Source organism: Pseudochaenichthys georgianus, chromosome 22 (genome assembly GCF_902827115.2).
Source record: "Pseudochaenichthys georgianus chromosome 22, fPseGeo1.2, whole genome shotgun sequence".
In the NCBI taxonomy this organism is placed as follows: domain Eukaryota; kingdom Metazoa; phylum Chordata; class Actinopteri; order Perciformes; family Channichthyidae; genus Pseudochaenichthys; species Pseudochaenichthys georgianus.
Genome location: NC_047524.1, coordinates 23,160,371 through 23,232,459, shown reverse-complemented (window position 1 = coordinate 23,232,459; position 72,089 = coordinate 23,160,371). Strand labels below are relative to the sequence as shown.

Genomic DNA, 72,089 nt, shown 5'->3' with positions numbered 1-72,089 from the left:
TGATTTAGTTTACCACAGGCTCTACATTGTTTGCTTTTAGAAGGGCATTCACCATCATGGGGATATTTACCTCCACAGTTTCTGCAGCGGTTGCTGGAAAAGCGTTGACTGCTGCTTGGATTCTTCTCTGTGGTCTTTTGATCCAGCCTGTTGACTGTAGCTGTTGTGCCCTTTTCTATGCCACTTGCTTGAAGTTCGTACAGCTCCATTGTTCTCCCATGGTCTAAAAGTGCATCTAGGCTTGAATCTGGTTCTCTCAGTGCCTTTCTGAGCAGTCTGGATGATGCACAGCTTTGTATGATTTGCGTTTTAATCTCTGCATCCATGCTGGTAAACTCACAGTTCTTAGCTAACATCCTCAACCTTGTGTGATAACTGTCCAAAGTTTCACCTGGATCTAGCTTAGCTTTTCTGAAGATGTACCCTTGATATTGGACGTTTTTCTTGGGTGAGAAGTATGTAGATAGCTTCTGCTTAGCGTCTGCATATTTGTCATCTTCTCCTGCTAGTGTTTCGTAGATATCATGCACACTTTCTCCCGCTAAGTGCAGCATTAAAGCCTTTAGCCTAGCATCGCCATTTATGGTCATAGCAGTGGTGTAGTTTTCAAACCTTTGCATCCATTTTATCCAGCGTGGTCCGACAGAGCCAAGGTCCGTTTCTGTGTCAAACGGTGGGAGAGAAGCGGTATTCACGGCCATTGCTGCTGCGATGCGCCGACTGCCACGTTTTCGTTTTTAGCTTAGCGTAGTTAGCTTAGCCTCACTCTCCACTTGTCCGTCTTTCTTCCTTTCCTTTTCTTTTCCGGAAAACTCAGCGAAGTCCGTGTTTATCCTTCGTGTGTCCTTTCGCTTACTCCTCGTCGCCAATGTAATGTGTCCATGTTGTACATGAAAGACTCAACTTGCTGGACGTTAACAGGGTTTATTCACCAGTGCTGGCTCACACACGTTATACATGCTTACTGTGTACTTCATCACTGCTAGTGTATCTATATGCTGTGTATACAGCAGGGGGCACAGTTATACTGAGAGCACAATACATTCACATGAATATCACAATGGCCAACTCCATTGTTTGTTGAACATGCCCACACATACCAAAACCAACTCAGATTGTCTTATACTGCTGTCAGTTCTTTACCACAGTCAGGTTCTGCCCCTCTGTTTCACTGCCTGACAATAGCGCAGCAAACAGACAAAGCAGACAATATAAATTCAGTAAGTTTTCCTGGAAGCACTTGTTCCGGACAATGAACAAGTTTGTCTCAGCGTCAGCAATAGGAAGCTACAGTGAAACAAGTGAAAGTGCTGAAGTGTGATTCATCTGTAGAAAGGAGACAAAATACAGCAAGGTTAACTAGACACATCACGCACCATTTCCTGCACTCCATATCTGTCAAGAAAACAGTGTAGCGAAAATAAGTGAAATCACAGGAGAAGTTCAGAAAATGAGGAGGGCAAATAAAAAGAGGGCAGTGTATGGTTTCTATAGAGGAGGTGGGTGAAGAAAATATTTAAGTCGAACTGACGTCAATCAGGAACTACACCTATAATATCCTGCATTCTTTATCAGTCAGAAAATAACATTAAAAGTAAAATAACATCAATATAATGATACTATTAAATGTTAACCTTTTTGTCATCTTAAAGAGGCCCTATTATGATTTTTAGGTTTTCCCTTTCCTGTAGTGTGTTATATATAGTTTTGTGCAGGTAAATGGTCTGCAAAGGATACAATCTCTATGTTCCCTCCAGAGGGAGTTTCTCTCCAACACTCCCCCCCCCCCCCTGCCTGAAATGCCTCCATTGGACTCCTCTGTTTACTTCCGTGTTCCGTACATGATGACATCACTATATAACACTTGCACTTCTATTGGCTAGCACTCCAACAAATTGTACATGATAGGCTAAGGGTCGGGACATCTCTAAGTGATTGACCAATCACAACAGAGCTGGCCAGCTAACGAATCAGAGCAGACTGCGCTCTGGTGAAAAGGCAGTATGAGAAAAATAAAGAGCTTTTTCAACATTAAAACATGTAAACAGTGTAGAGCCACAAAATACAAATATGAACCTAAAAACGAGCCCCTTTAAGACTTTCCAAAATAAATAAAACGGAGAACAATATGTGAATTTAATAGAAAACATACTGAAGAATCTTACAACCTTGTCATATTTAAAAAGGAGAAAATTCACATATGTTCAAAACATTAAATCATGTATTCAATATTACCTAACTCCCATTAGTACTAGATATTCACAAGACAGAGATGTGCATATGCATAAATGAATAAATAAATAGCATAATAGCCTATTCATTAGTAAATATTTACAGCGACATTAAATTAGTGTGTGTTTAAGAGGATAGTGTGATGGACCAATAGATTGAATACAAATATGTATTATTCAATGATATGACTGATATAGAAAAGCAACACTGTTTTCAAATGTATACTTTCCAAACCTTATTTTCTGAATAATGACTCACGTACCCTGATAAAGTATAGAGTGTACAGTGTGTGGTAGCTCTGCTTCTATCCTGTGCAATCACATTTATATGTATTTTTACCTTCTAGTACACCATGCCAGTATTACAAATGATGGGTGCAATTATCCTTCATGGGCGAGTGAAGTGCCAATTTATTTGTATTTCTGTCTTGTTTGTTTATCTTGTTTAATTTTTTGGCATAACTTTTCTTTTCTTGAGCTGCTTTAAGAAGTACATTTACCCACTGTTGGATCGATAAAGTTTTAATCTTAAAGGTGGGGTAGCTAATTTTGGAGAAACCAGCTCGAGAGCGCCAGAATTTGACAATACACAGCCGGAACAAATCTGCCACTTCCTTACAGAGCCCCTCCTCCAACACACACGAACGCGCACATGACCAATGAGGGCACGAGATAAGTGTGTGCACAGATGGAAGGCTGACAGGCAGGTAGGCCATCCAGTTATTTTAGCCGGGCCTGCTAAAATGATTGGTCGTGCTTTTTACAGTACTACGGCTTCCACAGATGACATTTCTTTATGGATTTTTTGTGAAAGCAGTTAAGATATTCATTGCTATCGAGATGTTAAGAGCATTCCATGGAATATAACAAAAAGTGTATCTCGAGCCGGTTTCTCAAACTTAGCTACTTAGGAAATAATAATGTGAAAAACTCAGCTTCAACTTAACAACAAAATACAGCAGAGTCGTATGGAGTGCTGAACCACGTACTTCATTACACCTGACACAAAGAACTGGAACAGCACCGAGCTCTCACTGTGTGCTTGATTTATTCTCCGTGTGTGTGTGATGATGATTAGCAGCAAAAGAAAACAGGTCGAATGCATGAAAAGTAGTGAAGAGGATAATCACACATATTTCAAAGATTCGAGAATCTAAAAAATTGAAAATATGAATTTAATGACTAACTTCGAGTGAGAGAGGGATAATAAGATGAAGGAGTATGAGGAGGAAGAGTGTCGCCTGTTGGCGTATTAATCATTTGAAAATAAAGTTCCGTTTCTGACTTTTGGCCTTTTTGATCGGAAGTAAACCTGATGGTTTAGTGTCGCTTTAAGGGTATTTACAGAAAGGTAAGGTCACCATTTCATCTCCTTTTCAACATCCTCTGCAAGCAAGTAAACACACATCCTCTCCGCCAGGCATTCCTCCGCATATCGGAATCCATTTTTGAGGGTGTGTTGACAAATATCCGTCGTGATTGAAGGCTGTTCTCAGCATCTGCCTGTCAGCAGTTTGCTTCTTGCACTCAGTTTTGCACAATCTGGAAAGTGTTTTGACAGCTCCGGAGAATGTGCCACCGGATAGCAGACGGGGGCTGGGATGGTGTGGTGTACTTAGCAGGCTGACACTAAATGTTCATCAGTGTCACGGATTCACAACCGCGGTGTGACAAACCGACGTGGGCTCATGACAGTGTCAGACCTAACACAGCCGCTCTCCAAGAACGGGCAACGAGGCGGAAGGTGAGACGACCGAGTGACCCTTTTATTTAGGCCCATAACAAATAACCCACTGCAGCATTCCAGAATGTCCAACTCTATGGCATGCCTCCCAGGGAAGGGAAGCATAGGAGAGTTGAGGAAATAGGTAAGTACTATATACTAAGCTAGGTGAAAGGGATGTGTACACACCACCGATCTGATTTGGCCTGCTTAACACTGCTCAACACTGTCAACAGTTGCAGGCAGCAGTGGCTACAGCTAATGGAGGCCGTTAAGATGCTTCAAAACCAACAAGTCCTCCAACTCATACGACCAAATGGGTTGATTTTTCAAACCCTTATTACGACCAAATAGGTTGATTGTTCAAGCGCTTTTTACGACCAATCAAGTTTGAAAGTTTTCGACCTCTAGTGCTCCCGTTATATAGTCTATGATGCAAACGCTACGGAGGGTCGTATATTCACAAATAACCCTCTCTGGAAAATCCTAAAATGTAGTTTGGCCATTAAAATGCTTTTTGATTAGATTTCTAGCGAGAAGTGTATATTGTACTTTTAGAACCCACGTCCAGCGGATGTGTAGGATTTATAGTTTGATAGATATTACGAAGATTATTTGAGGTCTCGCCAGGAGAATGTGTATATACTTCGTCTTTCCCCCTATTCATTTCTATTGACGGCAGCGTCCATGTAAAGTTAGCGTCAACCCTCACGGGGTGAAAACAGTATTTCCGGTCTCGAAGTTTTCATATTAAAACCTTATTCCCCTACCTGTCAAATGATTTTAAAGTGATATCTGCCGTACTCATCCACCAAAAAGCATCAGTTTATCCTTGTTAATTACACAACATTAATTGGTTTAAATTGTGTACAATGCTTTTGTGTTTTTCCCATGGGTTTTTCATTTGAAAACATTCACCAAAAAAAAAACAATACTTTATTCCGAGTGTGCTTGCTATTCTCTTTGGAAGTCATCACATAACGGCATTGTAATACACGGTTCGGCTGCATTAAATATTACACATCTGCCGTAGATATTTATTTATAGAGCCCTGATCAGAAGACCTTTGGACAAACTTGAAGAACTGCCACCGAAACTGAATACGTGACGTGGATCATAAATATATCAGCAATTAAAGAACATCTTCCATTTATTTTCACAAAATACGTCTGCTTGCAGTATCAACACTAATTCGGCTGACTTTTATATTTGATCCAATTGGTAAATAGGCTATATTTACACCATAGCGGTGCACAGCTGATAGAAAGGCACTTGGAGTTTTTAAAGATATTACTGATTTTCTTTGAATTAAAGAATGTAAATACTGAGTTGAGAGAATAGTCCGGGGTTTTGGGTGATGGGAGACACATCTATGGAATCAGAATTTCAATAGTTTACCATTAAATGACGGATATACCTTTCTGTCTATGATGTTTTACAAATCAGATATTAATGTGTATACCTATTAATATCTGATATATTACATTATATATAATATATATATATAGTATATATATATATCCATCCATCCATCTTCTCCCGCTTATCCGTGGTCGGGTCGCGGGGGTAGCAGTTCCAGCAGAGAGCCCCAAACTTTCTTTTCTCTGACTGGGGGATCCCAAGGCCCTCCCAGGTCAGCGAAGAGATATAATCCCTCCGCCTGGTCCTAGGTCTACCCCTTGGTCTCTTCCCAGCTGGACGTGCCTGGAACACTTCCCTAGGGAGGCGCCCAGGTGGCATCCTAACTAGGTGCCCGAACCACCTCAACTGGCTCAAGGAGCGGCTCAACTCCGAGTCCCTCCCGGATGACCGAACTTCTCCCCTTATCCCTAAGGGAGACACCAGCTACCCTGCGGAGAAAGCCCATCTTGGCCGCTTGTATCCGCGATCTCGTTCTTTCGGTCATGACCCATCCTTCATGACCATAGGTGTGGGTAGGAACGAAAATGGCCCGGTAGACAGAGAGCTTTGCCTTCTGGCTCAGCTCCCTTTGCGTCACAACGGTGCGGTAAAACGACTGCAGTACCGCTCCCGCTGCTCCGATTCTCCGGCCCATCTCACGCTCCATTGTTCCCTCACTCGAGAACAAGACCCCGAGATACTTGAACTCCTTCACTTGGTAAGGACTCATTCCCTACTTGGAGTGGACAGTCCACCGGTTTCCTGCTGAGAACCATGGCCTCAGATTTGGATGTGCTGATCCTCACCCCAGCCGCTTCACACTCGGTTGCGAACCGATCCAGTGAGTGCTGAAGGTCGCAGACCAATGAAGCCATTAGAACCACATCATCTGCAAAAATGTGCGCTCCTTAGTCCACCGAACTGCAGACCCCCTCCCCCATGACTACGCCTCGAAATCCGATCCATGTATATTACAAACAGGATTGGTGACAAAGCACAGCCCTGGCGGAGGCCAACCCTCACCGGAAATGGGTCCAACTTACTGCCGAGGACCCGGACACAGCTCTCGCTTTGGGAGTACAGAGATTGGATGGCCCTGAGTAGAGACCCCCTCACCCCATACTCCCGCAGCACCTCCCACAGTAACTCCCTGGGAACTCTCCAAGTCTACAAAACACATGTAGACCGGATAAGCGTACTCCCAGGCCCCCTCCAGGATCCTTGCGAGACTAAAAAGCTGATCCGTCGTTCCACGACCAGGATGGAATCCGCATTGTTCCTCCTCAATCTGAGGTTCGACAATCGGCCTGACCCTCCTTTCAAGTACTGCCACTCCTTCGGTACTGTTTCCGACTTCCACGCAATGTTGATGAGATGTGTCAACCATGACAGTCCCTCAACACCCAGAGCCTTCAGCATTTCTGGGCGGATCTCATCCACCCCCGGGGCTTTGCCACTGTGGAGTTGTTTGACGACCTCAGTGACCTCCCCCCGAGAGATTGGTGTTGATCCCCCGTCATACTCCAGCTCTGCCTCTAACATAGAGGGCGGAGTTGTCGGGTTCAGGAGTTCCTCAAAGTGTTCCTTCCAACGCCCTAACACTCCATCAGTTGAGGTCAACAACGTCCCATCCTTACTGTACACAGCTTGGATGGTTCCCTGCTTCCCCCTCCTGAGGTGTCGGACAGTTTTCCAGAACAACTTTGGTGACGCCCGAAAGTCCTTCTCCATGTCTTCTCCGAACTTCTCCCACACCCGCTGCTTTGCCTCGGCCATGGATGAGGCTGCTGCCCTTCGGGCCTGTCGGTACCTTGCAACTGCCTCGGGAGTCCCCCGGGATAACAAAACCCTGAATGCCTCCTTCTTCAGTTGGACGGCTTCCCTGACCACCGGTGTCCACCAGGAGGTTCGAGGGTTACCGCCCCTTGAGGCACCTAGGACCTTGAGACCACAACTCCCCGCCGCAGCTTCGACAATAGAGGCTTTGAACACCGACCACTCTGGTTCAATGTCCCCAACCTCCACAGGAATGCCCGACAAGCTCCGCCGGAGGTGTGAGTTGAAGGCCTCCTGAACTTGGGCCTCGTCCAGACGTTCCCAGTTCACCCGAACTACACGTTTGGGCTTACCAGGTCTATCCAGAGGCTTCCCCCGCCACTCGACCCAACTCACCACCAGATGGTGATCAGTTGTCCAAAACATACGGCCTCAGGTCCGATAACGAAATCGATCATGGACCTTCTGCCTAGGGTGCTCTGGTACCACGTACACTTATGAGCATCCTTATGTTCGAATATGATGTTTGTTATGGCCAATCCATGACTAGCACAGAAGTCCAGTAACAAACCACCACTCCGGTTCAGATCAGGGGGGCCGTTCCTCCCAATCACGCCCCTCCAAGTGTCTCCATCATTGCCCACATGTGCGTTGAAGTCTCCCAGCAAGATTAAAGAGTCCCCTTCAGGAGCCCCATACAGGACTCTTTCCAGGGTTTCCAAGAAGGCTGTATACTCTGAACTGCTGTTGGGTGCATAAGCACACACAACAGTCAGAGTTTTCCACCCCCATAACCCGCAGGCGTAGGGAGGCGACCCTCTCGTCCACTGGAGTAGTAGTAATGATGCCGCTTTCGTGGCAGGTGGTGTGGCAGGTCACACCTCTCCCTACTTATGCAAATTAGCTAAGTCCCGCCCCCCATTGCGAGATCCTTTGATGTGATTGGGTACAATCATGTTAATGAGCTAAGTCCCGCCTCCCTTTGTTCGAGATCCTTTGATGGGTGTTATCACAGGTAGGTGTGAAAAGCCCCCCTGTGTAGTGCCTTTGTTGTCTAATTCTTTGATGTGTTGATTAGGGCAGTCTCTTTGAAGTTATGTTGTCTGGCCCCTGTCCCCTCACACCCCTTTGCAGTCTAGTCCTTTGATGTGTGTTATAACAAGTAGGTGTGAAAAGCCCCCCTGTGTAGTTCCTTTTGTTGTCTAATTCTTTGATGTGTTGATTAAGGCAGACTCTTTGAAGTTATGTTGTCTGGCCCCTGCCCCTCAGAGTTGAATAATTAGCCTTTGATGTTTGCCTTTTGATGTGAGGTGTTATAACAGGCAGGTGTGATTTCACACTGGTGTGTTATAAGCCTTTGATGTTAATCTAGGTGTCTCTTTGAAGTTATGCGTGAGACTGTCTACCCGCCCCCTCCCAGCCTCTCCCCCCTTTCTCCACCCCTTCCTGTGGCTATGATGCCAGCAAATAGTGGGGGTGGAATTAGATGAAGATAGAAATGAGGAGTTCTTTTCCAAAACGCTATAAACGCCAAATTGAAAAAAATTGAGTTTGTCGTGCCATTTTGCTGTGTACTGAACCTATTCACTGCTCTATCAACATTTCATGCCAAATCGCTATATATCCTTGTTTAAAATGTACGGCAAGATGCAGTTCCTTTCCAAACCGCGATAAACGCCGAACCTATTTTGAGCCTAAACGCGATATATCCTCTCTACCAATCAGAATTCGGTGAGCGTTCTATGCAATCCAACATAGCGGCGCTTTGAGTCGAGGTGTGTTTATGTTCACTCAGTCTTCGAAATATTTCTTTAAACGGTTGTAACACCGTTGGTGGCCTGGATGAGCCTGTGAGACCTACACCTGGGGGTAGAAAACGTCGACTGGACAAAGAAAACCACAAAAAACAACAGCAAAAGAAGGTTCGTCACTCGGGTGGCGCGTTAATACCGACTGTGGGATGTCAACACAAAGCTGCTGCGAAAGGTTCCTGTCAGGCCGAGAAGTTGTCACCGGACGACCTGATGATGAACTTCAACCATTTATATGAAAAACCATACAAGGTTGACCAGGACCGGGCTATACTTCATCTCCTGGGCATCACGCAAGTGAAAAGGAAGCGTCCGAAAGTTCAGGACGTAAACAAACAAAAAGACCGGAACGTATCTGTCAAGTACAATCTCTTGTGCAACAATCACCCAGAGAAGGTTCCCGTTTGCAAGGCGACCTTCATTAAAGTGTTTGGTGAGTACAACTTTCGTTTCAGGCCTGCTAAGTGGCCTGCTGGCCTGAGGATTTTTTTTACGTTAAGTGTATTATTGTTGTTAGCATCTGGTGCTAGCTAGCTGCGCTAAAGTATATAAGGAGGTTTTTCAACAACATGGTGGAGGGAGAGTCCTCTCCTGTCAGACTGAGAGACTGATAACCTCAGCTCAGGTGAGGTAAAGGACTCTGAGTGTTTAGATAGTTAACTTAGTCTAAGTTATCTCAGTGGGTCTCAAACGGTTTGGTCACCATTTATGTAAACACATATTTCCATTTGAGGGGGGAGTGATTAGTAAAATATACATGAATAATAAAAAGAAAAAACGTTAACTAGGTGAAAAAAGGTAAGATAAACGTGCGTGCGTGCGTGCGTGCGTGCGTGCGTGCGAGACTCCTAATGGCTTTGAGGTTAATAAAAACTGTAGGGCGTCTGTAAAGACGAGAGAGAGATATAGAGAGAGATAGTAAGGCTGTAGGTCTGTGAAGAGGAGAGAGAGGGAGAGAGAGAGAGGCTGTAGATCGTCTGTAAAGAGGAGGGGGAGAGAGGCTGTAGAGAGAGAGAGAGATGTGTGTGAAAGGTGATGTAAAGCAAAAGAGGTACCTAACCCCTGCTAAGGAGAAAACTGGAATGGTAATAGCAAGTTAGTTGTGTGTAATTCTGTTTATTTCATACTGGCTACAATCAATGTATATGACAATCTAAATAATTTACTTTCACAGGCATTAGCAAAGACCGTGTGTCCCGGGTGGCTCAATATTATGCTGAGACTGCTGAGGCTCGCCCAGAGAGAAGAGGTGGTGCACGGCACAGTGAGGAGCAGGCAAGGAGAAGGCAACTCATTGTTGAGCACGTCCAGTCCTTTACCTGCAGGGCCAGCCATTATGGGCGGAGAGGAGCACCAGGCCGCAAGTATCTCCCCAGTGACCTGAATGTGCGCAAGATGCATGAGCTCTTTGAGGCTCAGAACCATGCTCAGACCAGCTACTCCCTCTATTATTCAGTGTTCTCCAAGGATTTCAATCTTGGCTTTGGTCACCCAGCCACAGATGCATGCACTGATTGTGCCAAGTACAAGCTCAGGATTGCAGATCCAAACCTAGCTGAGACAGAGAAGAGGATGGAATCTGCATCATTCATCTTGCATCGCCGCAGAGCGCGCGTCTTTTATGACCTGTTAGGCAGGGTTGCTGAAGGTCATGTGACCCTCTGTTTTGACATGATGCAAAACATGGTCCTTCCAAAAAACCCAATAGGACAGGCCTATTACTGCGGCAGATGTATCTCTACCTGTTTGGTGTGGTTGTGCACCACGGAGAGAACAGTTACCAGGCAAAAGATTATGTCCATCTGTATGTGTGGCAGGAGAATGAGGGTAGCAATAGGCAGCAAAAAAACAGCAATATGATTGCTTCTGCGCTGAGTGACTGCCTCAAGCTTCGACTTCAGGACAAAGTCGGCAGATCCAGGGGGCTTCGGCTGTTCAGCGACTCTTGTTTTGGGCAGAACAAGAACATCAGCATGGACAGTAGGGGTGCAACAACTAATCGACTTAATCGATTAAAATCGATTACCAAATTAGTTGCCAACTAATTCAGTCGTCGATTCGTTGGTGACGTCATCGCGTGTGTTTTACACCCCGTTAAGCTCTAACTTTATTGGTCTTTGTATCGGTACTGGAGACATTTAAAAAAGATATGTCATGTATTATTGCTACAAAGACATTATATCGTAGTCTTAGTGTCGCCAACTCGTTTCTAATATGCAAAAAGACAAACAAATGCGTCTATGATGTATTTTCGATCTTTCTCTCCCCCGCCTGCTTGCGAGGGGGCGGGGCAGTTTACACACGGGCAGCTGCAACATGCAGCAACACACACACGTGGGAGATGGCGGAGAGAACGCGCTCCGAGGTGGTTAAACTTTACCCGTCTCGATGTGGAGAATGCTCGTTACCAAAAGTGGAATAAGAGTTTAGCATGTCAGGGCGGTAACACGAGCTATTTGTCTAAACATTTAGCAAAAGTGCTCCACATCCAGACGGAGGAATGCACCGGGTTCCACTGTCTCTCCAGCAGCTCTGTAGCGCCGTCCACAGTAACGTGTCCACGTCAGGTGTTATGTATGCTAGCAGCAACACACGGAGCTAACTACATTATACAAACATAATGATTAGAGGTAACAGAGTTATTTGCGGACTTTTTGTGACAGAGCCTTCAGTGTGGCATCTCCCAACCTCTGGAACTCTCTCCCCCCCGAAATCCGCAGCGCCCCAACCCTGGACATTTTCAAAAAAGCCCTCAAAACGCACCTTTTCACCGAGGCTTTCCCCGCTGTATAGTTTAATAGGTTTATTTGTCCGCTACTTCCCCCCCACCCCCTTAACCTGTCTGCCTTGATGTGAAATATTATTTATTTAATTTGAATAAAAAGCAATGTTAGTTTTGTTCACAATTTAAGTTATTTAAATAATATATTTATTTTGGAATCAAGTATTCATCTTTATTGTCTTCATTGTTAGTTTCCACATGCCTAAAACAACCTCAAGCTAAATCTAAAAGTTGATGGCTAAATAAGAGCGTTTGAGAAATTGTGCAAGGCATACAGTAATAGTCCGAATAGTCGATTAATCGTTTCATTAATCGATAGATTAATCGATTATCAAATTAGTCGTTTGTTGCAGCCCTAATGGACAGCATGCTGATGTACTTCATTATCTACTTTTCAGCTTGTTAATTGTTCTTAAAAGGTAGGGGTAGGTCATTTTGGAGAAACCAGCTTGAGTGAGCTAGAATTAGAAAATACACAACCAGGGGAAAATCTGCCACTTCCTCACAGAGCCCCTCCTCCAACACACATGAACGCGCGCACATGACCAAAAGAGGGCACGAGATAAGTTTGTGCACAGATCTTTCGGCTGTAGGCGTCTGAACCCCGCACTGCTGCTGCATTCGTTTCTTGACTGGCGGTAAGTTGTCACACAGGCTGAAAAGGGGAGAGGGGGAGAGGCTGGGAGGGGGCGGGTAGACAGTCTCACGCATAACTTCAAAGAGACACCTAGATTAACATCAAAGGCCCAACAGCAGGTTGTGACCTGTCACACCACCTGTCCCCACACCCGCCCGGCGCCTCACACCTTGAGCAACTCTGGAGAAGAATAGAGTCCAACCCCTATACCCCCGATATATATATATATATATATACATTATCAGCTATAATAGAGTTCTATAGAACTACAATATGTGAAATATTATAGCAATATCCTGTACAATTATGTGAAACATAAATACAACTACACATCTTCAGATGTTATACATACTTAAGTGTCCTACACTAATAATACAAAGTTATTATGGCATTGTATGCTGTGTGTTATTTATCTTCAGAAACTACCTTTCCAACTCCTCATGCCGTTGACTGTTACAGGTCTATACAGGTTCATGGTACAATGCATACGCTTCAAATCGAGAGACTGAAACTGTATTTTCCTTTAGCGTTCTGTTTTAATTTCAGAATAAAGTTATTATTAATATTATATTTGATATTATTATGTTTTATTAACTAGACCACTGTTTTTTTAACCCGCAACACCTAGTGGTTAAAGCACGTTATTGAATTTTGTTGTTGAATATGTTGTATTTGATGAAAACATTTAAATATTAAGAGTAGCCTACATACAAAATATGGGGAAAGTAGAAGGTTAATGATAGAAATATAGAATAGAAAATATCAAGAAGATACTGTAGTGATCTCTACAATAAAACAGCTAGTGGAGGACGTCCAAAGATATTAACAGGAGGATGTGCAAAACAGATAAACTAATAAGGCGTTATTCAAACATTAAAGAATACTTTAAGTTAAAGGTGGGGTAGGTAAGTTTCAGAAACCGGCTCGAGTGCACTAAAATTTGAAAGTACACAGCCGAAAAGAATCCGCCCCTTCCTTCAGACTTCCTTACAGAGCACCTCCTCCAACACACATGAACGCGCACATGACGTCAGCAGACTGGTGAAAGTGGCCGCCTGTTGCTGGCGAGTCATTGAAGTACTGCTGCAATGCACGCCCAATGACGGCACGCATTGAGGGCACGAGATACATTTGTGCGTGCACGAGATGGAAGGCTGACAGACAGGGCGGCAATCCAATCCGTTTAGCGGATTGGTTGTACTTTTTACAGTATTACGGGTTCCACAGATGACATTTTTTTATGGATTTTTTGTCAAAGCATTTAAGATATTCATTGCTATCGGGAGCATTCCATGGAATATAACAAAACAATTATCTCGAGCCGGTTTCTGAAACTTACCTACCCCACCATTAAGGTCTTCTTTTGAATAAGAAAAAAAAACGTTGGGGGTATTAACAGATAAATATGAAGTCTGACAAAGTACTTAACGTCTAATATATTGCATAGTTTATTTTGGCACTTGACAATCACCTTCCCTGAATTTGACTCAGGTGTAAGTAAAGTCTGATTTAAGGGTTGTTTATATTTCACATCATTAATCAGAATCTGCAAAGTAACTCAAATAAATGTAGTGAAGTAAGAATACCAGGTTAACCACTGAATTGTAGTGGAGTAGAACAAAGTAGTATGCTGCTGTAACAAAAACATATCCCAACTTGGGATCAATAAAGTATATCTTATCTTATCTTACGATGATCGATGGCTACTGCCATATTTTCAAAATTGACCTCTGAACCTTGACAAGTGCATGTTTCAGGCTTATCAATGAACAACAGGAGGGTTCACAGACATAAGACCAGCTGTTAAATAAAACTCTTCTGACCAGTGTTTCCGCCAGACCAGGGCTGAGAGGGCGTCCACCCCGAGAGCAGAAAGGTATTTTGAGTGGAGGTGCTGAGGTGCTGGACTATGGAGTCAGATTTGGGTCAATATTCTAGCGCGCAAAACAAGCTACTCACGAGCGGAAAATGTGCTTTTACACGCGCATGAAATGACCCTTGCGCGGAGATTAAACCCCCGCAAGAGGCTATGTGATCGCTCGTGAGAGAGACAGCCCTCTTGCTCCCTCGCGGGAGTGTCTCGCTCGCGGAGTCTGTCTACGCGCGTGAAAAGTTTCTGGCACTTTGCGGCGGAGCCACTGGACTTTGATTGACAGCTGCAAGGAAGCCCGGAGTTGCCAGGTTTGATAAATGCCTGAACTACCAAGAGCCGAGGAGTGAGAGCTGCAAGATCAGTTGGACGAGATTGAATGGTAAAGTTGTCCATAAAAAACTATTATATTCGTAAAGTGTACAGCTAATATATATATTAATTAATTTTATATAAAACAATATATTTTTGAGTGGGCTGTATCTGTCGAAAACTACTACTATACTGTCTGCTGTATGCACCTCCCTTACGAAATGAACTATAAATGAACTAGTATTACTATAGTATACTATACGAGTTGTATAGTGTCCTATAGTAAGTTTGTAGTGTTCTGTAGTATTTTTCAGCAGCTATTGTATTACTATAGTTTTTTCTGTAGTGCCATTTTATTAGCTATAGTAGCCCTATAACATTTCAATAGTAATACTCTGTATCTATAGATCTTTGTAGTATTCCTATATTATTTTTAAATAGTATAATATATAGTGTTTCTGTAGTAGTGCTGGAACGTCGACGCGTCGACTTCAAAATATCGTCGACGACATATTTCCGCGTCGACGCGTCGCTACACACACGTGGGTGTGTAAACAAAGCAACAAGCAGTTCGCAATCGCACTTCAAACACAATGGAGACTGAAACGGCTACCACCTCCTCACAGGATTGCGCACGAAGCCCTCAAACGAAAACATCTCGCCCTAGGTCTTCAAAAGCATGGGAATATTTTAAAGTTAGTCCAAAACGCAAAGATATTGTCATTTGCAGTCTTTGCCAAATGGAGTTGGCATATCACACAAGCACAACGGCTATGTTGGAACATTTAAAGCGGCAGCTAGCTGTGGTGGCTACCATTAGCAGCTAGCATTTGCTCTCCGATTTTTACATAAAAATGGAATTATGGATTATAAATTCAATCATTTTTTTATACATAGACGTTAAAAACCTATGGAAAAAAATCGGAGAGCAAATGCTAGCTGCTAATGGTAGCCACCACAGCTAGCTGCTGCTTTAAATGTTCCAACATAGCCACTATTTGTTTCTCTGAATCGAAGGTTAAAAACACAAAAGCATTTTACACAATTTAAACCAATCAATATTGTGTAATTATCAAGGATAAACTGATGTTTTTTTAGTGGATGAGTAATGCAGATATCATTTGACAGTGAGGGGAATACTTCCGGTTTTATTATGAAAACTTCGAGACCGGAAATACTGTTTTCACCCCATGAGGGTTGACGCCAATGTTACATGGACGCTGCGTAAAGACATAGTATATGCACGTTCTCCTGGCGAGACCTCAAATCATCCTCGTAATATCTATCAAACTGTAGATCCTACACATCCAAAGTATGATATACACTTCTTGCTAGAAATCTAATAAAAAAGCATTTTAATAGCCAAACTATTCCACAATTTAGGATTTTCCAGAGAGGGTTATTTGTGAATAAACAACCCTCCGGAGCGTTTGCAATCAACGGGAGCATGTTTTTTCTTACACGACCACTAGAGGTGCTATACTTTAAAACGTGACTATGGGTCGTAATAAGCTGCTGAACAATCGACCTATTTGATCGTTTTTTGTAGGAGGAAAGGCTGTTCAAAACCAATATGACACCCAATTGAAGCAATTTGTTTAAAACTTTGTGAAAAGATAGGGCTACTTGAATACTATGAATCGTAACTCAGTCACAGTGGAGCATACAGACATGATTAGTGCTGCGTACCGGTACGCCGAACCGGTACTGGACTTGTAAAAAGTTTCGGTTCAAGTCCGGTTAAAACCGGAACGTCAGGAACCGGTACTTGGACTCGCAAAAAAAACTAGCATTTACGTATATTCTGGTGTCTGTGGTTATTTAAACATTCCCTGATAAACGTTATTCAGCGTCAATAAATGAGTGCTAATCCCAGTGTGCTCGGTGTACAACATCACATGTCATTTCACCTTCGATTTACGGTTTGAAAACGTAGAATTTCGCCACATGCTAATGCTAACCGGAAGTGAAGAATTTTCAGAATAAAAGTTTTAAGTTAATAATGTGAACTTTCGGTTTTTTCAGAATAAAAGTGATTTAAATTAGTGTTTTTAATTCAAAATTACGCCATATCAACATTGATTTTAATTTCTAACAGTATGTATTGTAGAGTTGTAGAAAAGACATGGTGCACAGACAGTACAGTACACTCTGACTGTACAGTCACTAGAGTGTAGCCTATACTGTATATTAGGCGTGTAACAGTGTGATGCGTATAGTCTACTCTACACTCTACCTTTCAGCAACGTTTTAGGGATTTAGGCTCAGTCAGCTCAGGGACTGTTTGGTTACTTTAGTTTGGTAAATGAAATAAATGTTTGAACTTTGTAGTAGTTCACTGTAGTTGCTGTCATAAGTCATTTGTAGACTAAGTGGCACATTTGTACTTTGTAGAGAAATGTAGACACAAGTTGGAAGGGAGCACAATAAACCTGATGAGTTTGAATTTGAGTTGATTATGAGTTAATTTTCAATTGATAATTAGCTCACAATAAGTTCACTTTAGTTACTCACACAACTTGACACAAGCCATGGGTTCAGGTCCGGACTTATAAGTCCGGACCTGAACCTGAACCTCTGGACTTGAGTCCGGACCTGAACCTGAATGTGAGTCCAGGTACGCAGCACTAGACATGATACATATGTTTTTAAATGAAGTAACCCTTGATACTTATCACTTTTGGGGGTTTTTAGTAATCTTCGAATGGTGCCAACTTTTAATTAAAGGGGCTTTAGCCTAATACTAAAACTACCCTGGTGTTTTAACTCCCCGGAATGACCTGGCTGACGCGCTATACCGTTTGTTTTGTTGCTCTAATGAAAAATCATAAGGCTAAATTCCAGTTGCAGCATGATATAATCCATTTATCGTCCTCGTATGCATCATACAAGTAGAGTGAGTCCATATCCATCCATATTCCAGTCATTAATCGCACAAACAATCCCTTCAGTACTTACAAACACTTGCGCTGTGGCGGTCAAAAACCATATGCCCTACTGGGGTCAAACACACCCAATCATGTGATATGGCATAAGATAAAATAAGATGGACTTTTATTAATCCCTCGTGGGGAAATTATTTCTCTGCATTTGACCCATCCTAGTGTTAGGAGCAGTGTGCTGCCATTTTGAACGGCGCCCGGGGAGCAGTGTGGGGAACGGTGCCTTGCTCAGGGACACCTCGGTAGCACTTGGTCTTGCCGGGACTTGAACTGGTGACCTTCCAGTTCCCAAGCCAAGTCCCTATCGACTTCACCACCACCGCCATACCTTCTCAAACCTGTGCCCTAGGTAATAGGACAGCGCTCCCCTTTGGCACACACAGTGAATAACACACAATTGTGGCAGTAAAACCCAAACATGACCCTTACATAATGGCTATTACATAAATAAATATTGCTTGATTGTTTGCACACATTTGCAACAGCTTCATTTACACCTAAACACGCACAAACACTGTGGTGGGTGCAAGGAGTGCAGATGGGAATTAGCATATAAATCATGTCTTCTCTTTTGCATAAATGTATTTGTGTGCATGGCCCTTGTTAAGTTAAGACAAAAATAATTATGATTCCTCCCATAAATGTCTGTAAATGGGTTTGGAAATGGTAGACGTATCCATATAGAAACCAGGCACCTTTTTGTAATGGGCCACTCACACCCTCTTTTTGCCAATTGGCATTAACACAATCACACCTCTATACTTTTGACCATGCCAAATAACGGCCTCCTATTGACACCAATGGGTGGGACATATTGTGAGGACTGTCCGTCATGAAGCAAAATAATAAAAACTGTCTCTTTTGTATAAGAATGAATGCAAAAGCCCACAGGAGCTTTATAGCCCTGTTACTCATGCAAAGACAATTTAAGGCACGTTTAAATTTAAACAAGTTTAATGAATATGAATACTAAAAGCTTGTACTGTACAGTAAATTGTGTTGGGGGAGGGGGTGGATTGAAGGTTTCTCTATGATATCAATACCATCATCCAAAGTGCTTTCAGTGTGTAATGAGAAAATGCTTCCAGCTACGGCATATGCCCTAATTGGTTACCCTAGCCCTTGTGCTGCAAAGGCAGATGTGAGAAAACACTGAGCTCAACAACTGGCTGACAAGCAATTAGAGATTGAAAAGTGGTCTATGGTGCACCTTTCAGCTGAACCAAATGTATATTAAGATCAGAAACTGACATCATAGCGGCAAAATCCTGGAAAGTGACAAGTCTGCAGAAATATTGATAATATTGATGAAGAACAAATCTAACACTGTGCTCTTTGGTTCGGTGTAACATTACAGGCTTGGCTTGCTAGAGGGGGAACGTGAGCATGCAGTAGCAACAACAAGCTAATTAGCGCCCTGTGTTAAGGAAATGTAATCATTTAGTAACGTCCGGACTTCACTCCTCTGCAACGTTGTGATGCCATGAAACCATTGCTCTCTCTGCAGGCTCTGGAGGGCCCATCTCTGTGGCTACTGGGCTGGCAGAATACTAAATCCTGCTTTTAAAGAGCTGCCACAGTCCAGCTGCAGTTTGTCAGTGGCATCAGACTGCCCTCCGGTGGACAGTCGGTGAAGTGCAGATAAAGAAATCAGTATCGTTTCTATTGAAATACATTTGGTGTGGAGTTCTGTTTGTAGAGTCTTATTCTGTAAGGAAAATGCTATTGGTTGCATGAAAATGTACTATTACGCCCTAGGAACTGATTCCGACCAATCCTATGCTATGCTCTGGGGGGTATAGTGGGCAAGGTTCTATGGAAGCCCTGCAATGTCCTGGTTCAAATATTGATCTTCCTCTGTTTGTGATAATACAACCTTATATTCTCTAGATAAATACTTCCGTGTGTGATTATCTTACAAATTAATGTTGTTTTCCCCAGATAAAAGGATAGTTTTCTAGAGATCTAATCGAATTAATTTCAAGCATCAAAAAAACAATGGTCCTCATTCAAATACATATATGCAAACAAATACTCAATACCTCAATATTTTTACTTGAAATAAATGACTTTCCACCTAAAGTTTAATTCCATCAATTACTTTTAAAGTGGTCTTCCCTATGGTGCCTTATTTTAAACTGAGCTGCTGCATGTTTTAAAGTTGACTTGATGAACTCGTACTGGTTTAATTTAGAAACCCTTATTAAACTTTTGGTCATTTTCCAAACCAAAATTGGAGCAGACGATTTATTGTATACCAAATGGACGAGATGGCTTCTATTTTAGCTTCATTTTATATATCTTTTTTAAATCCCCCAAGAGAAAACACCCATTGATTGATTCAGACTGGGAGTGACGCCGTGCAACAGATTCCCTCCTCTCGGGGGGGGTCTGTAACAATGGCATGTGTAGCTCGGGACCCTTTGTACCTGTCACATCCCATATGTCTGGCAATTCATCTTTCTGTTGATATCACCTCGTCTCATAACTCATCATTGGTCTCCACAGTACGGTTTCTCTTACGTGACTACAATAAATAGGATTCTGAGAAATTCTGTGATGACATTACTTTAGACTGAGTGTCTCATTTCACACTTTTTATGTGATTTGTTTAAGAACAGACAAATGAAGGACCATTGTGTAAAAAATAGAAAGTATTGTTAATTCGGTTCGCAAGCCCAACATTTTGCAGGAAATTGAATTCCATGCTAAATGGATGACTTTTCACATAGAAGGGTAATTAATCATTTGTTGATTTTTTTCTCTGCCCCCTCTCAGAGACCCCTGCTCTCAAAACACCTTGACATTTTTGTAATTACACCATTTCTCCCCAGCGCAGAGCAACTCAGCAGGTGTTGACAAACTGTGCGGTCACATTGCCGCAGTACAAATTTAACAAGGCTGTATATGAACCCATTTATTCCACACAGTTACAAGTAGTCCACACAATAGAGTTAAAGGGGACATATTCAGCTCATTATCAGGTTCATATTTGTATTTAGTGCCTCTATGACATGTCTCCATGCTTAGATGTTCAAAAAGCTCTTTATTTTTCTCATACGTGCTGCAGCACCTCTTTTCACCCTCTGTCTGAAACCAGAGCCCAGTCTGCTCTGATTGGTTAGCTGGCCGGTTCTGTTGTGATAAAAAACATTAAAACATTTAATTGATAATATATGGAAAACTTGTGCTGAAGCAGTTTGAGCGCTGTCACCTGTTAAGGGTAAACTACATGACAACAGCTTTTGAAAAGCAGATCTTATCTGATCTTGAACCTTGTCTTGAGAGGGTCTACTCTACTGTATACAACACCGTATTACACTGTTATTACATCCCTAATATACCCATATTCAGGGACGGACTGGCCATTGGGAATACCGGGAGTGTTCCCGGTGGCCGGTACCGAAGTGGGCCGGTCGGACAATTCACTAGCACTGCGAAGTGGAAGAAGGTACACCTCAACAAAGACACGCCTTTTTGCTATCCTGGCTCCCAAATTGTGGAACGAGCTTCCCACTGATATCAGGGCAGCGGAGAGTCTACCCAAACTGAAGACCCAACTGTTTCGCTTATACCTTGGCCACTTAAGAGTTGTACTTATGCACCAGCACCTACAGTACAATAATATTGCTTGTTTGAAGTAAAATGTCAGCACTGTTCTTGTTGTCCTTAGTTTGAATGTTTATGGTTTATCGCGCTTATTGTAAGTCGCTTTGGATAAAAGCATCAGCTAAATGCTATGTACAGTAATGTAATGTTATTACATCCATTTTACACATGGACACATCCTGTCAAATGACAGTATGCCCCAAGAATCAAGGATAAAGAAACCATGTAAAGAGCGGGGGATCTATCGTTGCCATATCTGGCTCAGGATTTAGTGTTTCAGTGACTTGTGTGTCTCATTGTTGAAGCTTTGGCATGTCAGAGCAGAAAAACAATGCAACACTCCTGTTAGATCCATGGGACGTTGCTCAGAAGTGTTAGCATCAAGAAGAAGCTTTTTGTTTTCCAGCAGATCCAAATGCCAACCGGGTCACACCGCACCGCAAATCCCCAAGCAGAAACCATAAATAAACTATCAATGCATGTGACATCACCACGAGACTCCCATTAGAACTTCCCATAGGAACAGAGAATGACCCGGTGTAAAAAGAGGCGAGGGCCAGAACAAAGAAAATCCCATGCATTCAAAGATGCCTGCTCATCCAGCATGCAGATTTATGCATGGCGCAATTAATTTTCCATTAATACGGGATTGATTTCGCCTTCATGATGCACACAACCAGTCCATAATTGCCTGTGGTGTTGCATTCGCAGCCTCGCCTCATTACAGAAACAGATGCTAATTTAGCAGAGCGGCTTCAGGTTGACAGATGTGTGAAGAGGGTGTGTGTTGGGCTCGCTGGACGGTGAAGTGTTGAGAATACATCATAATATGGCATCTTCATGAGAGGGAAAACATATTTGAAAGGTAATGAATATCACAGGCAGTAATTGGTGTGTGAGGATAAAGAGACTTGATAGTGTGTGAAAACAAATCATTCTGCTCGATTATTAAGCTGTTAAACGTAATTAATGCAATTAGAGCACTTTAATTTCCTTTTCTTTCATTCATTAGGCTAATTGTGAACTGTGAGCCACGTAATAACTGGAATAAATAGTTATTCAAAAAATGTTTACTCATTTTATCAATTCAATTCAGCTGTATTGAGAGAAACAATACATTTGAGGGCTTGGCAATATATTGATATTAAATTGATATAAGAATAAATATTGTAATATGGAATAGTATTGTTTATTGCTGGTTTTGAAGGTTGCGCTACACTCAAGTGATTTAGTACAATCACGTACAATGTGTTGGAGCACTAGCCAATAGAAGTGCTAATGTTACATAGTGATGTTATTATGTGACGGAAGTAAACCTGAACAAGTAAGATGCCGCCTATCACAGTGCACCGAGATGTGTTACTAACTGTAAAGCACTTACTCATCAATGTGCCCTGTATGCCAGGGCAGGTTTGCCTTCACTTACTGTACGGAGGCTCAGTCATTGGTACAAGTTCATATATAAAGCCATGTTGGGTAAACTCCCATCTTATATCTGCTCTCTGATCACACAGAGTTGCAGCTAGCCATTGCCTGAGATCACATGATGTGGTCTTGTTACATGTGCCAAGAGCAAGGGCTGACTTAGGTACGAAAGCTTTTATGTGCGCAGCTCCTCTTGCTTGGAACAATCTTCAAAAAGAATTGAAACTGAGCAATTTGGTTCCACTGCATGTTTTTAAAGCTCGGATAGGTGAAATGCTCTTTGATACTGTTGGTACTTGTAAATGTCGATAGGTATGTAAATGTAGCCCTGTAAATATGATGTATGATGTCCTTTATTGTTTTATGTTTCATGTGTAACCGACTTGCTGCAGGTCTCCCTTGAAAAAGAGATCAATGATCTCAATGGGACCTACCTGGTTAAATAAAGGTTTGCAATGAGTTCAATCTAGGCATTTCAGGCAGGGGGGGGACCCCAACAAGGATAATAGGGCCTCTTTAATATCATATCAACATATTGACATTACTGATGATTATTTATCTCAAATATTTAGTGTCAATAGTTAACCCTACAATATTATCACAACATAGATATTGAAGTCATTTAGTGAAAACTATTAATAACTATACATTTGATTTACTCAAAATGGCCCATATACATACCACAATACAGACGAATGTAAAAAACTAAATCGACATCAGCTCAGTTTGTTCATGACATTAGTGTCTCAGTCAAGTCATGTAGAGGCCATGACGTGGAGTCCAAAAAACAAAGATTTGCGTGGGAGACTTGGTGGAGAGCTCAGAGTTCACATCTTCTTGGCCCGTTTCTTGGGTCTCAGGTTGAAAACGGGCGAAGTGCTCATCAAGGAGTCGGGGGAATGTGAAGGGTAGCTAGTGTCCGACGCCGCGCCTCCAGGAGTGGGCGCCATGGCTCCTCCTGTCTCGCTCATGGAGGACATGGGCCCCCCCTCCTCGAACACATCCCCCCCCAGGACAGCATGGTGGTGGTGTCCGGCCCCCTGGCCCTCCTCTGCATCCTGTGGCTCCATCTTGACCTGCGGCCACAGCGGGGAGTTGTGTGCCCCGCCCCCACCTTATAAGAGAGGGGAACCATTTTAGTAAAGGGGATTTTTATGGCAAGATTTGTTTAAATCCACTTCAAAATGTATAACGGTAAAACTGTAAAATAACAGTGTAATAAGACATCAATAAACTTGGCTATCATAATATTATTATTTTTCTATACTGTATAAACAATATTTTAACCGGCAAAAGCCTGTTAGCACTTTTTTAATGCCGATTTAGGCACATTTTCATTGTTTTGTTTTAAAATAGCACCATGATGTTGGATTTTACAGACTCCAACCGTTATCCTTTCCACAGATTTTCCCTAAAATTTGATATTTTTCAAAATCACAATATATTGCCCTACTTCCAGCATCGCAAAAATATTGAATAATAACTTATTTGTCATGATACACATCGTATAACTTTATCCTTGTCAATACACAGCCCTGTGGTAAAAGAGTAGCTTGAATTTAAAGCATGTATCTTCCCCAATAATGGTGTTTTTTTTGTGTGGTTCTCAAAACTCCAGCCACATTTCCCATTAACCGTGTTTCTTCACTCTGAAGACAATAAAGCTCTTTAGGATTTGTTCAAAACATAAGAGCAAGAAATAGTTGCCAAGTGGTTGCCAGGCTGGCAACCAGGCATCAGCTTTTGGTTGCCAAAACTGAAAATACGGTTGCCATTTTTAGTCACTTTATATTTTAAATAATTAAGATACTATACAGTTATACATCAACTTAATGAAAATGTGACACAAAAGAATGTTCAAATGCTTTACAATAAGTAATTAACACACTTATTTGAAACTTAAGTGGTAGTAAACTTGTCCACCCTCAATTGCTGGTATACTAAATACCAGTAGTGCGGTTGTTCTTCACAGATCCCTCACAAATGAATTGAGCAAGTCACTAGTTTCTTGGTCATCCGTTGTCTCCCTTTCAAATTTGGGTTTCCTTGACCTTTGTTCTGACCCCCACCATAGATCCATTGGCCCTTCAGCATTGAAGTCTTGATTGGCCAGACTAATACATTTCTAATGTTAAATAAATGAAAACCATTCACAGTTAAGAATTAGATATTAATGCTGTAAATGTCCTTTAATATGTCTAACTATATTTAAAATGTGTTACCTTTTTATAGAAGTGATTATATTTGTATGCCAATATTTTCCTATGGTAAAGTTTCGTTTAGCACTTTTATTTTGGTAATAATAAGATCGGGACTCTTATTTTGAAGGAACTTTTACCTGAAGTGAATGCACAACGGAACGGAGCAGAATGTACATATATATTTCGCCTCCCAAAACCTTACAAATGTCCTCTTTGCTTTTCGTTCTGGTTCATCTTGCGCTTTATCAGTTGAATCACTTTGAACATTCGTTAGAGAAAACACACGGCGCACGCGAGTAAACGTGCATCACTTTCTGGCTTCTTAATCACACCAATGCACGTGCAACTTAAAGGTGGGGTAGGTAATTTTGGAGAAACCAGCTCGAGTGCGCTAGAATTTGAAAATACACAGCCGGAAAAAATCTGCCTCTTCCTTACAAAGCCCCTCCTCCAACACACACAGGCACATGACCAATGAGGGCACGAGATAAGTTTGTGCACAGATGGAAGGCTGACAGGCAGGTAGGCCATCCAGTTACTTTAGCCGGGCCGGCTCAGATGATTGGTCGTGCTTTTTACAGCACTACGGCTTCCACAGATGACGTTTTTTTATGGATTTTTTGTCAAAGCACTAAAGATATTCATTGCTATCGGGATGTTAAGAGCATTCCATTGAATATAACAAGTGTATCTCGAGCCGGTTTCTCAAACGTACCTACCCCACCTTTAAGTATCAGGTTCCGACTGGTCACAACAATAATTAAATATCACTCTTAATACAACAAATATTTAACATTTATCTATTTTGGGGTGCACATTTTGCTGTTATTTCTTTATGTTAGAAACTGGTTGCCACTGATGGCAACCAAAGGCCAAGAAGTGGTTGACATTTTTTCTGAATGGTTGCCAATGGCAACCTGGCAACCGTTACTGTCGAGCCCTGTCTACTCTTTTAACTTGTATTTGCAGCTGTTTATTTCCCTTGCTGTAGGACAAATAAGAATGACTGATTCTGATGTAACTGATCCCCATTACTGCACAGTAAAATAAAAACAAATAAAACACTGTAGGCTTAATCTAGAGTCTGCAAATGTAAATCAATAGAGAGATGAATGCAGAGTGAACAAGAGTCCTGTTCTCACCTGAGGCGTGAGGAGAGTGGTCACCATCCAGGCCTGAAGCCAGCCTCTCACTGTGGGCCCCCAGGACCCCTATGGGCAGTGCCTGGTCCCCCGAAGCTAAATCTGCCTCGGGCTCCTCGCTCACAGGGAAGGAGATGTCACTCATTGGCTCCTCCTTGATATGGGTCTTGGAGTCCTCCAGGGCCTTCTCCGGGTTCACCAGGCGTTCATACTCCTCCGACAGATCTTTACTCACCTGGAGGAGGAAACTCTTATCAGTCCCAATTAAAGATCTCCTATCATGCTATTTCAAGGCATATATTATGGGTCTCAGATATATAAAAAACATGTCTATGATGTGTTTTGCTCAAAAAGGCCAAACGGATCATGCATTTTAGACATCCCTCATATCCCTCTATTTCAGCCCTGTTAGAGAAGGGCTGATTCTGGTGAAACGCCATATCATGTTCCAAACCACATCAAGGATTATTTCTGAAACAGTATGGAGCTCAAATGCTTTTTCTCTTGCGGGTTTACTACAAGGTGAGTTCCTTTTTTTATTTCCTGCTTTTTTACACATACTCTCTCCAGTACAGGTTAGAGTTTTAGCGATGCTTGCTAATGTAAACAAAGCCCATATTACGTTGGGCATTGTTTCTGATAGCAATTTTCTGATAGTGCCGTGGGTACACATTTCCGATATTACGTCATATCAGCAGCAAATCTGGATCAGCTCCTTTGTACCCCCGTTTTTAGAGATTTGGATACGGAGGAAAACAGAGAGGGTTTTGTTTTCTGACACTTTGTGAGTTCCCTGAGACACCGGGGAAACATTTATGTATAAAAGACATCAAAAAGTGCATTTTGCATGAAAGGAGACCTTTAACTGGTAGATGAAGAAATGTAAGAGCTGAGCCTAATTTATTCAACGATATAAAAAGATCCAACACATCACGGAAAGAGGCTACTTTCTGCTCGACAGAAGTCCTGTTGGCAGAGAAGTCGCTAAATATCTCCCCTTTGGTTTGTCTCACTTCCAAGCAGCTTGCACACGAGTTGCGATACACTCTGTTCTCACTCGCACCAACTTCTTTATGCTTTGTGAGATGACTCAGCATTGATGTGATGAAGCCCTGGCAGCTTGCACTTACAGCGCTGTGTCAAATGGGATTATCATTTCATCTGCTGACTGTTATTTCCAATTAATTGTTGATTTGACTAAATAAAAAGGGAAACGTTTCAATAATTAACCCAGTTTTTCAGTTCTGATGGCATCCTACAGTAGAGGTGCTAAACGATAATGGGGGGTCTTCACATGTTTTTGTGTGGAGAAAGTTCATATTGAAGAAGGTGGAACCGGAATTTTTGTTGATGTTTTTGATGAATAAATAATTAACAATTAATTGATTAATAAAACCGGCTTTTTCCTAAATACACTTTATATCAAAATGCTACATGATGACATTTTACAATTACATTAACAAAGTTATAAGTACTGAAAAATGTAAACATCCCCCTTATCAACACAACTTTCTGTCATGATATCTATATTTGGTCATTATTGGAACACAGAAACGGTTTGTGAATGTGATATAACAGGGAGGAATTACCTCTTTTTCTTTTTTTTAATCCAGTTTTTGAAATGCCCAAGTTGAATCTTCACATAGATGCAAAACTCCTTTAAAAATGTATTCTTCCATAAATCATTTGCACCACTGGCCACAAAACAAACCCACAGATATCAATATAGATTCCCAAGTAGAAATAGAATGTCAGACTATGGAAAGTTGCCAAATGTCACAGTTTTATGTTTTTTTAATATATAGAACATTGTATTTTGCATAGTTGAAGAAGCCTTAAGATTTTTTTGCCAAAACTACCTGGAGCTATTGTGCATATGACAAGAAAGCCTTTAAATCCTTGTGACAGTGATTGTCAAAAAACCAACCCTCTGAACAGTAATGCCCCCCCCCCTCACCTGCAGCATGTAGCTGTGGTAGTCTTTGATCCTCACTTGCCAGAAGTGCTGTAGGGCCAGCACGCTGCCGATGCCCACCTCGTGGAACACCTGCTCCACCACGTCGGGGAAGGGACTGGCCCCCAGCCGGGCCTCGCGGTCCACCGCCACCCGCAGCTTCCTGAAGAGGCGCAGGTAATGCTCGTGGACCAGGTCAGTGAGGGTCTCTAGCACGCTCTCCTGAGCCGACTCAAAGCCGGCGTGGGCCAAGATGGTGGCCACGGACTGATAGAGCAGCTGCCTGCAGGAGGGCCAGCTGAGCTCTGTGACCGGCTCGCCTTTACCCCTTAGGAAGGAGGGAACCAAGAGAGGAAAGGGGTAGACGATGAATGGTTGATGCATTTTGGAACGGCTGGTCGATAATTCATTATCATCCTTTATTGTGTTTCAATCAGGGTCCCTACAGGAAAATTATATTACCTTTCAAAACCTTTTTAATGTATTTCAACTATATGCCTTTAAAGACTATCTAAGGATCTTTTAATATCTATGGATACATGTTCTGATGAAATCATAATAAAACATATACAATACAAGTGATATTCACAAGCAGGTTCTACATGTTTGCCTTAAAGATACTTCAACAATAATCTATTATCAAAGTGGGTTCTTATTATAATGCTGTCAATTGACATTTATAATACAATCTTTAATGAAAATGTGCTCTATATAGGAATAAAACATTAGGCCAAATCACCCAGCAGCTGTATGAGGTCATATCCCTAAAATGTTGATAAATATGTATAAAAAAAAAGTAAAAGAAAGGTTAAAAGATCTTAACCTTTAAGTGACTTTTTAGTCTACAATGTATATGCTTAATGGAAGTTATTTAATAAAAATGACATGAGCCCAGCTTCTTGGCTCGGACGTATGAACTCACTTGTAGAAGTCACTCTCAGGGTCACTGTGTCGGAGCAGGAAGGGTTGCCGCGGGGCTTTGCTGTCTGCAGGTAGCAGGTCATCGGGCATGTTGGGGGGGGTGGGAGGCCGCAGCGGCAGGTTGGTGTCAGCCTCCTCCAGCTTGCTGCCGCCCTCAGAGGTCGCTGAGCCCTGACCCTGGGCCGCAGACAGGAGGCCCCGGAGGCGGCGGGTGTGCTGACACAGCTGCACGGTGTGGATGGTGAGGCTGCAGGGCTCTGAGGGGATGTCCAGCATCGTGGTGGGGCGGGGGCGCTGGGCTGAGGGCTGGTGCAGTGGGGGGTCCTGCATCTCCACTGAGCGGAACTCACGCTGGAGCAGGTCGAAGGAGCTGCGGCTGGGAGGAGCCCCCGCTGGCCCGGGGATCTCGCCCCAGTAACGCATCATGATGGGGGATCAAAGCTGGAGAAATCCAAACTGGAATTTAATCTGAAAATTAGAAAGGTGACAATCACAATAAAGGCTAAAGTTGGTATAAAAACATCAGATGAAAACAGAAGAAGCACTGATTGGGATATTTGGATACACATTCAATTAACTAATTAATTATAACTCTTTTGGGCTTTTTAAAATGTGTTTTTGCTTGGGTTGCAACAAACATTCATTAACATTGTCATTTAATCTGTCGATTAGTTCTTCGTCTGAAAAATATTGATCAGTGTTTCAGAGCCCAAGATAATTTTGTCAAATGTCTTGTTTAGTCAACGACTCAATTACATTCAGTTTACGTGTCATAGAAGAAGCCGAATTTAAACTTCTTCTCAAACTGATTACCAACATAGTTGTTAATTAATTGAATAGTTAACATCTAAACCATCACTTTTCGTAGCTGTGGTTTTTGCCCATATAGATTGTCAACTAAACATAACAAAAGGTAAACACGCTAAATACTAGTAGTCAATAGCCGCCAAATGTATTTAAGTGAATAAGGGCAAAGGATCAGAACTTATAGACCATGTTTTCAGACCTGTAACAACATTGGAGCTTATGTTGTGATCATCTTTCGCTTACTCAATACCTTATATTAACAATTATAACCGTTTCACCCTGCTTTTTGGAGAAGAGCGGGCGATGCATTGTTTATGGTAAAAGAATGTATCTGGAAACTCAAGACTTTGTGTTTGATGAATAGTCAAGTATTCGCATACGCATTGATTTGCGTATGCATTAAATTCAAGTTTTTACAGGAATATTATTTCGCTAAATAGCAGAACAACAAAGAACGTCAGGTGTGTGACAGGAGTTTGGTACAGCATCAAACAATGGAGCAACAAGTAACGCATTCATATAGGAGCAACGAGAAGGCTACAGGCTAGCTAGCTCAGTTCGCATGTTTATCTACCTAAATTCTTTAAATTAAAAATGCAACAACAACTCACATTACACAGGAATGAATGACACGGTGGTTAATATTTGAAACCAATGGCTGTTGTGTCTTTGAAGGAAGTTGCACAGGAAACAAGTATGTCCGTCCTTTTTGCAAAAAACTCGGGTGAACATATGAACAAGAAGTTTAGTTCCGCCACAAACATGTGTTGTGACAAGCATAAAATAATACATTCATTTAAAATTCCATGTGTTTGTGTTTTAAATGATTTATTTACATTAGTGTTTTGTAAAATACTGTTTATAAGCGGTTTGATGGAGTCTTTGAAAAAAACCCGGGCACATTTTACAGTCGCACCAAATAAACATGGCCGCCTCCCCGCCGTCAGACGTGTGTTTGGAAAATACGGATCACTCTACAATGGAAACAGACGAGTGCACGGCCGAAGAGAATAAGGGAGGACCTGAAAACAAAACCTTCAAGAAAAATGACCCAGAAAGAGAGGACACGTTTAAAAAACCGGCTCTTTTCGCAGTTCCTTCCCTCACTGTCAAACGCAGTAACGCAGCTCCGTCCAAACCAGCAGCAGCCGAGGTAAAACACGTGAAAGAAGAAAACGAAGCTAAAGACGTGGACACAGAAAGTGCATATTCTTCTGGTGTTGTTATTGAGAGCAAACCCACCGAAAAGAGCCAAGAAGAGGAGAAGAAATGCGCTAAAGACAAGAGCGTGGCTCCTGTCAAACCCAAGCAAGAAGCGAAGCCAAGGACGCTACAGTCTGCTAAAGGGCCCCCAGTTGGTAAATTCCCCCCTATCCCATACACAGAGCCACTCTGGGGAGGCACGGCTCCAGATACTCCATATGCTCTGGAAATCCTTAAAAACGGCACCATAATTGACACGGTGCCCCTCACAGATAAAAGCTACATCGTGGTTGGACGTCTACCTGTGTGTGACGTTCCTCTGGATCATCCCTCCATCTCCAGGTACCACGCAATCATCCAGTACCGCAGAGAGCAGGGAGAGGGGGAGTCTGTGGGGGAGGAGAGGGGCTTCTACGTCCATGATCTGGGCAGCACTCACGGCACTGTGGTCAACAAGAACAAGATCCCCCCCAATACCTTCATCAGGATCCGCGTGGGACATGTGTTAAAGTTTGGTGGGAGCACGAGGCTTTTCATCCTGCAGGTAAATCCAGATGCTGACCCCCCAATTAATATACTGACATGTGAAAGATTACATTAAAAGCTTTGGGATAGGCCACTCTACACTTTACTACAAGCTAGGTACCGGCTATTCAAATAAAATCATAAACTAAATATAGGATTGTTTGCTTTTATTTTAAATAATTGTCTACTACAGTACATACACAAGCGCAAACAAACTTAGAATTAAATAAATATGCACAAATAAGAAAAAACATTAATATCTAAAGTATTTATGAAGTATTTTTACAAATAGAAATAGAATGGAAATTATTTAAAATGTTCTTTTACTGAAACTTTTGAATAAAACCCAAAGACATTAATAAATAAAAAATATCAGAACATTATATTGAATACAAATATTATTCTCTCTAGTAGAGTTTGAATGAATACGTGACATTTTTTCAAAGCCTTTGTTGACTCCATTTGGAGGTGTGTGAAATGTGTTACATTGCCTTGTTTGATGTCACTTGAGTTACAACAACAAGTTAGGCTTGGGCTACATTAGTCACTACTAGCATAACACACCTAAATCTCTGACTGAACTATTGATGGTGAGGTGCGTTGTGGGTTATGTAGGCCGCTGCGTTAATGGTAACGTTATGTAGGAATGCACGGAGTAATGTGTGCTTTCCCCCCCTTCCCTTGTTCCACAGGGTCCAGAGTTTGATGAGGAAAAGGAGTCCGAGCTAACGGTGACCGAGCTGAGGGAGAGAGGCCGGAAACGGAGGGAAGAGCTGGAGAAGAGGATGACGGGAGACGGGTCCGATGATGATGATGAGAAGGAGGAAGACGGGCAATCTGAAGGCAGCAAAGTCCCAGGCAAACCGTCAAACGATGAGTCGGGCTGTTCTTGGGGAATGGGTGAGCTTATGTGTCATCTGTGTTGACATTTCTCTTGTTGTTGTCAACTTTCTCTTAAGAAGCACCTTAATCCTTGTTGTTCCACTTTCCTTCCATTCCATCTGTCTCTTTAAATCCACGCTGCAGGTGAGGAAGCCGCTCCGGAGGAAGACGAGAACGAGGAAAACCCGTTTTCAACCGAGTTCCAGGAGGACCAGGAGGCCGCATACCTGAAAGACCCAAAGAAGGCTCTGCAGGGCTTCTACGACAGAGAGGGTGACGAGATTTACCGTTAATCCACAGACATCCGTTCCTTCGGTTTCTTGTGTTTCCTGACTTTAACGTGCTTTATCGTAGGAGAGGAGCTGGAGTTTGAGTATGAAGACCAAAGCCATGGCAGCTGGCTCTGCAGAATACAGTGAGTGACGTTTGCAGAGTTTAAAAAACATATTTCCATGTCGTCAAAGTCTGTAGAGTCACACATTCATGTTTTCATCAGGCTCCCGGTGGACGACGCCATGGGCCGACAGCTGGTTGCCGAGGTGACCCACACAGGGAAGAAGAAGGACGCAGCCATCCAGTGCTGCCTGGATGCCTGTCGGATGCTGGAGGCCAGAGGGCTGCTGCGACAGGAAGCAGGTGGGAACTCCAGAGGGAACGTATCAATAATGTAATTAATAATACGAAGGACTGCAGTAACAGTTTGTTTAAAAATACTTTTTCTAGTGTCCCGTAAGCGCAAGAAGAAGAACTGGGAGGACGAGGACTTCTACGACAGCGACGATGACAACTTCCTGGATCGGACCGGCACTGTGGAGAAGAAGAGGAACGAGAGGATGAAGAAGGCGGGGAAGGTGGATGAGCGGCCTGAGACCTACGAATCATTGGTAAATAATCTGCCTACTGTTCATGTTTACAAAACCTGTGATTATTACTGTATTCTGATCCATACATCTTTAATAATCACCTTATAGTATTCACTGTTTCCTTTATTACATGTGTTTGCTTGGAGCTAATTCCGCACGTCAGTATGTTGGACACTCGCATTGACAAGGATGACAGAGTGCTGATATGGAGAAGAAAAAGGCTCAGTCCTAATAACATACTATTTCTTTGTTCCTTTTAATGATAAATCTGTTACGCAAGGGATTGTGGGTCACAATAGCCCCGAAAAATGCAAGCTATACCTCAAATGTGTGGTAGTAGGACATCCAGATATTTTTGGCATACTGTATTTGACATACAATGTATAGATCATTTTGTGTCTCTATACCAGGGGTGTCAAACTCAATTTCATCATGGGCCACATTAACATTATGGTTGCACTCAAAGGTCTGGTTGTAACTTTAAGACTATTTTATAAATATTAAATATTTCTATATGTATTTCTATATAATGTATTATATTACATGATTGCCTCTGCATTGGATTGTTATCGGATAAGGTAATAACTTCATAATTAACTACGTCTGAAAGCAGAAGTCTAGGGCAAATAATTGCAAGTCTCTTCAGTGAGAATGTCACAAAATGATTTAAAAAGAAAAGGCAAATTATGGAACAAAAAGTCCAAAACAGAAACATTTTGGGAAAAAAGTTAAATTTAAAAAGAAAAAAAATCAAATTCTGAGAAAAAAAGTCAAATTTGAGATGCATTGTGGGACATGTAGTTTATGGGCAACGGGCTTCTATAAATCATCATGTAACCGTATAATAAACATATTATATCCTTTGCAAGCTCTTGTGGGGCCACAGAAAATGAAGTCACGGGCCGGTTTTGTCCCCCGGGCCTTGAGTTTGACACCCCTGCTCTATACTGAATAGTACGGTATTGGTATTTGAATGCAGGTATATTTAGGTACAATATTTACCATTGTTACCATCTAAGTTTACTAAGTGTATTCCTGTATTTTATTGTATACTGGTATATGTGTAAACCTTTAAATGTTGAAAAAAACGTTTCTCATACCATCTTCTTGAATATACCTCTAGAATGCTCTGTTTTATCGCCTGTCCTTTTAAGTTCCCCTTTAGAAAAAGCCCAATGGTTCTGATTGGTCAGTATTTCAATCCAATAATCGTTGCCTATTTTAGCCTCGACCAAAGTGGTCAATTAGTGAAAAAACGGACTTTACCATTTATCAAGCCCTACCATCAGCATAGCTAAAAGGCATGCTACTAAAACCGCTAATTATGAATTTCTTCAGATATCGTGGAATACCATGCTGTCTCTGTTTTTTCATACTACAGTATTTACACGCTATAAAAAACCACAAACCTTATAAACCACACTTTATCGCCTCTCGGTCAGAATAATGTTAATACATGCTTATATGCTGGTGGCCACTAAAGGGTTTAGGAAGAGGCTCTTTCTTTTATTAATAGAAAAACATTTCACTTTTTGCTTAGGAAGCACTCTATATGTAATATGTAATGCATGTTTCTGTAAAAATGGTCATGTATTTGATTTCCTTATAGGTGTCCAAACTGTCAGAGGTGGAGAAGGAGCTGGCGGAGACTCAGAGGAAGCTGAGTGGAGGGAAAGGAGGTGAGTCCTGACGGCCTGAGTCAGCACTCTTCTGTGTACTGATCCCACAATGCCTTACTGTATGTCGCTCCCCCCCCCCCCCCCTCTCAGACTCCTCCGGCCCCTCCTCTGACGACCCTCTGGACGCCTTCATGACGGCGGTGAGGAGTGAGGTCGCCATGGACGCCGTGGAGCGCAGGAAGCTTCATGTGCACTCGGCCGACTTACGCAAAGAGGTTCAGAGGCTCCGCAAACTGGTAGAGCTGACGCGGCCCGCTCAGATGCCTTCACTGCTCCCAGGGTCAGACACAGTGCTGCGTTCAATGTCATACTGCTGAGAACTGTAGAATACACCCAGAGTTTGATAGTGTCAGCACATCCTCCCTAAAGATATATTTTAGCCACCTAATAGAAATCAATCTCAGTTTAAGTCATTGCGTTATTTTCAATATTTGAGCTGCTTTACCTGGCATTCAGTGTCCCCTTCAGCCAGAGAACTGAATACCTTACAACTCTCTTCAGAGCCACCTGCCTCCATTGAGAAAAACTCATTTGACCGTATTCAACTCACACGAGTAGTTTGTCTGTCGCTGCCTTTATGGGTGACTTTGGTTGTTTCTTCTGTGACCCTGGTGAATGAAACACACATTACCAACAATAACACAGACAGACTATCTATTCCAGGCCAGAGTAAACCAACAACTTCTGAGTTCAGTCAAGTACAATGTGGGTTTTGTGAATGTAGTTTGGTGGCTTTGAATAAAGCACAGATAAACGCTTCATATCCCCTCCAGAGAGGACTGTCTGACAGCGAGATAAAATATTCTAATTATAGCGTACACCTATATTGTTTAAAAGTAACAAATCAAATCGAATTTTTTTTGGTGGGCTTGTTTTAAAAAGTGGTTAAAGCTTCTGTGCTTCTGCCTATTCTTACGAAGTGGGAGCATCTACGATACATTGATGTGGCGAGTACCTCTTACACAACCTGCTTTAAAACATCCAAACTATCCCTTTAAAGTGGAGGAATTTCATTCATATCATTTTTGGGGTAAATTCCCAACATGAAATTCATTAAAAAAAAATAACTTAAGCCACATTAAAATGTTCAAACGGTATTTTGATGTGTGTTTGTCACAGTGGAAGCTCAGAGCCGGAGAAGCCTAAAAAGTCCTTACCGCTGTTCGGAGCCATGAAGGGAGGAAGCAAGTTCCGACTGAAGACCGGGACCATCGGGGTGCGTGTTGTTCGGCATCTTTCATGTCTCTAAAAAAAAAAACTTTCTTTGCCGTCTTTTTACTCGGCTTCTTTCTCCTACTGATGTTTCCTCCTCTCATGTAGAAGTTGCCTCCGAAGCGCCCCAACTTACCCGCAGAGCTCTTCAACATGAAAGATCTTCCACCCAGTGGAGAGGAGGAAGAGGAAGAAAAGGAGGAGGAGGAAGCAGAGAAAAACGAGGATAATGATGATCAAGAGGGTGAAACTAGGTCTGAGAATGATGATGAAGAGTCTGAAGCATCCACGTCTCTACAGAAGACGCAGAAACGGAGGTCACAAGAGCCCAAAGGTAAAAAGCCTTAAGATTTCGAGGAATTTTTAAGTAGGTATATTTAAAGAGGATAGTAACCCTTCTTTAGTTTAGATTTTGTAAATGCTTCTTCTTCTTCGTAGTAGTAGTAGTACTTTTTGTGTGCACCACTAGGGGGCAGTATGTGTTACATATGTGAATAGCATGCTGTTGAACCTAGGGTACTTTTTTTATTAAGTTAAAGAAGCAATACTACGTTTTAAAAACATTCAAGTTAAAGTCCTGCTTTCAAAAGTACCAAAGTATTTGCATCAAAAAGCACTAAAGTTAAAAGTACTCGTTATGTGTGATGGATTATTTATGGATTTATATGTGTTATGAGCTGATTATCTGAATATGTAAAGATACTACAGCTGTCGGATCATGTAATGGAGTAGAAAGTACATATTGTGTTCCAAAATGTAGTGAAATAGAAGTATACAATTAAAAAAAATACTGAGGTAAAGTAGAAGTACCTCAAAATGTAATTTGTTACATTCCACTACTGTTGTTTTATTTTAGAGTTATATAAAGAAAAATGATGTGTCTAACAAAGTGAAATCTATGGAGTGTGGTTTTAAACATTGTTCCTGTATTAATAATCACACTTTAATTATTGCTTGTACCAATTAATAATAGAGCCAGGCCGCAAACCGAGGAAGAGTGAGGAGTGTGATGAAGTGGAGAAGAAGGTTCCTCAGGCTGAGACCCCAACGAGTCCAGGTGGATACTGTGTTTTCTTCTTTCCCTATTAGTCTCCAATGCTGGTTATTGTGTTTTAGTGCTTCCTCTCTAATGGGCTTTACCTCCATCTCTATGGGAACAGGAAGTGATGGAGAGCCAGGGGCACAGCCGAGCCCCAGGAAGAACGTGAAGAAGAAAGTGATGGGCCCCAGCAGGGTGGGTCATCACACATAACAACACATATTTCTAATAGTAAGAGTGTGACGTAGAAGTGTTATCATTCTCGTGGTTTTTCTCCCCACAGCCACCGAAGCAGCTCTCTGAAAAGTATCCAGAGGACGACCCGGATTATTGTGTGTGGCTGCCTCCGACAGGTACATATCAGCACAAGACTCCAATACTTTCTGATCAACTGATCATGTACTCATGACTCAATCTCATTAAGTCACTTGTTTAATATACTGCTATTGCTCTTTGTTCTGGTGAGTGTGATCAAAGTTATTTGTCTCTACATGTAAACCTTAAAGGTGGGGTAGGTAAGTTTGAGAAACCGGCTCGAGATCGCTAGAATTTGAAAATACACAACCGGAGAAAATCTGCCACTTCCTTATAGAGCCCCTCCTCCAACACACACGTACGCGCACATGACCAATGAGGGCACGAGATAAGTTTGTGCCCCGATGGAAGGCTGACAGGCAGGTAGGCCATCCAATCCGATTGGTTGTACTTTTTACAGTATTACGGCTTCTACAGATGACATTTTTTGTATGGATTTTTTGTCAAAGCACTTCAGATATTCATTGCTATCGGGATGTTAATTATTATTATTATTCCATGGAATATAACAAAGTGTATCTCGAGCCGGTTTCTGAAACGTACCTACCCCACCTTTAAGCTTTTTCAATGCGTTTGGACTTTTTTCCAGAGGTTGCATCATGCTTATATTCAGGTTCATGCATGGACGCAGCCATTATATGAGGGTGGGACAAGTCCCCCCCACCTTTTCAAATGATTAGTTTAGACCCCCCCACTTTTACCATGTGGAAATCCGTGCATCGGTCTATCCAGTCTTCGCACTTTAGAGCGCTGTGTCAGTGCTTCATTATCAAATCCATTCCACTTGCTTATTGAGAAAATGCCCAAATCAATGAAATTCTGTACCATGTTTTCACTGCTACTTTGTACCAAGGCAGATTCTCAGAGCCGTACACATGCTGCGTTTTTTGCATAGCTGTGTCTTTAGTTGTAAACCCAGTGGTGATCTATTCATCTGTCATATCATAAAATAAAGCCATCGAAAAGAATAGGATACAGCGTAAAAGTTATTCTGGGTCTTTGTGTGTCATAGCTTGGCTGTGCGTGTGGCACGACGAGCGCATTTTGTGTGAGCAAGAGAGAGAGTGAGCGAGAGAGAGAACGAGAGAGCGCTAACGTACATAAGGAGTTGTTTCTACAACAAGGAGGAGGAGAGCTCTCTCCTGTCAGACAAATCTTATAACGTCAGCTCAGGGAGGTAAAGGACTCTGAGTGTTTCGATAGTTAACTTTAGTCTAAGTTATCTCATGTAAACGAGTATTTCCAAGGCACACCTTTGATATGATCATGATACAAAATAAGAGAATAACAGGTATGAAATAATTCCAACTCAATACTATAGGACAGTAAAACAAAAATACAGTTTAAAATGCATAGTGATTTGTAAAATATGCAAAAAAGAAAGTGTTTTAAACAGTACTGTTTCACATGGGTGTTTTTGAGAGATGTATCCATAGATTTAGTCCCTAACTTTGCTCTCAAAGTGCACCAGATTGATGCATTCAACATTTATAAAAAAAAAAAAAAAAAAAAAAAAAAAAATCTTCCCGGGGGAGCATGCCCCCGGACCCCCCTAGAGGAGGTGAGGTCCACCACCTAACCACACCCCCTGTTAAATTGTCCCACCCACATTGAGGATGCTTCCTACGCCCATAGGTTCATGTATTTAGTGTCTCTACTGTGACATGTCTCCATGCTTTAATGTTCAAAAAGCTCTTTATTGTTCTCATACTGCAGCACCTCTTTTCACCCTCTGTCTGAAACCAGAGTCCAGTCTGCTCTGATTGGTCAACCGCTTAGATATGTCCTGCCCATAAGCCTCTCGTACAATGTGTTGGAGCGCTAGCCAATAGAAGTATGAGTGTTACATAGTGATGTCACTATGTAAATACCGTATTAGGGAATCTTTAAATTCCTTGTATTTGCGGACTAGGCCTCAATCTTCACACCTTTTCCCCAAAGGAGAAGAAAGCTGGATAATATTTGTATTCAGATATGAAACAAAGTTAATCCAGGATAAGGATAAGGCTTCTGTTTCTTTAACCTGACAAACAGTTGTTGACAATGACAGGCTTGTAGTTTCCTGGCCTACTCAGCACAGGAATAACAGGGAAGTGAACAGGCTTTCATGGTCTATTACTGCGGCGGAAGTTGCAGCAACATTATCATTGTTTGCTCAGGAATGCACAACAAAGTCACCCAAAAATGATAAGATAAGCTTGAATGAAAATAAATGTGAAACAGCTGCCAAACCGAACTTGGAGTTGGGGTCAGAACTACTTCAGATGAGTCATGTTAGGATTGTGATTAGTTAGAAAAGGGACATCTTATTCTGTTGGTGATTTCCTTTCTCTGAACATGAATTGGTGATCACTTTGATGCTAATTCTCTCTTTTTCTGTACTCAGGTCAGTCTGGAGATGGCCGCACACACCTCAACGACAAGTTTGGCTACTGAGGGGAAGCAGAAGAGAGAGAAAGCTCTTGTGTGTCCGCTCCGGCAGCTTTTATTCTGCGTACAATACCTGCAACACAAAGCCTGCAGTCTCCTCAGCGCCGACCATTACCCCCTGTCTGCCGGTCCCTGCGAGGCGTTCAGGGGCCTACAGAAGGGAAATAATGCAGCACCTTTCTCTATCTTTGCATGCTCATAAGCAAAAAATACATTCTATTTCACATTATCTGGCAAGCCCTGTGAGCAGACACTGGGCAGGCAGCCCGCTGGCAGCCCGCATACCACCCGTGACAATAATAGAGATGAAAGCCTTTTTTTCTTTTACTTTTAATTCTTTATCATCCAAGCAGAAAATAAAACAAATCAACAGAGCATGAGCGGTAACTGATCTGAATTCAGCTCTCTGGCTCTAGCAGTTTGAATCCACCTGACATCCAAACGGCGTATTTGGCATCATTTAAAAAGAAAAAAAAAAATGTTTTATTCTAAAGGAGTGTGGAGTAAGAGAGGGAGAGCACTGAAGCAGCTTTTCTGACCATCTGGACACTTGGATGGCTTACTGCTTGAAACGCAAGCTGATAATGACTCAAGCTAAGTGGAGTGTGTGCCTGTGTGTACACACACACACACACACAAAAAAACCTTCTCAAAGTTCTCTTTTTAACAAGATTGTCTTTAACGATGACTCAGCGATTGGTGTGTTTGCCCAGAGCAGGATTCCTCTCTCTGTGAAATCCCACACAGTGCTGTTGGTATACCGCCATACTCCACACCCTCAAAGTAAAGAATTGTATTTTTGTTATATAAATGTTAAATAAAATTGTCTGTACATTACCTGTTTTACACACTTCACATTCATCCTCTTATTCCTTCCCCCTACATGCTGGGTCTTTCTTCGTCAGAAGCTGCCTCACACACACACACACAGTGTTTCTCAGCGAATAATCTGGCATTGAGAGGCTCGTGGTGTTGGCTGTTGATCTCTGCCGTGATGTTCTGTGCTGTGACCCACTAATCACTGACGGAAAGCACACCTCCCTGCCCAAAACACCAGAGGAGTCCGCTGTCGTTCGCCTGGCACCTTATGGACGATGTTCCAATGATAAAACATACGCCTATCAGAATAAAGGGATAGTATGAGGTACTGTTATGGATGTGGGCAGCAGGAAATCCAAAGTCAGCTTAATTAAAAAAAGGCAAAGTCAAAAAGAAATGTCTATCAGGTAATGCTGCTATATTTAAAATATATAGCAGCTTTACCTTTCTGTGCTCGACAACATTTCCTGATGTAGAATGAAAGTATGCTCTTGCTAATGTTGATGGAGGATCTTGTAAATAAAATATATGAAATGGGGTAACCATGAAAATTAGAAATCAACTTAATATCTTTGATGAATTATGGGAAAGAAGGATGGGTTGAATACCATAAAAGATAACTAATGACCCTTTGATTAGTTGTTGATGATTAATGAATCAGTAGTGCAATTTTCTTTTAATATCCATGATCTTGCTAAAGCTACCAGACTCCAGTGAAATGTTTGAAGTGGCAGATCACTGGGGTCGCTGATCTACCGGTACCCTGAAGGTTTAGTACGTTAGTTTTACTTTGTGACTTTAAACTACCAACACAATAACACAAACTAACAGATGGAGGCAGCCGTAGACCAGCAACCCCTGAATTATTTGAATAGAACATGGATAACAGCATCAGTTCCAACATTCAAACTATCCCTTTAGGTGAAGTGGTTGTATACAGTAATATATATATATATATATATATACAAATATAAATGCTCCAAATCCAATGAACAAGAGGCCACAGGGCATTTATTGATTCATTTTGTGCAACGATGGACGTCACAATGTTACATTCACTTACTTCGGCGAAATCTTAGTTACAGTGGTGACATCGTGTTTAATCGAGAACTACCTCAAGTTTCATTCAATACAACAGGAATGTGATTTCAAGGCATTAAGAGATCTTAAGAAAACACTGGGGTGTCTTCAGAACACCAGCAGACCTCTTCTATCTAGAAAATAATGAGGTACAATATTGGAAAGAAATAAAGATGGCGCACTACAAGTAGGCCAAATACACTTGCCAAATGCGCAGCAAACTATTCTCATCCTTCCTTATTTCCACATACCTCTCCTTCTGCACAAACAGTGGAACCCATGCAAGGAAAGAGGATACAAGTATTCGTAACCTGGACTAGAAAGTGACAAATTCAAGAAGCTTACGTCATGACAGGCGGACTATTTAACTACATACATGTCGTACATGTTTGTTATAGCTCCTGCATACTCAATAAACACATCCAGAGTATTTTCAGACGGACGATATGTGACCACTGGCTATGTTTACCTCCACAATAACAAGATATCCGATGACTTGTTTGACTTTGATGACATGTGTACTATATAAAGTTACCCAGAACCTTACAACATGTCCAGTAATCACATCAAAGGAAGAAACCTTGGATTGTGTAACATGCATTTTTCCCTTGAATATTGTTCCAGAGCTAAATTCATTTTTCAAAATGGTTGGTCCCTTTGTACCACCTCTGGTCGTCAAGTCCATGTTAGCGTCATTCGTCCTCCAAATCGCAGGGCCTTTTTCAGAGACGTATGCATAACCTGAAGAATCCTTAGAATTGTTTGAGGCCATTTTATTCTCCAAATGTTGTTTTTTAGTGGAGAGAAATGATCAAAGTGACAGGGTGGGATTACCTGAGTGTGCAAATAGTTTGACCGTGGAACAAACGTCTTTTCTACTGCGGTCCCTTTTAGAACAATCACTTCTTGGTCCCAAAGCAGAAAGCTGTAAAAAAAGAAAGCAGCCGTCTGGGAATGAAGAGTGGTGCGGAGGATTATCTGGTGGTCATTTGTTGTTTTACGAGCAGGGGGGATCCTCGGACGGGGTCAGGGGACTGCAGGGGGGCACTGTACTCAAGGAGCGGAAGGCGAAGATGGAGGGGTCGTAGGTGTACCTGGGGGGGGGGCGACTCCCCGTCAGGTTCTGTGGACAGAGAGAGACGAAAGGACATGATGAGAGACAGAAGATGTTTAAGAGCCACCTAAGTGCTTATTCTTGTGTTGAGGAGAGATGTTTACGTTGGCATGACAGATTAGGCTAGGGTTAATATATACAACAGGATATTGCAAAACAGTTCAACTCCGTTATGCCACTGAGGAGATGGAGGTCTGCAAGTTCAGATAATTCTCAGCCTATTTAACGTGTAGTCGTACACTAGTTATTAAATACAGTGTCATAGCAAATGGCTTTGGTATTTCCTGGGAACTCGTCGGTATTGGACCGGTCAAGATGCTTGACCGGTCCAATACCGACGAGTTCCCAGGAAATAACCTGCCGTGACGCTGCTACTTTCAATACACTTTTTTTTTCTGATTTACCTGCCTCCCGTGAGTATGTTGTGTCTTCACGAAAGGTTTCAATTATTTATTTAAAAGACTCAGAACTAAGATTTCCTTTCAGACTAAATGCCCTAGAAACTGTCTATTGGATAATCGGCTACTTGAAAGGGGTTGGAAGATAGTATGGATGAATGGCTTCTTACCAGCCTTTACTCATAGTATTATTAGGACAGTTACAGTTTGAGCCAGTTTTGTTCAAATTCCCAAAATAAAATGGACAGTATTGCTAATAATAGCTAGTGGCGACCTCTGGGGTCAATGCAACATAAAAGACTATAAAGATACGCAGATATGGGCAATTTGTTAGGAAGACACAGTTCTCAACAAGTCCATTTTGTAAACGTTTTTATCAAACAGAAACATAAAGACGATCTCAGTTTTCATTTGACTAGTTTTGCCTCTTTTGCTTTGACTCTTGAAATGCCTCTTTTCTTTGTTGAATAAGTTCAGAAACAGCTGTATTTGTATTAACCACACCAACCACACAACATTGAGCCAGTCTCACAACCCAGAAACAATCCAAATGTGAGTAAAACTAAGAACTTGAAATATGACGTGTTGGAAATGTCTGTTTCAGAAGGCTTCTAAAGTGGCTTCTAGAAACCTAGAGAAAGAAGTTACAGTATCAAGTCACTGTGAGAAAGTGATGCAGTGATGGGAAACAACTGCACTCCTAAGAACATTTCACACTGATACTTTCCCTTCAAACTGCAGGTTTGGTGACAAACCCCTCACAGAGCAACCCCCCCTCTGAGCAGAACCTCGCTTCTTGTGTTTCTACAAGTCCTCCGTCTAAAATTAGCCTGGGTCATTTTCCTCCCTGCAGGAAACAGCAGGAAATGACTTTGTTGGATTTGGCAGTGAGGCAGCACTTTCTCCAGAGTCTGGGGAGTGTGTGAGAAGGTGGACTGAGAGAGATTAGGACCTTGAGACAGATCCACTGTCGTTAGAAGTTGATCCCATGGAAACAATGTGAGTGTGTGTTTAAAAGGACACCTATGTATTCTCTTTGTAGAACTGAGACAGATGCACTAGCTGACGGACTCTATTCAGTGCTGCTGGAAAGTACTCAGTGACATCAATGCATATGAAATAAGCCTCCATTAACTGCGCATGTGAGCCTAACAGGTGTTGCTATGACTTCAGCCAACATCTTAAGGGATTCAGTGCCGACAACTGAGTCACTGTTACACGGCAACAATTCCCAAAACCACTTAGAGATGTTTTATCTACCGATGTTTGTATAAAACAGGCGAAAAGTGAGAGGTGGACAAACAAAGCATATCCAAAGAACAAGTTACACTAAACTCAGATGTGGACGTGTTAATGAGTTGGCCACAAGGTAGCTGTGAGTCAGTCCAACTTTGAGGACGTGTGTTGTACTTCAGGACGAGTTGTCTTGTGGTCACATCTGCAGTTAGCTGGACATTTAGGGCCAAGATGGGTCAACAAAAGTGCAGGTCCCAAAGGTGCTTGTCGTCCCAAAGGTGCTTGTAGTCCCAAAAGCACAAGGAGGGCCTTTTTCTACAGGCATTCAAAGCCGAGTTAAAACACCAGTAGTATTTCACTTGTCCTGGAGAGGAACTGCCTGGAAAAATGCCTTTCGAGGGATTTTATGTTCTAAGTTATGTGAACCCTTTGGATCCTCCACACATAGCGTTGTGTGTTCCTTCCAAACAACTCAACTTTAGTTTCATCTGTCCACAGAACATGTTGCCAGTAGTGCTGTGGAACATTCAGGTGCTCTTTTGCAAACTTCAAACGTGCAGCAATGTTTCTTCTGGACAGCAGTGGCTTCCTCCGTGGTGTCCTCCCATGAACTCCATTCTTGTTCAGTGTTTTACGTATCGTAGATTCGTCAACAGAGAGGTTAGCATGTGCCAGAGAGTTCTTTAAGTCTCTAGCTGACTCTCTAGGATTCTTCTTCACCTCATTGAGCATTCTGCGCTGTGCTCTTGCAGTCGTCTTTACAGGACGGCCACTCCTAGGGAGAGTAGCAACAGTGCTGAACTTTCTCCATTTATAGACAATTTGTCTTACCGTGGCCTGATGACCATCAAGGCTTTCAGAGATACTTTTGGAACCCTTTCCAGCTTTATGCAAGTCAACAATTCTTAATCGTAGGTCTTCTGAGAGCTCTTCTGAGCGAGGCATGGTTCACATCTGGCAATGCTTCTTAAGAATAGCAAATTCAAAAGTGGTGTGTATTTTTTATAGGGCAGGGCAGCTTTAACCAACACCTCCAATCTCGTCTCATTGATTGGACTCCAGGCTGGCTGACTCCTGACTCCAATTAGCTCTTGAAGAAGTCTTTAGCCTCGGGGTTCACATACTTGTTCCACCCTGCACTGTGAATGTTTACATGGTGTGTTCAATAAAAACATGAAAACATATCATTGTTTGTGTGGTATTAGTTTAAGCAGACTGTGTTTGTCTGTTGTTGTGACTAAGATGACCAACTTATGCAGAAATCCAGGTATTTCCAAAGGGTTCACTTTTTCTTGCAACTGTATGATGTATGCTTCAGTTTGCATATCTGAAAAGTCTCAGCACTGTGTTTCCAGCCCAGTTAAAGGAATAGTCGAGTTTATTACAAGGATGGATTACTCCGTGGCCCAGGGGTTCAGGGGGGGGCTAAACCTGAGCCTCTGTGTGAGGTGATTGCTATGTTGGACTTCAAAGTAGGGATTTCCTGACTATTGTGTTTGTTGCTTCTGGTCTAATTGTCTATCAGACCAAATGCTTCCATTGATGGTTGGCTTTTATAGTTCATATGTACCCTAAGGTATTGTGTATATTTGTGGTGAGCAGGTCTAGTGTGGACGTGCTGTGGCAGGGAGCCTGTGACACTGGGAACAAAACATATTTCATTCTTTCTAGCAGGCAAGTCTTTGGCTAAGCTAACCAATGGCTGGCCGTAGCCTCATATAAAGCATGCGGGTATGAAAGTAATGGTGCATTGTGTTTGTACTTATTCAACATTTCCAAGTTCTCAGTAGTACATTTTCTCTGAAGTTAGATTTCCAGTTCCAAAATGTGAGAGAACCTCACCATATCTGACCTTAAAATCCGAGACTGCTGGTTACCGTATCGACTAAGTGATAGCTGTACTAATATAGAGCTATTTTAGCACCAGTCTTATGTATGTCTTATTAAGTCAGTTGTACACACAGTGCTGTCCTACTTCTATCCAGGGATATGTTACTGCAGCTATATAAGCACATGTTGTGTAGTTATCAACTGATGCAACTTAGAACTTGGTTTTTCAACTTGATGTACTGGAACACGCTCCGATGTACGACTTCCCAGCTCTAAGGAAAAGCTCAATTATAATAATCTCTTCCAACTCTCTGCACAAAAGCGATAAAGCGCAATTGACAAATGTTAGGCTACTCCTTAAACTGTTTTTTAATCTGTTTGTCCTAATGCTAAGACCAATAATGCCTTTGCACCCCATCTAAGCCATGCCGTTTGCTTCAATCAAAACGGTATGCAGAAAATTGTTCCTTCAATATAGTTTTCCCCTCCACTCTCTGTACCATTTCCCTCCCCTCAATCAATCTTCGCCCTCCTCTCCTCCCTTTTCTGAAATCAGACTCCATCACTCTTGCCTGCTGCAGCCTGGGAAGCTCTCATCACCCTATTCTCCTATTCACCTCCAACCCCTAGAGGGGGAGGGCCTCCGCAGCAGCAGGGGCAGGCCAAAGCTGTGTTTTCCTACTGCTTCCATACAAACCCCCCACCTCTTTAAACATAACCACGACCATCGACCTCTACTCCCGTAACAACTCCCATGCTTGAATCCGGTCTCGAAGCCGGGGCCCCATCCAGATCCAGTGTCTCTCTCTTGGATTCAGGCCAGGAAACCCAGGGTTGACAGCTAAAGAGGGAGATAAACCCAATGGTACGGGAGAGAAAAGACAGAGACGGGAGGTGGTTCACTTTGCCCCGTGGCATAAATGGTAGGAAATTAACACAAGCTTCCAAATAGCCCAAGAATCCAAGGTACTCACTTTAAGGAACATCTATAAAGTGCACAGACCTGACCAACAGGGAAGACACTGAGACAGAGGATAATGAGCAACATCTCCATGTGTCAGCGGAGTTAAACAGATAGCAGCCATCCAGGCTATAAATGGAAAATGACTTCATCTCTGGAAATACACCACAAGGGACCCGACAAACACTCCGCCTCCTCCTCTTCCTCCTCTTCCTCCTCAGCTCCATCTCTCAACGAAGCTCTCTTGTTCCTCCTCGCAAAAATCACTTTTTTACATTTTGGTACTGCTCATCCATACATGGAGGATAACAGCGCCCTAGATGCTGTTACAGTTGGTGTTAGTGTGTGTGTGTGTGTGTGTGTGTGTGTGTGTGTGTGTGTGCGTGCGTGCGTGCGTGCGTGCGTGTGTGTGTGTGTGTGATAAGGTTCCGTTGACACTAACCCACGCAACGTGATAATAACGTCACTTTTCTCAACCACACTGTGCATCCTTCTGGAGTACCCTGCGCTGTGCCAAGACGCCCAGGCTTGTTCCAGTCGGCTCTCCAGCATGCTCCCCTTACCCACCACATAACTGAATCACACTGTTGCAGTTGGTGGATGATTATTGGAGGTTGTGTTTTGGAAAACCGCTTTACAGGAAGATCAGTAGGGACACAATCTTGGGAAAATACCTTTGTGTTTACGAAGGTATTTCAGTGAGTTAATGTGCACTTCTTAGTGGAAAGCTCCGTTATTAAAGGCTGTTGAGATGAAGAGATCAAACACACTTTAACAAGAGAAGAGCACATGTTTCTCCTGGTAACTGTGTTGTAAGTATCACTGCAGTTAGCGGTGTTAGTAAACGGAATGCGATCACATTTTCAGACGTTGCTCCCAGGCATGGCTCGGTTGCTAGCAGGGCATGGGAACAAACACTGCTGCCAGATGCTGTCCCAGTATGCAGTTGGATGGACATCAAGGTGCTGGCGACAAAACAGGCCGGGCTGTTAACGGGGCTGTGCCACCTTATCGCTGCTGCGATGAACACCCTGATCAGAAGTGTCCAAGTCTCCATTAAAGGGAAAGCAGGTGCTGTGTGTTCATTCTCGTACTTCTATACTAACATTTGCTGATTTGAGTATATTAGTGAGTCTCCATGAGAAGTACGGCAACATGCAGTGCACTACGAGCACCTGATGGTTCAATCAATAGGGTCCAAAGTTGAATGTGGACCTCTGAACACTTTTCACCCCAACAACCGCCATCTTGGCTACTGACGGAAGTTTCAAGACCATCCGTGATCACGGTTTCTCCAGTGAAAACAACACTAAACAAATAATAGTTACTCATGTCAAAGGAAGCTAAGGTTCATTGTATTGGGTTAATTGACCATGTAATGATTTGCTACAATAAAAACGAAACAAATAGCAAACAATTACGTAGCTAAGAGCGGCAATGGCCTCTTTTGCTGAGGGCACAGCAGCCGAGTGCGATTTGAGAAAACACTACCCGACATGTGTACAAAGGGGAGTACCCAAAATTGAGACACAATGTGTGTGTGTACTTTCAGATAGATACCACTGGTATAAACCATTTTCAACAGGGTTATTTTCAACATACAATAAATTGTTTGCATTGTATGCAACACAATACTACAAGAGGCTTTTGTTTGTGGTGAGTTAAAATATAAAACGTACCCGCATCTTTATGGTCCGGGTTTTCCCTCCGCAATTCTTTTTCAGCAGCATTTTCTGTGGAGAACAAGAATGCACAATGAGAGCCTAGAAGATCATACAGTAAAACCTTTACACTCTGTCTGTGAATACACTTGTACTATGAACCCAAAAAAGGAACTTGTTATGCTAGTTGTTTATGCATGTGAATGTTGAATCGGATCAAGCGTATTACTAAAAGTCAACCAGTTATTGATGACATTATAAACAGCAAAATTGGACGTGACAAGAAGTGCATATCTTGGCAGTCGATGAGCACGTGAAGCAAATCCAGCTGTCTCACTAAACTAAACAGTCAGTCAATGAAGCTTATGCAATATCCTGTCTCCCACTCCCATATCCACAGTGGGGGTGGATGGACCACACAATCATCGAATTGTCTCCTGTTGGGTTGTAGCTTCTAAGGGGGGAAAGAATGGAAACATAAGACTCCTGCTGTTGTGATGTGGGAGAGAGCTGGGGCCTGTACTACGAAGCTGGTTCAACCTAACCTGGATATGTTTGAGTTAGCCGGTTGGCCTAATCCAAAACATACGCGCTCTCGCTAAACGGTACTACGACGCGGGTTATCAAGTGGATCGCTCAAGCCAGCCGTGTCCTATCTAGTTAGGTGCGCGTTCACATGAAAGGGGTGGTATTTGGAGCATTCGACCAATCACAAACATGGAGAAACATACTGACAGCGCAGCGTCATATACTTCCTGAAGTTAAAGTTCAGGAAGTTAAAGAAGTTAACTTCCTGAAGTTAAAGAAGTTAAACTTTAAACATCCATGACTTAAACACTTTATCCAGGATAAAAGCCACATAGCTGCACCTGCAAGGTGAATACAGCTGGTAACAGAACAAGTGTTTGAATGCGTCCATTAACAGGTTTATGATATCACTGCCCCGTCTAAAACACGATCTGACTTCAATTACATTTGTCTCGAGTGTTTCGTCAACTTAATGTGTTGCTTAAAATAATACTTCTGCATACAGTCTGTGACACTGTGAGTGTTGCACGGCCAGATACGGCTCAGCTGACTCAGATAAGGAGATATATGATACATTATGAAGTGATATGCCGCGGACTGTACTTAATGTACTCTGATCCGGTTACTTATGTCGTGGCAGATATTTAAGTAAGCTTTCTTAACGCTAATGTTATAATAGTCAGATTGCTCTGAAGATGGAGGTGATATTCTATTAATGTTCACGTTCACAGTCGGTGATTTTTGCCGGCCGTCTTTCCTGCGACGGCAGCTTTTCTGTATTTCCTTTCTCCTGTAATATGACTTGATCGCTTTAAACTCCGCACACTGAGCTCTGATTGGTCAGCAGGCAGTGCTTTCACTGAGTTGAGCTCTTAGCCTGCAACCTAACCTGGTCCGATCAGCATAAGTTACCATGGAGATCTAGCCTGCTAAAAAGAGAACCAGCTTCGTAGGACCGGAAAGCCAGAGCTTTCCCTGAATTTAGCCTGTTAAGCGAAAATCCTGCTTCGTAGTTTACCCCCCAGGTGTGCACTTGCCCTCATGCTCACCTCCCGCTAGCTCTTATCTTTTTTTAGTTTTGTCAATGGGAGTACAGTCCATGTGGGTGCAAGCTGCTCTGACATGAATTAAAAACGTAAATTCACTTCAGCCTCCCAGAAAAAGTTATAGTTTTTTATTTTACGTGATTGACTGACCCTCTTGTTCAATCACAAAGATATGATCTCTTTCAAAAGTACCATATATTTTTATTTATAGGTTTTAGCTCATTTACTACACACTTTCAATGTGCCAACACACACACACAAACATGTTGTGACCTGCCAGCTAGCATACCGTTTGGGTGTGTGTTGTAGTTATTAGAGAAAAAGACAACAAGTAGGTTATCATTATCATTGTTATGGGGGGGGGGGTTTAAATATTTTGCCTGTGTGTGTGGCGGTTGGACATATATCTTTTATTCCATTATGTTGTCGTGTAGAACACCTGTTATACAAATGAAGTTGCTTTGGTTTGCCTTATATGTGCTAATCTCTAGTGAGAGCTACAATATTAACCACTGCTTTTATATCAATATCTACAGTTGTCTTATATCTTCAAGTCTTATTAAATCAGTTCTCTTTTCATCTACACTTCAAAATGCATTCTTGCACAATTCTAATCTTGTTTTAAAAACATGAAATGCCAAAAATAAAACTATTCAGCCAGTTCCTTTTCATACGAAATGAACAGACACTAATTAGTTTAAAAAACAATTTTATAATTGAGAAATAGCTTAAGATAGGGAAACCAGCACATTGGCTAAATCATGTCAAGAAAGATACTACTATGGTCCTACATTAGTGTGTAGTTGAATTATATTTTCTAGAACTGCGCCATTTTAGTGCAGATATCACATATATGACATATTCCTCAAAAGCATCTGCTACACAAACTGTTGTTCTTTCATTAGGCAAACAATGGCACAAACAATGGCAAACATTGGCACTGCCACATCTAAGCAAAACATCTGAGCAAATGTGCATCGGTTAACATGCATGAGGGACTATCAGAAAAGGAAACCAGCGGCTGACCTTTCAACTCTGCCCTTGATGAAATAATGAGATAAATAAGTGTGTACTGCGTTGAGCTAATGCGGGTCATACCGGAGCTACGTAGCCTTGTTTACCAACCACTAGCCTTAGACAGTCTGGATCAGTTGATTAAGGAAACCACAATTTTATTACCATATTATTGTTTCTCCATCCTACCAATAATATTTGTAATATTTCCTGAGAAGATTAAACTCCTTGTTAGTTAGAAAATGGAGACAAAGGGGTAACAATTACAGCTCCCCCCCAAATGTGCCATCAATCTTTAATTAATGTATAAGAAAGAAAATCCTGTCACAGACTGAAACCCACCTGGTTCGAGTGCACCTTGGCCAATAAAATAAGAATAATAGAGGGGTTAGGCTTATTAGAAGCTATTGCAGTAACACTTACAATGGATTGGCTTATTGGCGCTAATGTACTTACATTAGCGTGTAAGTACATTAGCTTTCTTGACTTTGTATCTCCATCAGCTAAATTAAATGTAATCTCTCATAAGGTTCCAAAAGAAAATAACTCAACTAAAGAAAGTATGTGGTCTAAAATAAGTTTAGTTTAATTGGGCCCCATTATGCTCATGTTCAGGTTCATATTTGTATTTCTTCCCTCTACTGTGACATGTCTCCATGCTTTTATGTTCAAAAAGCTCTTTATTTTCTCATACTGCCTGTGCTGCAGCTCCTCTTTTCACCCTCTGTCTGAAACCAGCTAGCTGGCTCTGTTGTGATTGGTCAACTGCTTATTTATGTTCGTCCCTTAGCCCAGTGGTTCCCAAAGTGGGGGGCGCGACCCCCCTGGGGGGCGCAGAGGCATGACAGGGAAAAAAAATCATAATTTGAAAAATGATTGATTCGAAAATAATATGATGCAGTACAGTACTATTACGTCTGGGTCTCTGTGTTTCATTAAAGCTCGGCTCTGTGTGTGTGTGGAACGAGCCATTTTGTGTGTGTGTGCAAGCGAGAGAGAGAGAGCGCACCGGTACCGGATCGTTGTTGTTGTACGCTAACGGATATAAGAAGCTTTTTCCACAACAAAGTGGAGGAGAGTCCTCTCCTGTCAGACTGAGAGACTCAGTGAACTAAAGGACTCAGTGTTATCTCAGTGGGTCTCAAACGTTTTGGTCACCATTAATGTAAACAATTATTTCCGAGGCACACGTTTATATGATCATTATAGTTATAAACAGGGTTGGGTTGTAACGGAATACATGTAACGGCATTACGTAATCAGAATACAAAAATCAAGTAACTGTATTCAGCTCGCGTTACATTTGAAAAACGAGTAATCTGATTACAGTTACTTTCGTAAACCTGAAGTGAATACATTTTGGATTACTTATTGGAATTATTGGTGGAAAGACTTCCTCACAACATTTAATATTCATTACTAAAGGTACAGCCGAATCATCACAGCGCACAAAAGCTATTACCGCCGCAGATGGGCCAAAAAAAAGGGTTTGAAAAAAAATCGCGGGTCCGCTCGCTCTGAAACAATAACAACGAAACATGGAGGAACAAAAGTCTGCGTTTAAATCGCGTGTGTGTGTTTAAAACACATCAGCCTGCGGTCGCTCTTTAGCCTTACTAATGATTATTTCTGAAGGTAAACACAGTGAAGGCGGTGCGTGAAAGGCACTGCGAGCCTCAGAGGCTGAGTTAACCCTCCCGCTGCCTCCTGGCGCTGCAGAGATTTCATGAAGTGAAGGAGGTTTTCCTTCTATAACACAGCTGTGGGCAGCAGATACTGTGAGTGGCACGGACATGAATTCATAGATCAAGGCAGACTGGTGCACACACTCTCCTGTTTTGCCAATCCGGTGCTTAAACAAATATAGCTCTACTACACCTCTGGCCGAAATGTCCTTAAAATGAAGCCCGAGTTCGACATTTTAATTCATGTCCTGCCAACACTGGACAGAAGGCGACACGCCCGTTCTAAGCCGTGTCCCTCACTCCGCACATCCCAAGCTGCATCCCCAAAAAGTTTATTATGTTGTTACATCGTTTCAGATGTTATGTTTCAGTTGTGCTCTTGATAAGCCATTAAAACAGTAAAACACGTTCAGTTTCCTTTTGCTTTTTGTGTCTCCTGTTCACCAAAACATACCCATCTGTGATGGAAGAAGAAAGTAATCCAAAAGTAATCTAAAAGTAATCTAATTACGTTTTTTAAGACACGTAACTGTAACTGTATTCGGATTACTTTCAGAGCCATGTAATCAGTAATCAGTAACTGATTACATTTACAAAGTAACCCTCCCAACCCTGGTTATAAATGAAAAACAGGTATGAAATACTATATGACAGTAAAAAAAGAATAAAGTTTAAAAGGGTGATTTGTAAAATATCCATAAAGAAAAAGTAAATCTGTGTACAGTTCTGTTTCATATGGGTGTTGAGAGATGTATTCATAGATCTCTTCATTTTGCTCTTCCAGGGGGAGCATTCCCCCGGACCCCCCTATGTGAGATCCACACACCACCTATAAAAATAGCACTTTACCCCTGCTTACACCTATATGCCGTGAGCTGATTATCGAGCCTTCACAGTCGCGGGTACATTGTGTGCGTGTGGGGAGTGTTGCAGTAGAAAGTAGACATTTCCACTGTAGCGCCCGGTACATTAATGGTAAACCCTAAATGTTTGAGCACCCTCTATGAAACGTCAAGCTACCCCACAGCACCCCCAAAATAAATCTCTGGCGCCACCACTGAGCCTGACTTGTGTTGGGGGGGCCCGACTTTTTTTTTTCTCCAAAGGGGGGGCCTGACAGAAAAAGTTTGAGAACCACTGCCTTAGCCAATCACGTACAATGTGTTGAAGCGCTAGCCAATACAAGCGCAATGTTACATAGGGATGTCACTATGTTCAGGAAGTAAAGAGGAGTCCAATGGAAGTAGTTCAGGCAGGGGGGGGAGTGTGTGGGAGAGAAACTCCCTCTGGAGGGAACTTTGGGATTTTAGCTTTTGCAAACCATTTACATGCACACAAACCGGAAAGGGAAGCTCCAAAAAGCAGAATAGGGCCTAATATTTGACAATCCATCCTTGAATCCATCCTCTCCCTTCCACACATATAACACAGAATCCCCCTGGTTTTGACACTTTTAAAGTGATTTTTCTAACAAACCCGCTTCCTTTCTTAGGTGTGAACTCCGGAACTGCATACATGAGTGAAATTACATGATGAAGGTGTCGAAGTTGAGGTAAAATGTGTTGCTGGAAGTTGTCCAGCTAAAGGGTTAATGGGAGATTGGAAGAGTGTCTGCTAGCTACCTCTGTAGGCCCCCTATTGTATTCCCTGCAGCACCTCCCATTCCACTTGACTGAGTGTGCACACACTCTCACACATACAGACACACACTAATACAGCGACACACTCGCAGTCAGGAGGATGCGCAGATGCAGACACAAAAAGACAGGCAGGATGATAGACACGGACCCCAGCCCCACGCACACACACCAAAACACACACACACACTCTTCCTCTTTTTTCCCTCTTCACCCCTCTCATTGCTGCCCGCTGTCTCTCATCATCTGTTCTTTCCCTCTAAAACCCCCATGGACATATGGACTCTTGAAACCTGCAGTTTCTATCTCTGCTAACACACACACACACACACACACACACACACACACACACACACCCTTTCGTATCCACGGTGTGGGCCAACAAGTGTATTGGATTTGAATGATTAGCGGTCCAGCTTCCCCACTTCTCATTAGCGGTTGTGTTTTTTCTGTTGTGTATTCAATCCTCTCCTTCTGCCTCCACCCCTCCGTCATTTCCCCAGCTTGCCAGCCTTTGTGAGAAACGAGGGCGGACATCTGCTGTCCGCGCCTCCCTCTCCTTCATCCCTCTCCAGCCAGACCACCGTGGTACGCGCGCCCTGGCTTTGGAGAGGGAAGACTTTGTTTGCTCGTGCAAGCGTGCACATTTGTGTGGCCATGTGTGTGGAGGGTAGCCGTAGTAGTATTAGTAATACACCATTGTATTTTTGGAACAAATCCTCAGGCTGACATTAACTGTTTGGTTCGTTTGGGGAGGGTGGTGTGAGGCTCTCCTGTTGTTTGGTTTTCAGTGGAATCCATGTATTGTTACGGTAATTTAAATTAAAGGCAATAATGTATGGCTAAAAATGTGATTGAATTAAATTGGCTTTTATATTTGAACAAAGGCATCCCATGATGGTGTTCAAGTATTTGGGGGTAGAAAATGAAATGGGCTACAAGGATGACATCACTATAACATAATCCAATGAAATGATGGGGTACCACTTTCTGCAAGTATCTTGTGTACAGTGTAAGTCATTTTTTAAAACAGCTGTTTTTATTATAGTTTTTTAATTATAAAAGTAATTTAACAGTGTGGTACTTTTATAACCTTTTATAAGGGACATCATTGGACTTTTGACCTACCCGTTTCATGTTATTAAGTTATTAATATGGTAATAATGTGATGCAATCATTTGAGTTAGATGAAACAAACGACTTAGTGACGGTTGTGCTTTGACCCTGTGCACAATGATGGACCATAATAGTTCAAATGTCCTCAAAAAAGCTTATCAAATTATGCCGATTACATTGTAAGGATCTTGAGGCAGGTGCTTGTAGAAGAAAAAAAAAGTCATGAGGTATCTAACCTGTTGCATTTTCTCCAGATCCAGACTGGGCCTCCCGGCCTCCCCGCCGTAACTGTGCCGATACTTCCTGTAAGGTGCTGATTGCTCAAAATGGGTCAAAATGATTGGCCGAACCACCGGCTGCACCACCTGCAGCTGAAAGCGCATGGGGGGCGGCTTGAGGCTACGTGGTGGACTGGAACTGAAGAGTACGGGGCTGGGGGAGGCTGCCAGGCAGGCGTTGGACTCCACCAGGGGCCGGGCTGTGGCGGCCGGCGACCCGCAGCCGAAGTCGTCCCGCACCTCCTCGTCGCTGGAGGTGCTGCTGTGGTGGTCGCCATGCCGCCGGGGAAGCGTCGACACCCACTTCCTGTTGTCCGCGCAGCTGATTCGCTCCAGCTCTTCCTCTGACGAGTGGCGATCCAGATTGGCATCTAAAAGGAGGCGAAGGCGTCGTAACCGAGCCGGAGAGAGGGGACCCTGGTTGTGCTGCTGGCTGGTGGCCAAGGGAGTGAGGGCGCAATTTCTCCGTCTCTCTAGAGGAGTTGATAAACAGGAAGTGTCAAAGGAGAAGGTAGATACATGGTTTCAAAAGATAGGAAATGCTCTATAATTTCATATAGAGTGGCGCAGGACTGACATATCTTTGTAGACTGACCCGTGAGTTAGCATCACAAGCATCCTTGACCAAAAGCAATGGGATGTAATTTTAAGGTTTTAGGACTCATTCCTGCACCACTCTATTATTTGTTGCCTTGAACCATTCTGACTAGAATGTGTGAGAATGATCAGGTGATGGGGAGGACCTTCATCTACTTACGACAGAAAGGTATTCGGTTGACAGAGGGTTCTTACCTCTGTCAATCTGTGCAAGCTCCTGGTTCTCCCCCTCTGAGTCGTCACTCTCCCCTCCCTCTCCACTGCCATGGTAAGAAATCTGAAGAAAAAAAAGGAATGAGTTTATACTGAAGGTCAAATATGATTCAGATCTGAGCATTTACATTGGTAAAAGAGTGAAAAAACATTCCAAAAGAATAGTATTTGTTCTCTTTTAAAAGGTCAAATTTGCAATGGAAAATGTCAGTATGCAGCAAACAATGTCAAAATAATTTGAGAGTAAAACCGTAACCATTAAAAATACAACTATAACTAGGATTGCGCAATTGATCAACATTTTTTATCGAAATCACAATATGGACTAGCATTATATTCAAATTGCAGGAAGCACAATATTTGTTGGAGGATAAAAATGGTATTAAAGGGGCCATATTCTGCACATTTTCAGGTTTCATATTTGTATTTAGTGTCTCTACTGTGACATGTTTCCATGCTTTAAGTTCAAAAAGCTCTTTATTTTTCTCATACTGCCCATACTGCAACACCTCTTTTCACCCTCTGTCTGAAACAAGAGGCCAGTCTGCTTTGATTGGTTAGCTGGCCGGCTCTGTTGTGATTGGTCAACTGCTTAAGGTCCTTACACACCAAACTGACACCAAAGAACACGTCCCGACGGAACGTCGCCTCACGTTTCCTGCGTCTTGGCCATGTGTCGCACTGGAACACACCGCAAAGACTTCAGCCAACGGCCAATTTGCACGTACGAACTGCGCATGCGTGAGTGGCAATAACTCTCCTTACCAGCAGGCGGCGGTAGTGTGTATTCGTCATTCAAAAGAGGCAACAACCGGAAGACAGACTGCGTGATAACCGAGAGAAGAAGAATAGACTGCATGATATAAACAAACAACAAATAGCGTGTGCGTTCCATTTTCACTCTACAGCGAGACGCTCATGGGGCTTTCCCGAACCTGTGTCGAGAGCTGGAGTAAAATGAAATCTCAGATTTGCCTTCTTAATAGTTTGTTTGGGTCCCTCACTTCCGTTTCGCTTCTCATGCACTGATTCGCTAAGCTGAACAGCCAATCAGAGTGATTTCTGATTGGCCGTCAGCCTTTTATCGACAGCCTCCCGATTCAACATGTCAAAACGGCGACGGAAGGTGTCGAAACGGCCGAAAAGACACAACGGGCGGGACAGACCAAGACACACCAATCTGAGTAGGACGATACAACGCTCATCGACGGCCCGACATCTATCGACGGCCGAAATCGGCTTGGTGTGTAAGGGACTTTAGATGTCGGTGTCAGAGCACTGGCCAAAAGAAGCATGAGTGTTATATAGTGATGTCACTATGTTACAGAAGTATACAAAGTAGTTAAATCAGGGCGTTTCAGGCAGGTGGGGAGTGACATCCCTCTAATATTGTGAAGCATATCGCAATTGCAATAAGTAAAAAAAAATCAAAATTGTGCCGTCAAACTTAAACAAAGTGAAATCCTTCTTTATAATTTCTTGGTTCACATACATAACCTTCTAATGTAACATAAGCATCGTCAGTTTGTCTATTACATGACAACTGTCAAAAAACAATTGTTGCGTGGTCATTTCTACAGTTGCACTACTTGCATACTTTAAGTCACAAAAGGCAGGAAGAGTTGGGTTACAGTTAAGCCGGGGCTGCTTTCTTTTCCCACAACCTGAAGCAGTATGTCTCTTTAAAATCAATCCCTTGTCTGTCTCCACCAGAAGCAACAATACAGAAACCCTGCAGGCTGCAACGCTAAGAATTAAGTAATGCGCCTCACACTCAGTAATTACCACTGCGAGTGCGAGGCCTCACTGAGCAGCTGCCATCTGTGCTTGTGCGTGCGTGTGTGTGCGCTTTACACACATACATCCACACAAACATACAGTGTCCTCCCTTCTACTCTCTAATACACACACGCACACTCTCACACACTTCCTTTCTTTCTGAGAGAGGGAAAAGGGAGAAAGGAGCCAGGGCATTAGAGCCCAATAAGAGAAGCCAGTATTCAATTCATGTTAAGTGGGAATTCCAATCTGTAATTACAAAGGCTTTTCACAGTTTTATGGTGAAATACAAATCAGAATGCGACATCTCGTAGCTGTCCCTACTTTTTTACATTTTAAATGTCACATTACTGTATATAAAAAGAAAACGTAAAAAGTATTGCCTATCATCATCAACTCCACTGTATTTCAGATTTTTCCAAAAATAACGTCAAAATGTCTGCGTAGGATCCAATAAAATGTATGTAGTTAAATGTAGATATTCATCATATTATGTAAGTTTTATGATTTGATATGGCATGAATTACATAAGAATAGTTACCAAAATAGCAAAAATAATGCTAAACATTTCAAAAAGTCTTCTCATACAGTATTGTGGTCGATCAAAGCATATTATAAAGCAGGAATAGCAAAGTAGGGATATACATGTAGCCAGTGGTGAAATGTAATGAAGTACATTTACTCAAGTACTGTACTTAAATGCAATTGAGGTAATTGTCTACGATTATTTTCATTTTATGCTACTTTATATATCTACTCCACTATATGTTCCTTTATCTGACAACTACTTCTTTACAGATTCAGAATATTAGCTTAAACCTCTCTGACAGTTTACAAAGTAATACAAATTCGCTCCACTTTCACCAGCTGTGATTAACACATTAATGCATCAATAATCATAATGATGTAATTTAATATATATGATTTAAAAATTGGACATAACAAGTACATTAACATTTGGTACTTTTAGTTTACTTTGATGCCAACTTTTATTTTATTAAGAATTTAAATGCAGGACTTTTACTTGTAAGAGAGTACTTTTACAATTTAGTAATGCTTATCTACTTAAAGGGGCCCTATTAGGGGCTTCATATTTGTATTTTGTACCTCCACACGTTTACTTTTTTCACCCTCTGTCTGAAACCACAGCCCAGTCTGCTCTGGTTGGTTAGCTGGCCGGCTCTTTTGTAATTGGTCAACTGCTAAGAGATGTTCCGCTCCTTAGCCTATCACGTACAATGTGTTGGACAGCTCGCCAGTAGAAGGGCATGTGTTACGTAGTGATGTCACTATGCTACAGAAGTAAACAAAGGACTACAATTTAAGTGTTTCAGGCGTTACAGGAAAGGGGAAACCTCAAAAAGAATTATAGGGCCCCCTTTAAGTAAAAAAAGATTCTTCCATCTTCCAATTTCTCAGAGTAAGATCACAACGTTGATACTACTTTAACGTGTTTGGATAGTGCTTGAGGGTAGGTTTCTTGTTTTTGAATTGTACATGAGCTGTGGGACACATTACAGCGTACAAGAAGAAAAACCTTGGCTCTCGAGGAGTCTCAAGCTCGCGTCAGTTTATGAACTCTGTAGGAAAATAACACTGAGGAATAACTGTGGGAAGGAAATATATTTTGGCATGTGTCCGGCTCAGGGCTTCAGCTTCAACGTACACTCCAGAAAATGATTGTTGGGAGGCATCCATAAAACAGCTGAAATACTGTAAAAAGTAATGCTGCAGGATACTGAGACTGAGGTGACGGTGGCAGTGCATACATCTCATGTCATGAGTTTAGCTTGAGACGTTTAACTCTGTGTTCAGGTTTACTGAGATCATCTAAATTATGACTAGTTTTCCCGTGAGTCGGAAGTTCCTCTACAGAGAAATCATTGTCCGTGCAACTGGAGAAAAATATAAGCTGACAGTAACGATTTTGGCCTTTCTCTTCCAGGAGGGACCGTCTCACAGGTTGTTGATGGATCAGGGAACAAGAGAAATGTAGCACATGTGTAGCTTGCTTGGACAATACTTTAATGTGGTTCAGGCTCTGTCAGAATATGCTGTCCTACCTGTGTGTACATGTTTAGTACCTATTGAAATATACTCACTTTGAAATTCTCCCTATCTTTGTATGATCTAAGAGTCACAGTATTAGACATAGGCTGGATGAAGACCCCCAAAATATCCAAGCATGGTTTGAAAAATGTAGATAGATGTATTTTGCAGCCACCACCTATCATGTAGTGCAACCAATTATTGCATTAACTGTTACATTTTTTTTTTTAAATACAGTATATAAAAAATTCAGTTTTACAGGAAAAATATGCCAACTAACTTTCTTTATGTAGGCAACAGCTGCATCAATATACAAACAATTAAGATCACTTTTGACAACATTTTATTTTTATTTTATTGCAAATGATTTTGTTTCTAAACACTTAATTACTAACAGCTTGTAGAAAATGTTATGCATGTTAAGGATTTTTTAGGGATAAATCGTGGTTGTACCACATGACATGTTTTAAGGACACATCTGTATTTGTCTGCCTGTGTTTTATATGTTGTAACTTTGTACATGCTGCCCTTCTTGGCCAGGTCACTCTTGGAAAAGAGATTTTAATCTCAATGAGTTTTTTACCTGGTTAAATAAAGGATATATATCTGATTCATCTTGGTGAAAATGCACTAAATCCACTTAAATGGAAGTGTTTGTATGAATACAACCATCTTACTGATTAAAATATTTTTAGGTATTTTAAAATTGGCCTGTTGAAACCCTTTAACGTCATCAACCTATTTATTTTGCCATAGGAGACATAATCACTTGTTAAGAGAAACTATTGATAATTTTGTTAGGGACTGGTCCCCAATAGCATTTGACATGAAACAGAATTGGTAGTTTAAAGTGTTATGGTGGTTATAAATATAACAAAATAAGCTCTGACATTTGGTTCAGAAACAAGTGTGTGACTGCTGCTGCTTTTTTATTTTGTTCGTGTCCCATAGGCTGTTTCTGTCCGGTTGTTTTTGCTATGTTATGTTTTTAAGTGAATGTCTTGACTGTTAAGAACAAGAACTTGTGTGTGTTTTAGAGCCAGACTTCTACTTTCAGTGACTTACTTACTTCAAAAGAAAATAGATTCACTTGTATCACTTTAATACTAGGCAACACTTGAGTACACTATCTGACTAAATATGCAAAGCAGGATGAGTCGACAGTCTATGGAACATTCAACCATGCAAATCTCGTCTGCGAGTGAAGCCCAAAGACTGAACATACTGTACAAATGTGTGTTTATAACTCTTAATAATGTTGCACAGCCTCAGAGGGAGGGGTCATAACATTTGATTTCTCACAGTTATCTGATAACAGAATGTAAGGATATCTTCTTACAACGAACACCTATGCAGTGTGAGCGTGTGAGATAGAGACAAACCATTTGCATGCGTTTTTCAGTGAGCCACATCTGATATGGTTATTGCATTGTTCATACAACAAACATTAGAGTGAGTTTAACTGACATTCAGGTTATGGTTAGACAGGATTACAGCGCTTTCCCAACCATTAAAGGGGCACTGTTAAACTCATGTTCAGGTTCATATGTGTATGTAGTGCCTCTACTGTGACATGGGTCATACTGTCGGTGCTGCAGACTCTCTTTCACCCTCTGTGGGGGGGGGGTGCTAGTTGGGCCTCGCAGAGGCGAAACTGTGGCGCGCTTACACTGTACGTGCGACGCGTTTGGGGGTGCGGGTGCTAGTGGAGCCTCGCAGATGGGGGTGCTGCAGCCCCCCCCCCTTCCCGCGTCCATTCGCGATGTCTCGCTGTATCGCGGATCCCACGTAGCAGGCAGGAAATGAACCCAGCTCACACTGTCCGCTCCTCGCAGTGCTACGTCCCGCCAACACGGCACCCAGACCCCACGCTGCATTCTCATCTGTTTGTCATTACTGGTGTCATTTTCTGGTTGCTAACGCCATTGTAACACATAATCACTGATGTTCCGCTGTAACGGTGGTGGACTCATCAGAACAGAGTGGGCGAGCTGACCAATCAGAGCACAGTGGGCTCACAGGGAGGTGGGAGGGGCAGAAGCTCCAACAAGCCGTTTAGGACAGAGAGTGAATACACATACTATACAGAGATGCTGTGAGAAACCAATGTGAGTTTGGAAATCTATTTTAGTAGACCTCAACAATGGACTTATGATCAGTAGAAATGGCCATTTAATAAATCTAGTTTGTATCTCAAATTGTTTGTGTGTAGGGCTGAACCATTAATCAAAATTGTATCAAAATTGCAATTTGGACTAGTGAAAAATCTATCGCAGGAAGGAAAATATTTATAATATAATAATCATTTTAATACATTTTTAAATAATAATTATGGTGAAAAAGTGATAAATCCCCCAATGCTGTGAATCATATCGCAGTGGCAATATCAGTCAAAAGATAATCGCAGATACATAATTTTTCTAAATTGTGCCGCCCTACTTGTGTGCATTGTTATTTTACTGGCCTACACTTGTTCTGCACTTTGAACTGTAATAACCTGTATGAAAGGTGCTAAACAAATAAAGTTTGATTGATTTATTAATTTAGTGGATAAACAAGGAAATAAATGTCAGCACCTAAACTGATGCAAGATGTGTTCTTGTTACTTCCAGTTACTCATTGTTTTTTTCCACCTCCTCTATAATACTGTGGATAAACCAGGATTGCACCACTCTGACCTGGATGTGCTGCCTCATACTATAATCCCTGCAAAGCACTGATACTGACTTCCCAGATGTTTTTTTCCCAGAACACCTAATCTGCAAAAGCACAACACAATGAATAAAGTGCATGCAAGTCACATGTTTATGCTGCAAGATAAAGGACTACTTGCAGAAGAGAAAGCACACGATGTATACATGTAGCACAGGAACACATTGAATTGCTCTCTCAGGACGACACTCAGTCACACCCTTCTCCCCACGTGGTTGTTAGTTAGGATCACACTCACAATGAAACACACCATGGATCTGGAGATGTTGTAAACTCAACACAAGTGTGACCCTCTATGCTGCTTCCACATACTATACATCTGTTATAGCAGTGTGCGAAAAAGTACACGTCCCACCGTCCGGGACGTGTTATTTACAATATCGGACAAGTAGATCTTTCAATTGACTTGTCCGCCGGACAAGTGACGTTTTTCGCCCTGATTTATTGACAAATTATTGATAAATTCAGTTTACAAAAGGCAGAACTCATTCGCAAATTGTACGTATCCGCCATTGTTCATTTAGAAATGTAGTTTCGGTTCTGCTTGTCGATTCCTAAGGAAATGCATCTCGCCGCTTTCTGTACAGTTAACGGCCCGTCCACACAGCGGCGTGCGTTGACGCTTCCCCATTCACTTTGAATGGGGTGACGTCACTTTTAGCCGAAATGCATCGTGGGAAGCGACGTGGAGCGTAGCTGGCGTGGCTCGCTGCAAAAGTAGAGCAATGTTCAACTTTTGATGTTAAGATTTCCCAAAATCAAGACTATGAAGAAATTGCAGCCCACTTAATCCCATTCAGAGAGTTGATGCACTGTGAGACTGCATCAGGCAGAAAAAAACTGCTTTTGTGCGTACATGCAAAGACAGACAAAGAGTTGTGTGTTTGTGTGTCAAGAACAGTTGAATGAAATCCTTGTCAGTCCCTCGCATCGCTGAGCAGCTTGCTAAGCTGGATCAATGGCAATGTGACAGCATACACACACTGCCCAGTTCACACACATCAGCTTTGCACTGTCCTTCCACACTGACATGGCCACTGTCACACTCCAGTCTCCCTCTCATGGAAAACACACAACGCAGGGTCAGACCCATGGCTGGTTCTCTTTCCCTCACACTCCACTGGATCTGGCGTATAGTGTAGTAGCAGTCTTGATTAGTAGGATAGGTAGTGTAACAGGGCCTTGGAGACCTTTAGCCTCTTTTTAAATATACTTGCATGGCCGTTCAGCCCTCGATTATCCAGTTAGCACACTTTTATCATTATTGTATCGATATCAGGATTCAACACTAGATTTTGTTTTATATTTTGCAAATCTTTCGTATTTTCCTGGTTTTAAGACAGCAATACAGTAAAGTCTAAAGTCTTCTCAATTGGAATGATTGTTTCAACAATTCTATTATTGCCATTAACTGCTTAGTCATTATATCCAGATTATTGATTATTCTTATTGTCTAAATATTCTGTCAAGGCATCAATGGGCAACCCTACAATATCGTTACATTAGCCGCGTTCACACTGCGGTACTTTTCCCACAAAGGTTCATGCGAACTTAGTTCATGCGAACTCTTTAGTCCGCATGAACTAAGTACAGATCGCGTTCACACCAGAAAAAGTCCCTGGGGGTGGATTAGGCAAATGAAGCCGCTGACGTCACTTCTTCTTCTTCTGCTTTGGGTTTACTGGCAGGCCGCAACCCACTTCACGGCGTATACTGCCGCCCAAAGTCCCCGGCCGGAAGTCCCCGGAGTTGGGGACTGGCTTCAGTAGAAGCTGCTGGGAGTCCCAGCAGCTTCTACTGAAGCCTTCCGAGTAAATCGCCAGAACGCCGACACCTCCTCATCTCCACCGCTCCCATGTTTTATTTTGTGTTGCCATAAGTTAGTCTCTCTGCGTTTCTGCGCTGGGCTAATGCTAATAATGCTAATGCGAGGATAATAAAATGGTGGCTTCACAAAACTTTTTGGGAGTTTTACGGGGCGTGGTTTGCAATTCGCCCAGCCAATCAGGAATATAGCTCTTTTCTCAAAAGAGAGCCGCTCGAAAGTCCCTGCTTTCTAGCAGGGACTTTCGAGGGGGTAAAAAGGTTCGCATGAACTACTTTTAGTACCGGCTCTTTTTGGTGTGAACGCGATCATGAACTAAGTTCGCATGAATCTTTGTGGGAACAGTACCGCAGTGTGAACGCGGCTAATACCAATATCCAGGTATTTGGTCAAAAACATTGTGATAAATGTATTTCTAAATATCACCCAGCGTAACTCCTAAAACTATGTAAACCAAGCCTTGACCTATATGAGCCAATACACCCTTAGTAACTTGTGAATAGGATGACAGTATAGAAAGTAGTTCTGCTGAATCGAATACCTAAACTAAATCCACCAGAACAAAGGTTCTGCTTCATCAATCCTCGAAATATTGGCTAATAATAATGGCTGTCAATAGTAGCCATAGGGAAATCATGGACTGAAATACCTGAGCCATCAATGGCAGAGTGGTCCTGAGGGCTGACACTACTATGCTATCCAACCTTTGTTTGCTGACATTTACAAGAACCGCTACGAAAAAAAGACCTGAGTTGTGATTCAGTGGAATGAAAGTCCCTTCATTTGAAGTTGACATGCTCCATTATATTGTAAGGATGCGAATCTGGAGCCTTCCAAACCAGGGTACAGTGGTCAAAAAAAGGACTAAATAAAAGGCACTTAATAATATTATCTTTTCGGGTTTACATATTTTGGTTCAACAAACATTGTTCTCTCAGTATCAGGTGTAATACAGTAAATCTTATTCGACAGGCTAGGTTATTCACAACAGGCCCATTCAGTACTTCAAACTCACATTCCCCACCACACTGACCACTTTCAGCAGAAATAACCTCGCCACTGAACAGAGCAACAAACACAAACAGTAGACAACGGGGATGGCACACTTTCCCCCGTATCCTCAACCAGGCCTTTGAATGGGCGCACTTTGGCACAAAATGGCCGTCATGAGACAATACAGTTGGTTTACACACAATATTGTTGTGGATAGAGCAAGCTAGTGACCCATGCAGGATACGATTCACCCCTCTGCACACCAAAAAGAGGCATTATGCAAACTGAGCAGGTCGTAAGAATTGCGGAGCACTTCTGGAAAATTGGAGGGGAAAGATGTAGAGGTCGGATAAATATAGTCGAATAAAAGCGTTTTTACTGAAATAAGTCTGTGTTTAGATCTAAATAAACTATACCATTTATATTCCCTTAGATCAGTGGTTTTCAAACTGTGGGGCGCGACCCCTGGTGGGTCGCGGAGGTACTGCAGGGGGGTCGCGGGAAGATTTTTTTATTTTATTATTTTCTCCTTTTAGCTTTGTGAAGCACCTTGAGATGACGTTCTTTTTAAAGTGCACCTATATAAATCAAATGTATTATTATTATTATTATTCAATTGTAAACAAACACTGCTCGAAAATATCTCATTGGTCAGAGAGCTGTGGGCATAATGCTGCCTTTTGCAACATCCTACTTGTGTGAGATAGGCTTTTTCTGCTGTTGCTGCCATCAAAACGAAATACAGATCAAAGCTGAACATTGAGAATGAACTGAGAGGGGCATTCTCAAAACAAGTCATTGATAAGCTGTGTGGAATAGGAATGGTAAAGTGATGTGATCGTTTGCAACCTACAGTAGAAATAGTAGTTAATTAATATATTTTCCTTAAAGACATTTGAATTAAAAAATCTGCTACTCAGGGAAGAAGGCCAACCAGTTTTAATTAGGCCAAATTAATTCACAGTATCTATTACAAGCACTTTTGTTCATGTGTAATCCATAATAAAATATAAATATAGTTGGATCTTTGTAACTTCTTATTCTTATTAGCAGAGAAAATGTAATGTTTTTACAACAATATACAATTAATCCTACCAATATAGATGGGAACCGGGTTGGGGGGTCCCGAAAATATTTCCAATACCCAAGGGGGTCCCGACTGAAAAAGTTTGGGAACCACTGTCTTAGATGGAGAACCCAGACTAGTTTAACAGGTATGCATGTAGGATTTTTAACATTAAAAAAAATTAGTGCGTTTGGTGATTTACTATTTCAAACAGCCGCAACTAACAGTTTTTGAGTTGATGAGTCAATGATCTGTGAGTAAGATGTGTGGGAGAGTTTGTTAACATGCCACATGTTTGCTGATGTGTATGTAGAGCAGTGTGGATCTCCGGTTTCTCCTTGTAAACATCTGACTTGGTCCTGTAAGCCGTTAAGAGTACATTCCTTCTAGCATGGACATGGTAATGAATGGGTTGAGATGTTTGGAGGCAGATAATACCTCCAAACAGGACATGCTTGAATATGAGAACACACAGGCCGGCAGTTGCCATAGACAGTGTGTTGTCGATGTGTGTGAGTGTGAGGCTGTGGCCCCACGAGGACGAAAACGGCTAAACGCATAGGATTAACGCAAACGCAATCGCAAACGGCTTCCGTCCATATGCAATAATTATCCGGATAGTGTCTGCCCACACGAGACCGCTCCGTTTAGCTCCAACCGCTGGAGAAGCTGCAGTACATATGCAGGAGCCTCTACGTGGCGCTGTAACTTCCTCCACAAAAGCAGCAAAGAAGCATGGTTGTCATGGTTGCCCTTCTGTTTATTCTCCGCAGTGGGGGCCGAGGGAACCGGGCAGAGTTTTTCGCCAGTCAGCGTGTATTAAAGTTGAAATCTTCCGGACAAAATTATAAAAGTGCCGGTCAAAGGTCTTCTTTGTTATTTATTGAGCTTTAAAACAAATGAATAACGACTCTATATAATATAATGATAAAATACACGGAGCCTCTCTTTTTCCTCCCTCTCTTCAGACAGCGCCAGTGTCTGTCTCATGCAGCAGCTCATCCAGTAATCAGTGACCCGGCCGACTGTAAAAATAAACTAGTTTAGGGAGTTTGAGAGGTAATTAAAATAGCTAAGGGTGATGATCTGACTTGAAGTGTGTGTTTTGCTGCAGCGGGATGAGCTGCAGGTGAGCAGAGCTGCGTGTCTCCGTCCTGTCAGATTAGACTTCACTCGCGAGAGAAAGATAAATAATCTGAATTCAGGGTGCAGTTTACTTTGACGTGGGGGTGAGCAGCAGAGGTGGGGAGAGGCGGGGCTATTGCCTCATCATTATTGCTGTAGATGTTGCACAAACAACTGTAGCATGGTCAATAGCGTCCGGAGCACGATAGCAACTCTGCGATCCGCCATTGTTGTTGTTGTTGGTGGCGAAACACTTCAGCACTGGCGCGGGGTAAGCGGAGGTGAGCAGAAGAGGTGGGGAGAGGCGGGGCTATTGCGCAATCACTATCAGTGATCTGAAAATGTCCGTATAGGGCGCACACACGGAGCCGTTTGATCCCCCAGAGAGTGGCGTATGCATTTCTATCCACCTTGGGACCCGTTGTCGTTTCCTCAGTCGTTTAGTGCCGTATTCGGTCGTCCTCGTGTGGCCGAATGGTCTATATGACACTAAACAGTAACGCAAACGACCGAATTCGTCCTCGTGGGGCCGCAGCCTGAGTGTGACTATAGCCGCTTTCACACCAAGTACTTTGCCGTACTTAGTTCCCAGCACTTAGTTCCCAGCGCTTAGTACCCCCCATGGAACTAAGTACAGATCGCGTTCACACCGGAATAAGTTCCCCGAGGGAAGATTACGCAAATGAAGCCGCTGACGTCACTTCTTCTTCTTCTGCTTTGGGTTTACTGGCAGGCCGCAAACAACTTCACGGCGTATACTGCCACCCGAAGTCCCCGGAGTTGGGGGACCGCGAGAACGCCGACACCTCCTCGTCACTCCACCGCTCCCATGTTTTTTTTTGTGTTGCTATAAGTTAGTCTCTCTCCGTTGGTGCGCGGGGATAATGCTAATAATGCTAATGCCAGCAAATACAATGGCGGCTTCACAAAACTTCCCAGAGTTTTACGGGGCGTGGTTTGCAATTCGCCCAGCCAATCAGAAATTGGAACTTTTCTCTCCCCAGGAAAGTACCTGCTCTCTAGCAGGGACTGAAAAGGGGGGAAAAGTTCTCATGAACTAAGTTCTCTTTTTGGTGTGAACGCAAAATCCCAGGAACTATCGGAACTATACGATACGATATACTTTATTGTCCCCGTAACTAAAACTAAAAGGGAAAAGTACTCCGGTGTGAAAGCGCCTTATGTGAAAGAGAAAGGAAGATAGTGATAATGAACTCTTTATAACCCCTCAAGCAAGGTTACAATCTGTGAGCCCATTATGTTAAGCTATGTACTCAACTGGCCTACAAATGAACAGGTCACAAGACAAAAAACAAGCAGTGGTGTAAAATAACTAGGTAGATTTACTCAAGTCTACTCAAGTTTAGTAACATTTTGAGAGAATTGAACTTCACTTGAGTATTTCCATATTTTGCTACTTCATACTTCTAACACACACACATTCAGAGGTAAATAGTGTACTTTCACTCATCAGCATTAGTTACCTTGCCAATTTGTATTAATGATATTAAATATAATAAACACTTGAATAAGACCGTAGTCACCCCTGGAGTAACTCCACAACCTACCCTGCAGTATACAAAGTCATTTAAATTAGCTGCACCATTATCAGCTTTGATAAACACATAAATGTATCAATTATTAAAATCAAACATATTATATAGACTGTATATATATTATTCTGAAATGTACCAAAAGTAAAAGTAGGCTACTCACATCTGCATGTACTGAGTACTTTTACTTTTGGTACTTTAATTATATGTTGATGGTTATACCTTTCTACTTTTACTTGAAACATTTTTTTTATTGCAGGACATTTACTTGTAACAGAGTATTACTACACTGTGTACTTCCACCACTGACTACAATGTCTATTTAAGTGCAGCATGTGGGCCTAATGACAACTACAGCCATTTAAAGTATGTTACTATAGCGGTAGTATTCTAATTGTCAAACTCACCTTCAGTTGGAAAGGATGTATCTCGTTGAGGGAATGTCTTCGTAGCTTCTTCGTCAGCGTCTTTAGCATTGTTTACAGAGTAGCTTATGGCTTATCCCCTACTATAGCGTTAATAACGACGGTTACTACAACTTCATTAGCTAACATGAGCGACTTTACGCATTTAAAAGAAGGCACGCGGAACTATCACTTGACTGCCAAGCACAAAAAACTGCAGCGCGAGGTGCTGCACAGTTTAGCCTCAAGTTAGCTCGTGTCGAGAAAAATGATACACCGAAATTCGATAAACTGCGTAGATGTGGCTTGTTTTCAGAGGCTGTGCGTAGTCTTATTTTCGAGTTCATTGGGGTCTCCGTTGTTGTGGAAAGTACTTTTCTTTTCCTCTGAAAGATGCCCCACTCGCCGTAGCTCTGCCTAACTTCCGGAGCTTAATTCAAAAAATGTTTGGGAAATTAAAAAATAAAATATCAACTTGTTGGCATTCAGACACGCACACACGCACACTCACACACATACACACAGCCAAATGCACACCAGCTGCACGAACACACCGAGTACTCCTCCAGCTTGAGCGTACTGCCGTCTGATTGGCTGTAGTGCTGCGATACGTCATGTTCGCCTCTTGAGGAGGAGGGTTGAGAGTTAAAGCCACATTATCTTATCTGTTTACTTCCTCTTTTCATACCGGGTTATTCATTTATATGCAATAAAAGCATGTATGTCCAATGTCCTCTTCAGCAGACACATGTGTTACATTAATTAACCAGCCACTGATTCTGATAAAGATGTATTTCAAGCCATTATAACCAGGTTACTTTAACTTCATCTTCTTATAAGGTGTTAGAAGTTGCTGTGAGGTGTTTGTAATACCCCTGCTTGATTGAAAACATCGTAAACCACATAAATAATTACCTTTTTAACAACTCATTTAAAGACTTGCACAGAATCAAAAACACAGGTCTAATTGATGTATAGATGACATCATATTATTGATTATTATTGATTATAGCAGGTTATACAAATAAATACAAATAATGGCTATGTTTCATTTCAGTGGACGTGCAGTCCAAAGCAGGATTCCTAACTGGGACACTGAAATATAATGAGAACATTGCTAATTAGTAAAATAGTTACACGTGTGCTTTTTTCTATTATGGCTACTCAAAATGTGGGCCATGTAAAAGCATAAAGTATAGGCCTAATATCTGTCTTTGGAAGGTAAAACATCTCAGACCACACTTTTAACAAGTTTAAATTAAACCCTTTCACTTTCTCTTGGAATATAAATATCCCAAATAATCTACCCTGTGATGGGTCCACACAACATGTATTGAAAGTGTAAAAGCAAGTGTTAATACATGTATTTAAAGTATATTATACTTTAGAAATGGTTATTGTGTAGCAAATGTGTTATTATATAAAGAAACTATATGATATACAGATGGACCATTTAATCAAGGCATGATATCTTATGTGTTCCTTATGCAACTTGTTTGAAATAAATCTTATTCCTAGCTGTCTAATAAGCTGTGGATTTAAAAGAATAGTAGAATAGTTCCTACTAAATGACATAATCAATTCAATAAGAAAAGGAAATATTAAATTAGTACAAGTATCGTTACATTTCAATTGGTTACTATACAACAATTAACTTCACTATGATGATGATGAGAAG

At 42.0% G+C, this 72,089-nt stretch overlaps 3 protein-coding genes across 3 annotated transcripts; 1 reads left to right on the top strand and 2 right to left on the bottom strand.

Moving 5' to 3' along the window:
• Positions 1 to 22,251: 22,251 nt before the first annotated feature.
• Positions 22,252 to 30,243, bottom strand: supt7l (SPT7 like, STAGA complex subunit gamma). Its single transcript, XM_034111551.2, has 5 exons — positions 30,156 to 30,243; positions 28,739 to 29,205; positions 27,820 to 28,144; positions 25,863 to 26,097; positions 22,252 to 23,633 (listed from the first exon to the last, which is right to left on the bottom strand). Exons 2-5 carry the CDS (start codon positions 29,161 to 29,163, stop codon positions 23,347 to 23,349), a joined length of 1,272 nt encoding a protein of 423 aa, XP_033967442.1. The 5' UTR covers positions 29,164 to 29,205; positions 30,156 to 30,243; the 3' UTR covers positions 22,252 to 23,346.
• Positions 30,244 to 30,446: 203 nt separating this feature from the next.
• Positions 30,447 to 40,529, top strand: slc4a1ap (solute carrier family 4 member 1 adaptor protein). Its single transcript, XM_034111953.1, has 14 exons — positions 30,447 to 31,291; positions 31,965 to 32,172; positions 32,299 to 32,427; positions 32,509 to 32,569; positions 32,651 to 32,790; positions 32,878 to 33,038; positions 34,627 to 34,696; positions 34,787 to 34,976; positions 35,816 to 35,912; positions 36,017 to 36,242; positions 36,882 to 36,965; positions 37,069 to 37,142; positions 37,231 to 37,300; positions 39,649 to 40,529. Exons 1-14 carry the CDS (start codon positions 30,470 to 30,472, stop codon positions 39,696 to 39,698), a joined length of 2,382 nt encoding a protein of 793 aa, XP_033967844.1. The 5' UTR covers positions 30,447 to 30,469; the 3' UTR covers positions 39,699 to 40,529.
• A 973-nt stretch (positions 40,530 to 41,502) lies between these two features.
• LOC117468009 (uncharacterized) lies at positions 41,503 to 70,963 on the bottom strand. The gene is made up of 5 exons (XM_034111959.2): positions 70,415 to 70,963; positions 56,888 to 56,969; positions 56,054 to 56,568; positions 48,810 to 48,863; positions 41,503 to 42,714 (listed from the first exon to the last, which is right to left on the bottom strand). Exons 1-5 carry the CDS (start codon positions 70,481 to 70,483, stop codon positions 42,589 to 42,591), a joined length of 846 nt encoding a protein of 281 aa, XP_033967850.1. The 5' UTR covers positions 70,484 to 70,963; the 3' UTR covers positions 41,503 to 42,588.
• Positions 70,964 to 72,089: the final 1,126 nt, after the last annotated feature.

Excerpts from the sequence above, each read along its gene's own strand:
- LOC117468009 (XM_034111959.2), bottom strand. The coding sequence starts at position 70,483 with ATGCTAAAGACGCTGACGAAGAAGCTACGAAGACATTCCCTCAACGAG. Across the intron at positions 56,970-70,414 it reads TACATCCTTTCCAACTGAAG|ATTTCTTACCATGGCAGTGG; the intron begins GTGAGTTTGACA and ends TTTTTTCTTCAG. Across the intron at positions 56,569-56,887 it reads GCTTGCACAGATTGACAGAG|AGAGACGGAGAAATTGCGCC; the intron begins GTAAGAACCCTC and ends CAACTCCTCTAG.
- supt7l (XM_034111551.2), bottom strand. The coding sequence starts at position 29,163 with ATGATGCGTTACTGGGGCGAGATCCCCGGGCCAGCGGGGGCTCCTCCC. Across the intron at positions 26,098-27,819 it reads ACCACAGCTACATGCTGCAG|GTGAGTAAAGATCTGTCGGA; the intron begins GTGAGGGGGGGG and ends TTCCTCCTCCAG. Across the intron at positions 23,634-25,862 it reads CCACTCTCCTCACGCCTCAG|GTGGGGGCGGGGCACACAAC; the intron begins GTGAGAACAGGA and ends CTCTCTTATAAG.
- slc4a1ap (XM_034111953.1), top strand. The coding sequence starts at position 30,470 with ATGGCCGCCTCCCCGCCGTCAGACGTGTGTTTGGAAAATACGGATCAC. Across the intron at positions 36,966-37,068 it reads TGAGACCCCAACGAGTCCAG|GAAGTGATGGAGAGCCAGGG; the intron begins GTGGATACTGTG and ends CTATGGGAACAG. Across the intron at positions 37,143-37,230 it reads AAGTGATGGGCCCCAGCAGG|CCACCGAAGCAGCTCTCTGA; the intron begins GTGGGTCATCAC and ends TTCTCCCCACAG.